At 47.7% G+C, this 70,254-nt stretch overlaps 5 protein-coding genes across 9 annotated transcripts; 3 read left to right on the top strand and 2 right to left on the bottom strand.

Annotated features, from left to right (window-relative positions):
* The first annotated feature begins 6,837 nt into the window (after positions 1-6,837).
* Positions 6,838-11,296, top strand: gpr37l1a (G protein-coupled receptor 37 like 1a). The gene is made up of 2 exons (XM_062484969.1): positions 6,838-7,711; positions 8,824-11,296. The coding sequence occupies exons 1-2, from the start codon at positions 7,010-7,012 to the stop codon at positions 9,904-9,906; spliced, it is 1,785 nt and encodes a 594-aa protein (XP_062340953.1). The 5' UTR covers positions 6,838-7,009; the 3' UTR covers positions 9,907-11,296.
* A 9,972-nt stretch (positions 11,297-21,268) lies between these two features.
* On the bottom strand, positions 21,269-30,537 carry arl8a (ADP-ribosylation factor-like 8A). The gene is made up of 7 exons (XM_062449942.1): positions 30,070-30,537; positions 26,471-26,551; positions 25,918-25,991; positions 25,666-25,759; positions 22,666-22,733; positions 22,199-22,269; positions 21,269-22,061 (listed from the first exon to the last, which is right to left on the bottom strand). The coding sequence occupies exons 1-7, from the start codon at positions 30,190-30,192 to the stop codon at positions 22,012-22,014; spliced, it is 561 nt and encodes a 186-aa protein (XP_062305926.1). The 5' UTR covers positions 30,193-30,537; the 3' UTR covers positions 21,269-22,011.
* A 293-nt stretch (positions 30,538-30,830) lies between these two features.
* Positions 30,831-37,309, top strand: c1h6orf89 (chromosome 1 C6orf89 homolog). 2 transcript variants are annotated; one of them, XM_062447788.1, is made up of 8 exons: positions 30,831-30,960; positions 31,335-31,641; positions 31,798-31,963; positions 32,573-32,721; positions 33,724-33,926; positions 34,039-34,174; positions 34,347-34,470; positions 35,096-37,309. In XM_062447788.1, the coding sequence occupies exons 2-8, from the start codon at positions 31,453-31,455 to the stop codon at positions 35,176-35,178; spliced, it is 1,050 nt and encodes a 349-aa protein (XP_062303772.1). In that variant the 5' UTR covers positions 30,831-30,960; positions 31,335-31,452; the 3' UTR covers positions 35,179-37,309. The 2 variants fall into 2 exon arrangements, with proteins under 2 accessions (XP_062303772.1, XP_062303785.1); XM_062447801.1 differs by having other exon boundaries at positions 33,724-33,872.
* Positions 37,310-37,437: 128 nt separating this feature from the next.
* Positions 37,438-48,873, top strand: znf76 (zinc finger protein 76). 4 transcript variants are annotated; one of them, XM_062486369.1, is made up of 13 exons: positions 37,438-37,556; positions 39,132-39,211; positions 39,328-39,411; positions 39,589-39,666; positions 39,926-40,155; positions 40,305-40,418; positions 43,544-43,745; positions 45,039-45,218; positions 45,360-45,563; positions 47,062-47,150; positions 47,612-47,740; positions 47,827-47,931; positions 48,134-48,873. In XM_062486369.1, the coding sequence occupies exons 1-13, from the start codon at positions 37,540-37,542 to the stop codon at positions 48,221-48,223; spliced, it is 1,602 nt and encodes a 533-aa protein (XP_062342353.1). In that variant the 5' UTR covers positions 37,438-37,539; the 3' UTR covers positions 48,224-48,873. The 4 variants fall into 4 exon arrangements, with proteins under 4 accessions (XP_062342353.1, XP_062342277.1, XP_062342386.1 ...); XM_062486293.1 differs by lacking the exon at positions 37,438-37,556 and adding an exon at positions 37,586-37,897; XM_062486402.1 differs by lacking the exon at positions 37,438-37,556 and adding an exon at positions 37,924-38,832.
* A 15,998-nt stretch (positions 48,874-64,871) lies between these two features.
* On the bottom strand, positions 64,872-67,460 carry btg2 (B-cell translocation gene 2). The gene is made up of 2 exons (XM_062450042.1): positions 67,024-67,460; positions 64,872-66,452 (listed from the first exon to the last, which is right to left on the bottom strand). The coding sequence occupies exons 1-2, from the start codon at positions 67,169-67,171 to the stop codon at positions 66,073-66,075; spliced, it is 528 nt and encodes a 175-aa protein (XP_062306026.1). The 5' UTR covers positions 67,172-67,460; the 3' UTR covers positions 64,872-66,072.
* Positions 67,461-70,254: the final 2,794 nt, after the last annotated feature.

The following is a 70,254-nucleotide window of genomic DNA, read 5'->3' on the forward strand; positions in this document are numbered from 1 at the left end:
AAGGTAACAAAAGTGTGAACAAGGATTGAATTAGATATCCACAACGGTCAACTTCTGATCCTTGATTTTCTGCTGTACTAAATGCACTGTTTGTGTGTTGCTTTGGCTAAAAGCTACTTCAAATGAAAGAGATGTGTGGTTCCTCCGTGCATCAGCTTGATCAGAGCTTCAGATGACAGTCCTGGAGTAGTCTGTGCTCTCCTCTCCTGAACAAGCTATTGCCCTGAAATGTAGCTTCCGAAATCTAAATGCCTGTAATTTAGTAATGGAGATTCAGAAGACAAGATTCAACTCATTTAAATGTAAGGATGCATGTATCTATAAACATCCCTCTCTCACAGACCACTAACCACTAACAGACCAAGCACTCTTCAGTTTCCTCAAAGTTATTGAGGCACATTCACCTGTATTTGTAGGTTAGGCTAGGGGTACTTCCTGTATTTGTATGTTAGGCTAAGGGTACTTCCTGTATTTGTAGGTTAGGCTAGGGGTACTTCCTGTATTTGTAGGTTAGGCTAGGGGTACTTCCTGTATTTGTAGGTTAGGCTAGGGGTACTTCCTGTGGTACATCAGAGTGCCTAGAAAAGGCACTCATGTCACTCATTTCTTCAAAGGTTTTTAACCACCAGAGGAAAAAACAAGCATGCATGATAATAACAATAATGCATTTGTTTAGCAGAGAGTTATTGACCCCCGGTGGGCGGGGCCGCGTGTATGTCCTAAAGACATAAGTTTAGCATTTTTCTCACGTTATTTTTTTACTTTGATAGAAGATCCACGTTATCTGTCTGTCAAAGGACTTTCCAATTAACAAACAAGTTACGAGATTTTCAGCCCCGTGACTCTGTTGAGTGTGAGTTTCATCGCTCTTTCTGGCAAAAAAAACCGAGGTGCAAACATACTGTAGCTGCATGCAGCTCCCTCAGCCAGTCCTCTCTCACACGTGTGTGGGTGGTCATGTGACACCAGCACTTTGTTTTTACTGTGTCTTATCTCCCAGTTATATCTCTTATTAGTAGCACCTGTGATGTGTCTGTGTCTTTCAACAGGCTCTTATTTGCATGCACATTCAAATGTTTTGGTCATTTTCAGTTTGTGTTCCACTTTTTTCTGTCTGAGTCTGAATGCTTTGAAGTTCATGTTGACACTCAGTCTGAAATATGCAAGTAAAAACCCTAACAATGTACATTTAGTCATTTAGCAGACACTCTTATCCAGAGCGACTTAAGGTAAGGACAGGGACATTTCCCCCGAGGCAAGTAGGGTGAAGTGCCTTGCCCAAGGACACAACGTCATTATTGGCACAGACTGATCAACAAAAAAACGTTTAAAAAAAAGTCAAGTACACCATCAGGAGAGAATTTATCAGATATCTGAATGTAGAGCTTGATACGCTTCCCCACAGCTGACCTGGACATGCCTGTGTGTTCCTGTGTGTGCATGTGTGTTCCTGTGTGTGCATGTTAGGGCATGTGTGGGCATGTGTGGGCCTGTGTGGGCGTGTAAGGGCGTGCGGGGTCAGATGGCTGAGCGGATAGGGAATCGGGCTATTAATCAGAAGGTTGCCGGTTCAATTCCCGGCTGTGTCAAATTACATTGTGTCCTTGGGAAAGGCACTTCACCCTACTTGCCTCTGGGAAAATGTCCCTGTACTGTAAGTCGCTCTGGATAAGAGCGTCTGCTAAATGACTAAATGTAAATGTGTGGGCCTGTGTGTGCATGGGCAGTTCAGAAAGTGTTCTTTTGCACATTCTGTTGTGTTGTATATTTTGTTGTGAATGGATACAATTCTGAACCCATTAATCTCCATCAATAATCCATAATGACAGGGAAATCATGGTTTTAGAAAATTCATGAAAAGTTAAAAACTGAAATATATCATTTACATAATTAAGAATATCCTTTGCTGTGGCCCTCCAGATGTTAGGCAAGTCCTGTTTGCTCACAGACCACCCACTCTCCTTGGGATGTGTCTGTTTGCTTTGCTTCTCCTTGAGATGTGTCTACAACTTGATTGGAGTTCACCTGTGGCAAACTGAATTGGTTGGACATAAGGTCCCTCGATTCACGCTGCATGTCAGGCCTGTTTAGGGAGGCCACACCTCTGAGTTAAAGCCATGTAACAGCCTGCTTGGAGTTTACCAAACAGCCTTTAAAGGACTCAGAAAGCATGAAGAAAATATTGGACATAAATGTTACTCTTTGGGCAGAATTCCAAGCGCAATGTCTGGCAAACACCAGGTACTGCTCATCACCTGACTAGCACCATCCCCACAGTGAAGCGTGGCAGTGGCAGAATCTTGCTATTGAGGTATAGCTCAGCTGCAGGGACAGGGAGGCTGGTCACAACTGAGGGAAGGATGAATGCATCCAAACACGGAGAGGTCATGGAAGATGACCTGCTCCAGAAAACACCTCAGACTGGGGCGACAGTTTCCCTTTCAGCACGACAACGACCCGTAGCACACAGCCAAGACAGCCTGGAGTGACTTCAGGACAAGTCTTCCACTCCTGGTTTCTACACACATAAATACCAGGCCCAGTTTCGCTTGCTTCTGCATGCTCCCCAGGTCCAGTAGCCCCTCTGCTCACTGCCACATCTCACCACATCCTTTGATTATCAGTTTCTGGCAGCCAGTTGAGGCATCACAAGACAAAACAATGTGTGGAGAAGCTGCCAAAACGATAGTTTTCAGAGCTGGATTTACCTGTAGTATTACAAGTTCCTCGACTGCATTCCTAAACAAACAAATGCATGCAGGAAAACCAACGCTTGATTCAGGTGTTATCATGGATTACACACAGACGGATGAGCGAGGTAACTCAAGTTCACTATCAAACACAAGGCAGCAGCACAAACCTTAAATCCCAAAACGAAACAACACACTGACAAAAACGATCAACAAACTGGGACCAAGACTGAGAAGAACGACTAAGACAACAAGTAGAAACAGAATACAGAAGCTTTAAAGGCTTGTTAACAAACGCAACGATCAGGCCAGGAAAGATAACCCAAGACATGGCAATGAAGGTGAGGCAGTTTGGCTGAGTGGGAATCTCATCCTCCTGTAAGTCAACAAGGAGAACACAGAGTCTGGGGGACATCTAGTGGAGAAACACAACACCACATCCGTTGTGCTGCCGTTGGGAGTCTGCCACACCACGATGAGACCAGCCATGGCCCAGTCATTGATCACTTTGCCACTTGGTGCGACAAATCTTGGAAGGATGTGATCATAGACTTCAGAACTCATGCTTTGATCTATGATACTACAATCATACGATTTCACATTGATGAAAACCATGACAACTAGGTTTTTTTCTGGCTTTTATAGAATCAATCTTGTCCTTTTCCCTTGGATCATGGTTTGGTACCTGTTTTGTGTGTGTGTAGCACTTTGACATGAACTTCTTGAGAGTTCCTATATTTTAATTAAATGTTTATACTACAATGATACTTGTTTTAAAGTATCTGTTTTGAATATCCGGTACTATCAATAAACATGGTCCAAATGCTTTTCTTTTTTTTTATGGTACTTGTTTATTTAGGGGTAGATCATATATATATCTATCTATCTGTCTATTTATCTGTCTGTCTGTCGCTCTGCCTGCCTGCCTGCCTGTCTGTCTGTCTGTCTGTCTGTCTCATAAACAAGTAAAGTTTAAAGCCCTCATGTAGCCAGTATTGATAAGAAGAGGCAGGTCAAACGTCGTAATCATACCTCTTCACCGTAAGGGGTGTGTCTGTAGAGAGTTTGTGTTTTAAATAGCACTACAGCATTAATTGTCTTGGAAAGGAAAGGAGTGCGAGCGGTGTGCGTGCACTGAGTGTGTCTTCACTGGAGTGTGAGCGGTGTGTGTGCACTGAGTGTGTCTTCACTGGAGAGTGAGCGGTGTGTGTGCACTGAGTGTGTCTTCACTGGAGAGTGAGCGGTGTGTGTGCACTGAGTGTGTCTTCACTGGAGTGTGAGCGGTGTGTGTGCACTGAGTGTGTCTTCACTGGAGAGTGAGCGGTGTGTGTGCACTGAGTGTGTCTTCACTGGAGTGTGAGTGGTGTGTGTGCACTGAGTGTGTCTTCACTGGAGTTTGTGCACCTGTTGTTCCACAAAAGGAAAATTGTGGTGACGAGGGCACTCCCTGTAAAGAAAATAAAACCTTTACCACGACACAGCAGTGGGCTGTGTTGCTTCACTCACATCGCCATGCTCAACTGTTCCTGTCTCCTGTAACAGAAGACCTGCTGTAGAAAGACTCAAGTCGTTCCAGAACAGTAAGAATGGTCCATGTTTAGTAGTACGGGCGTTTGGTGAGACCAGGCCTGACCTAATCTTACAATACCTGTATGAACCCAAATAGCCCCTGAATGCTTGGATCAGGTCTGGATGTGTGTGTGTGTGTGTGTGTGTGTGTGTGTGTGTGTATGTGTGTATGTGTGTGTATGTGTGTGTGTGTGTGTGTGTATGTGTGTGTGTGTGTGTGTGTATGTGTGTGTGTGTGTGTGTGTGTGTATGTGTGTGTATGCGTGTAAGTGATCTCAGAGATGGAAAACACTCCTTTTACTTCCTCCTGGCTTCGCAAATAAGATGAACAACATTCCTTGGCTGTCAGACCAGGATATGGAACATGTGATCCCTCAGTCTCCCCAACCATCTTTATAATCTATCTGTCTTTGTCTCTCTATCTCTCCATCTAGCTATTTCTCCATCTCTCTATCTATAAATATGTGGTGTGACTCCTCAGAGGCAGGGATGTTGTCTGTCTTCGAGCCACACAGTGGCATCTTGGTTAGCCTCAAACATTAACACTGGGCATGAACTCAGCAGGTTATGTAATAGGTTCTGTGTGCCTCAGGGGGACTTGGAAACGAACATTTTCATGTCATGATGTTATAAACATCTGGGTTTCTGGGAAGTACATGGGCAAGAAGGAGAATTCTGATGTTCCATTTGGGATCAGTCAATATCGGTTGTGTTTATTCCCCTGACTGGATGTTTGGTGGTTTATTTTCTTTATCATGAAAACAATGGATGGTTGTTGAAATTGGTCCTTCATGTTTAAGTGTAAATTAATTTACATTTACATTTATTCATTTAGCAGACGCTTTTATCCAAAGCGACTTCCAAGAGAGAGCTTTACAAAGTGCATAGGTCACTGATCATAACAACAAGATAGCCACAAAACATTGCGAGTAGCCAAAACATGAAGCACACATTGTGAACAACCAAAGTAAGTGCCAAAGGGAAGAACCATAAGAGCATGTAGTTAAACAAGTTACAATTAAACAACATGAACTGCTATAAGTGCAAGTGTACCTGTGGAAAAAAAACAAGCAACAATAATAAAAAACAATATATCACAGCGAGTACAAAAAATTTAAATCAGTTACCACTAACCACAAGAGCAACAAGTCTCTGAGCAAGAGTCATTGTGATCCTTAAGGAAACTAACATCGGGTCAAGCGAACCATTCCTATGTACCGTTGTACTCCCGGAACAAGTGCGTCTTGAGCCTTTTCTTGAAGGTGGAGAGACAGTCAGTGTCTCTGATGGAGGTGGGGAGTTGATTCCACCACTGGGGGGCCAGACAGGAGAAGAGCTTGTGTTGGGACCGGGCGGTCTTGAGCGGTGGGACCACCAGGCGGTTGTCTGAAGAAGACCGTAGGTGACGGGTGGGGGTGTAAGGCTGCAGGAGAGACTTGATGTAGACGGGTGCAGTCCCGTTCACTGCTCGGAAGGTCAATACCAGGGTCTTGAATCTGATACGGGCCATGATAGGTAGCCAGTGGAGAGAGATGAGGAGCGGGGTAACATGGGAGCGTCTGGGTAGATTGTAGACCAGGCGGGCCGCAGCGTTCTGAATCCTCTGAAGAGGGCGGGTTGCACATGCTGGGAGACCAGCGAGCAGCGAGTTGCAATAGTCCAACTTGGAGAGGACAAGTGCTTGGACTAGCAGCTGGGTGGAGTGCTCAGACAGGTATCTCCTGATCTTCCGGATGTTGTAGAGGGTGAATCTACACGACCGGGAGACCGCAGCAATGTGGGCCGTGAGGGAGAGCTCGTCGTCCATGGTAACCCCAAGGTTCCTGTCAGAGGATGAAGGGGTCACCGTCGCAGATCCCAGGGTGATTGAGAGATCGTGGGAGATGGAGGGTTTAGCCGGGATGATGAGAAGTTTTGGTGAGGTTCAGCTGGAGGTGGTGCTCGGTCATCCAGGCGGAGATGTCTGTGAGGCAGGCCTCGATCCTAGCTGAGATCCCCGGATCGGTCGGGGGGAACGACAGATACAGCTGCGTGTTGTCAGCGTAGCAGATAGTTAATTAGCATATATGTAGCCTACATTTGCAAACAAGGGGTGTCATTTATTTACATTGTTCTTCATATGAAAATAATGAAGTATTATGTTTTTTGTTTTGTTTTGTTTTTAAGAAAAAAATGTATGATTGTGGATATGTTGACATCAGTTATTACAATTAATATATATACACCACGTCACTAGGAGGCGCTGATAACAACACAATGATGCATGTGCATTAGAGACGTAGGAGAGTCTACGACGGTGGCTCATGTGCACGCTTAAATTCAGTTACTCTTGAGTAAAATAATTTGTTACTAAGTCTTTACGTGTGTACAACCCTGCTTTACATTACAGTCACCCATGTAATTTATGGTCAGGAAATGCCTTACAAAAACGTCTTTAACATTTTGAAATAGTAGCTACTACAAATAGCCTAGTATCTAGACTACCACACTGATGCCATGGGGTGGCGCAAGTGTCCTCTCCACCAGCCCAGCCAGAAGGCAGCAGCAGTAACGGACACACGCTTCAGTCACACCAACTTTCTCATCAGCACCAGTTGTATCGAGTTCTGACCAGCCCGAATAGAAATCGTGTTCCTTGGTAGACGATCGCCGTGCTTGGCATTTGGGAAAGTCTTCTAAACTCGCAGTCTGCGCATTTAAATAAACTTTTGTAGGCTTTCTGCAGGGCAATATTGGAAAGACCTTTGAAAATGACTGCTCTTTTAACGTTGTTGTTGCTGTTTTTGAGGACTTTAGAGTCTCGTCGAATTGGCTCTGGCCACGCAGCGCTGAGTAAGGAGAGGACCGCCCTAGGCACAGAGTTGAACCGGGAGGCAGGTGAATTGACCCAAGAGGATTTTGCCGCATGGGTGAGTCCTCAGCAGGGTGAATCTATCACGATAAAGGAATCCACATCTCAGAATTTCGACATCTACCCCAAAAGAATCCCCCGAGGCGCCAAAGATGGGAGCCCAAAGAAACGGGACCAGAATTCTCCTCATAATTACCGACACCCTAGACCTTATGATCCGGACGGTTACTTTACAACACCTAACAGCGCACATCATTCCGATGGTGCTGTGAACGTAGGGGCCCGGGGAAACTCCTCTAACAAAGGAACTGTGCTCCTTCACAACCCACTCTACCCCGTTACCGAGAGCTCCTACGGGGCTTACACGGTCATGCTACTGGCTCTCATCTTGTTCGCCGTGGGTATAGTGGGAAACCTCGCGCTCATGTGTATAGTGTGGCACAATTACTACCTGAAGAGCGCTTGGAACTGCATCCTGGCCAGCTTGGCTTTCTGGGACTTTCTGGTGCTGTTCTTCTGCTTGCCCGTCGTCATCTTCAACGAACTCACCACGAAAAGGTTGCTAGGTGACCTCTCGTGTCGTCTAGTTCCGTACTTGGAGGTAAGAGAAGTGATCCTTTGTCAGCAAAAATGCAAACGTTAGGCAGAAACCGGACAGGTGCGTCATGTGCAGGTGTTTATAAAAACACCCAGCCCATTAAAAGAATACTACAATATTATTTGGTCAGATCTAGACTTTACAAGTCCGTGTTGGGATACTCTTCAAAACAAAGTTAAAGTTAAAAGTTAAAAGTCTAAGTAAATATTACAATTACTATACTACATATTGTACAATAGCATAATAACTAACGTTCCAGCAATTCTTTGGGCGTATTACCTAATAAGCCAATTTCTACATTCTGGGAAATACTACAGTTACACACTGTTTATCCAGAGTAGGCCTATGCCATACTTCAAGTTTAAACTGTACTTAATGACTGGATGGGTGTGTAAGTAGCTAGTAATTGCAGTATGTGCACCATTGCCTGTGTATATAGTTGTCTGTAGACTGAGTTAGTAGCCTGCCAGCCCCTCACTGTGTCTCGGCAGTTAGCTCATTGTTATGCTAACGAGCGCCTTACTTTAATTGTTGAAGGGGTGTGCTTAACTAATTGATGGCATTAGACTCTTGCTGGAGGAGGGGATTTGGGGCCAGAGTGACCTCGATAATGATAGGCTGTGCTCTCTTTCTACCAAGCCCAAGAATAGCAAAATGTCCATATATTTTACGGCATTCGTTTTTTTTCAACATAACGGCACGGCAAATGATCGAAAAAGTAAACAAAGTTTTGTCAAGTAAAGCGTTTAACTATTGGGCATTGGATAACGATTGCCTACTCGGCCAATTCAGAGTAATACAGTTGGATTTTATGACAGTCTTACATTTCCTTGAGATAGCTGCAGGAGTCATTTGAGGTCAGACAGTTTGTACTGTATGGGCAACTGTACTTCTGCGGGATTTACAGTGTATCAATGTTTCTTTTGGTAGAATAATCTCTGATGATTTATTTCATATGTCCCTTCTCCTCTAACTACTGTCTGGTCTTTTATTAAAATGATTCACCCCTTCTCTCCATTCTCCATCTTCCCTGCACTCTTTTTCCTACCTCTATACCTCCCATAACCTCCCTCCCTCCCTGCTCTCCTTTTGCCCTTCTCCTCCCCCCTGTCAAGGTCACCTCTCTGGGCGTGGCCACCTTCAGCCTGTGCGCCCTGAGCATCGACCGTTTCCATGCCGTCACCGCCGGCCCGCCCCTCCGCGCCGGCCCGCGCGTGGAGCCCTGCCAGTCCATCCTGGCCAAGCTGGCCGTGGTGTGGCTGGGCTCCATGCTGCTGGCCGCGCCCGAGCTCCTGCTCTGGAAGCTCAGCCAGGAGACCCTCAGCACCCTGCCCTCCGCCCGCGACACCACCCCCCGTCTGGGGGCCCTCGCTGGGCTGAGGGCCTCCAGGGACGGAGGTCCTCTTGGGGGCGTGCAGCAGCCCCAGCCGGGGGGCCCCCTGGTGGACATGTGCGTCCGCAGGCCCTCCTTGGACCTGCCGGAGTCGGTGTACTCCCTGGTGCTAACCTACCACGAGGCGCGCATGTGGTGGTACTTTGGTTGCTACTTCTGCTTACCCTTGTTGTTCACGCTGGCTTGCCAGTTGGTGACGAGGCACGTGGCGGCGCAGGAGGCGCTGCGGGGAGGAGCCGGCTCCGGCGGCACAGCCGGCAGTCGCTCCTCCTCTTCCTCCTCGTCCTCCTCGTCTTCGCTGAAGAACAAGCAGCGTGTCCGCTGGGAGCAGCGTTTGAGCTCCACTGTGGTGGCGCTAGCCGCCATCTACGCCGGCTGTAACCTGCCCGAGAACGCCTGCAGCATCGTCCTGGCGTACCTCTCCTCCCCTGTCTCCACGGCCACCGAGGCCCTCCTGGCTCTGATTGGCCAGTTCCTGCTGTTTGTGCGTTGCTCGGCGACGCCGGTGGTTCTGCTGTGTCTGTGCCGCTCGCTCGGCCGGGCCTTCATGGACTGCTGCTGCTGCTGCTGCGACGAGTGTCTCCCAGACGCCTCCTCCTCCACCTCCGCCACGGCCCCCTCCACCTCTGCCTCCGCTCTCTCCTCCCCCTCGTCCCTCTCCCCCCCCTCCCTCTCCCCCCTCTCCCCCTCCACTCCCTCCCCCAAGAAAGACAAGCTGAAGATCGTGTCTGGGACTTCACCAACGATCTACTTTGACAAGGCGAAGGACGCGTCCTCTGTGCTGGCTATCGGTACTCCCTGCTGAGGCCGAAGGCCTCTAGCTCGGCCCCAGCCGAGGGCAGCTCAGCTGGGGACACAGTCAGGAAGCTGCCCTGCTCCTCCATCTTCAGGCCACACTGGATGGACCGGGTCCACATAGAGAGGCAGCCTGCTGGACGTTTTGGGCCCAAGTCTTTTCTAGAGAGACGATGTTCAGTAGTTAGGGTTACAGACTTGCAGTGAATGAACACTCTCTTCTATGACTTTGGTTTGTTCTGTTTGGTTTGGCTTTGAAATGTATGTAGATATGTCAATCAAAACTGTACATTTGTCGCTGAATACGAGGAAAGCTGAGCTCAAAACTTTGATCAACCACTAGTTTTGAAAGGTCACTGACTTTTTTTTATGAGTTTTTATGAAAAAAAGAAAACAATTATGTTGGCAAGCTGTGGGTCATTTAAGCAGAGTTGAAGAAGTCAAAGGGACTGTACTGTGGGCTGACTGTTCTCTTTCCGCATGCCTTCAAGGAATCTTCCAGAACCCAAGGAATGTGAACCAGTGACACACGGCGTCAAAGTTTGTCATAATATTCATCACTGGTGATTCAGTTTACAGTCAATGTTCTGTTGGGGTTTAATCAGTGAACTCAACTCAATCAAAAGACTTTTGCTTAAACAACTCAATTCATGTTGGAGTTAACCCTCATGAATTTATCAGTTTTTAATGGATGTGGGAATAATATTAATTGTCTGGGTGTGGCGTTTCTCAATCTTTTGTCCTTCAAGACCCACAAAACCATTTCAGTCTTGAAACAACATCAGATACGGGACTATGTCAGTCTATTTCTTGTTTTTCAGTTCTAAGCCCTTTCTCAGCTTTCTGTAGCCTAGCAGAGAGGGAGGTCAGACCACTAGAAAACTATGGTAGCTATTTCTCTTGTGTAAGATTTCTAACATCTACTAAACATACTATTTTCACATATCATGTAGCGAGATTACAACCAATGCATTTCGAACCAGTATTCAACAACAAAGTTTATAAACCTTTGAAACTTTGAAACAAATTATGTAAGAAGAATGTTAATATGAACTGGAAAAGCTTGTTACTTTACTTTACACAAGATGTGAGTTTGAAAAACTGTTTACAACTTTGACTCAATCCAATATACATATACGAAGAGATACCCCCTCACCTTCATGTCATAGGAAAATCTAAACTGAAAAACAATTTTCTCACAAACTGTGTAAATGCTAATATTACTCAAATATGATATTACACCTGGCAATGGTAAGTACCCTGGCATTGTGAATATATGTCGCTACCTGTGAATTCAAAATAACATACTGTATTTAGTAGAGATGTAATATTGATAGTATATTTTTGGTAATTTTTGTTACTCAGTTCTCTACCCAATAAACTCTGAGGCTGACTGAGAATGTTGTCATGTTTTCTGGTCGAAGAGATCATCGCTGAGGGAAAACATTCCCTGCATGAGCACTTCAGTATGAGGTTAAACAGGCTACTATGTCTGCACGCACACACACTCCCTCACACATTTACACAGACACACACATTTACACAGACACACACATTTACACAGACACACACACTCACGGACACACAGACGGTTACAAACGACCTCAGTCTCTCCCGCTCACTCGGTCTCTCCCACACACGTACACACTCCCACCATGTGTTCCTCTCTCACACAGAGACAGCGGGGCTTCTTCTCCCAGCTGCATCTGTCCTGTGTGATGCGTCCCAGCTCCCGGAGCTGAAATATTTGTCCTCCCACTTAGTTGTGCCTGGGCCTGGAGAAAGGACTGAGGGGAACAGCTCTCATAAGGCCAGCATTGTCCCTAGCTGCCCTCCCCTTCCCCCACCCCAGCCAAAGCCCCCTTGCCGCATATCAATAGCTGGCCACCAACTCAGTTGCCAAGCTACAGTCACATTTGAGTCCCCCCCTTCCAGAACCCCCCCCCCCCCCCCCCCATTGGTCGGCCAAAAAGAAAGAAGTGAAGTTGGGGTGGAGGAATGGGGGGGTTGGGGGCACAGTGATCAAAACAACCCGGCTGCACTTTCCCAAAACCCCCTCGGTTTCTCTGGTGGTTGCTGTGGCAACATGTGCAGGGGGTGGGGGTGTTGGGTGGGGCTGCGGGGTTCTGTCAGCTGCTCTGTGAAGCCAGACACTCCTCCCCCACCTGTACCACCTCTAACTCTCTTACCCTCCTGTCCATCCCTCTGTCTCACCCCTCCTTCTGTCCAGCCCTCTGTCTCACCCTCCTGTCCAGCCCTCAGTCTCACCCTCCTGTCCAGCCCTCTGTCTCACCCTCCTTCTGTCCAGCCATCTGTCTCACTCTCCTTCTGTCCAGCCCTCTGTCTCACCATCCTGTCCAGCCCTTTGTCTCACCCCTCCTGTCCAGCCCTCTGTCTCACCCTCCTGTCCAGCCCTCTGTCTCACCCTCCTTCTGTCCAGCCCTCTGTCTCACCCTCCTTCTGTCCAGCCGTCTGTCTCACCCTCTTGTCCGGCCCTCTGTCTCACCCTCCTGTCCGGCCGTCTATATCACCCTCCTGTCCGGCCCTCTGTCTCACCCTCCTTATGTCCAGCCCTCTGTCTCACCATCCTTCTGTCCAGCCCTCTGTCTCACCCTCCTTCTGTCCAGCCCTCTGTCTCACCCTCCTTCTGTCCAGCCCTCTGTCTCACCCTCCTGTCCAGCCCTCTGTCTCACCCTCCTTCTGTCCAGCCCTCTGTCTCACCCTCCTGTCCAGCCCTCTGTCTCACCCTCCTGTCCAGCCCACTGTCTCACCCTCCTGTCCCAAAACCCCCTCGGTTTCTCTGGTGGTTGCTGTGGCAACATGTGCAGGGGGTGGGGGTGTTGGGTGGGGCTGCGGGGTTCTGTCAGCTGCTCTGTGAAGCCAGACACTCCTCCCCCACCTGTACCACCTCTAACTCTCTTACCCTCCTGTCCAGCCCTCTGTCTCACCCTCCTGTCCAGCCCTCTGTCTCACCCTCCTGTCCAGCCCTCTGTCTCACCCTCCTGTCAGGCCCTCTGTCTCACCTTCCTTCTGTCCAGCCCTCTGTCTCACCCTCCTGTCCAGCCCTCTGTCTCACCCCTCCTTCTGTCCAGCCCTCTGCCTCACCCTCCTGTCCAGCCCTCTGTCTCACCCTCCTTCCCAGCCCTCTGTCTCACCCTCCTGTCCATCCCTCTGTCTCACCCCTCCTGTCCATCCCTCTGTCTCACCCCTCCTTCTGTCCAGCCCTCTGTCTCACCCCTCCTCCTGTCCAGCCCTCTGTCTCACCCTCCTGTCCAGCCCTCTGTCTCACCCTCCTTCTGTCCAGCCATCTGTCTCACTCTCCTTCTGTCCAGCCCTCTGTCTCACCCTCCTGTCCAGCCCTCTGTCTCACCCTCCTGTCCACCCTCTGTCTCACCCTCCTGTCCAGCCCTCTGTCTCACCCTCCTGTCCAGCCCTCTGTCTCACCCTCCTGTCCAGCCCTCTGTCTCACCCCTCCTCCTGTCCAGCCCTCTGTCTCACCCCTCCTCCTGTCCAGCCCTCTGTCTCACCCTCCTGTCCAGCCCTCTGTCTCACCCGCCTGTTCAGCCCTCTGTCTCACCCCTCCTCCTGTCCAGCCTTCTGTCTCACCCTCCTGTCCAGCCCTCTGTCTCACCCGCCTGTCCAGCCCTCTGTCTCACCCTCCTGTCCAGCCCTCTGTCTCACCCCTCCTCCTGTCCAGCCCTCTGTCTCACCCCTCCTCCTGTCCAGCCCTCTGTCTCACCCTCCTCTCCAGCCCTCTGTCTCACCCTCCTGTCCAGCCCTCTGTCTCACCCTCCTGTCCAGCCCTCCATATGCTTGTTGCACTTGCAGGAGGGGACATCTTTGAAAAAGGTTAATTAAGATGAGAGACTCCATCTCTCTCGTTCTCTTTTTCCTTTCACTAAACTTGTTTGTTCTTGCCAGCCGTTGTACTCCGTTGCTAATGTACTCCTCCCCCACCTGTACCACCTCTAACTCTCTTACCCTCCTGTCCAGCCCTCTGTCTCACCCTCCTGTCCAGCCCTCTGTCTCACCCTCCTGTCCAGCCCTCTGTCTCACCCTCCTGTCAGGCCCTCTGTCTCACCTTCCTTCTGTCCAGCCCTCTGTCTCACCCTCCTGTCCAGCCCTCTGTCTCACCCCTCCTTCTGTCCAGCCCTCTGCCTCACCCTCCTGTCCAGCCCTCTGTCTCACCCTCCTTCCCAGCCCTCTGTCTCACCCTCCTGTCCATCCCTCTGTCTCACCCCTCCTGTCCATCCCTCTGTCTCACCCCTCCTTCTGTCCAGCCCTCTGTCTCACCCGCCTGTTCAGCCCTCTGTCTCACCCCTCCTCCTGTCCAGCCTTCTGTCTCACCCTCCTGTCCAGCCCTCTGTCTCACCCGCCTGTCCAGCCCTCTGTCTCACCCTCCTGTCCAGCCCTCTGTCTCACCCCTCCTCCTGTCCAGCCCTCTGTCTCACCCCTCCTCCTGTCCAGCCCTCTGTCTCACCCTCCTGTCCAGCCCTCTGTCTCACCCTCCTGTCCAGCCCTCTGTCTCACCCTCCTGTCCAGCCCTCCATATGCTTGTTGCACTTGCAGGAGGGGACATCTTTGAAAAAGGTTAATTAAGATGAGAGACTCCATCTCTCTCGTTCTCTTTTTCCTTTCACTAAACTTGTTTGTTCTTGCCAGCCGTTGTACTCCGTTGCTAATGAAGTACTTTTAAAGTTGAAGAGTCTCCTTAAGTAGGTTCATGTGCCAGAACCTAGTCCCTCGATGCAGACTAGGAGGACAGTGGAAACTGTGCATTTGTGAGGTGACCCACATGAAACGTGGGGTTGCTTTCTTGTAAGCTGTTAAGTAAACAGGTTTTTAGCCAGGTCCCAGCCTTTGGAAAACACTTGGATGAACATTCTGGAATGGCCACTTTGAGCTCTTCAACAGGTTGAGTGGAGACACTCTGAAGAAGATTTCAACAATGGCTAATCAGTTTTCAGACCACAGAGCAGCAAGGAAAAGCTGATTTTTAGTCAGGAACACTGTCAGAAAACGCATGGCAGTGATTATTTTTGTATTATTATTTTGAATTAGACTCCAACAGAACCTGGGGCCTGTTCCATAAAGCCCGCTCCAAAAATCTTGGATTAAAGTCTCAAACCTGACTTGAATTATCCTTACAAATCAGTTGGGGCTAAAGAGGTTCCATAAAGGCCAATTATAGTTCACGCAATCTGACTAATTCAAGCCAGATTCAATTGTCAAGATAATTGTGGGTGCACCCTATTCTTAAGCAGCCCAAGAGGTAGAACATGGATCATATGGATCGACCATTGCAGAAAGCAATGTTCAGGTGTCCTCTCCCTGAGAGTACGCTCTCTGTAAGCTGAGTACTGTGACAGCTCCTTCAGGCGTTGGCAACATTAGGGGCTTAGCCTCCTTTTATTACATACAGTGTAGCCCAAAATAGTTTTTTGAGCATTATGTAATATAAACATTACATTGGACTTTTATGTTTGCCGAAAATGACAACCTAAATTTAACATGAAACATTAGGGGCTCAAGCCCCAGAAGCCCCCCCCCCCCCATATGAACCATATGAAGCTTGCGCAAGTTCAGTCAGGCAAGACCGATCCCTGCACTTGGGCTTAATCGTAGCGTACACTACTCATTCCCCCCGCTAAGAACGCCCTACCTTCCCCCGTTCCCTGGTCTGACGGTCACTAGGGTTCAGGTCGATTAGCGCTCTCGCTATCAATTAATGGCGTCACATGATCCGTGCCTTTAAATATGATTCTCTCCCTCTGTAGTTTGTTCATGCTATCAAGTGCGCGACCCTCCACCACCCCGTCGCCACCCGGTTCCTGTCTCAGTCTTCGGCTCGATTGGTCGTCGGCTGCTGCCACCGCCACCAGCGTTGATCTATATAATTCCCCGTGGGGTTCAAGCTCCAAACACCATAGTACATTTATTAGTCTGTAATAAACATCTTTCACTCATCCCAGGTCTCTCCTGATTGAAATGTAGGTTGTCCTTTTTCATAGACCTTTACTCCATTGATTTAAAAAAACATACACCCACTTAACACATCTAAGTTTACTTTGTTGACACTTAACCAATAACTTGGTTAATGTATTGGGAAAATAGAAGATAGAGGCATGGATTTTGGTTTGTTTTCGCAATTGTACTGTTAACTATTTATGTAACTATGATCATTCTATTGGGATAATTTAGGGATGAGACACATTTTATTTAGCAAACTCATAAGTATCACAAACTACCATATAAGTAGAACGTAGGCTATTTAGGTTTGTATCATTCTGAAATCATTGTTCATCATTGTATAATGTATGTATAGTGTAAGTACATGTCTATAAATGTAGGGCTACATTTTTAACTGATAGTGGTTAATAAAGTAAAATATGGCTTCATAGCCACAAGGTCCATGGTAAATCATCTCTTCCTCGTCAGGTCAGTGTTACAGGAACGTCTGTTTAAGCAACAACACAGGCTAAGCCTGACAGTTAGCCTGCCCCGGACCAGGCTAGTTTTGCAGCATAAGTTGCCATAGTAACTGAGCTTGAATTACATTGAACTGGCTTTACGGAACTAAATCAACTGGAAATGACCAGTTTGACCAATGACCAATCAATCTCATTGCTATTCTGTGACAAGTTGTTTTCTGAGGCTGGGTCTTGGTGTTCAGTCAGCCAGACTGATATCCATGATATCCATATCCTGACGGGGAGGCTACAGGTGGTGAGAATCGGTGACCGCACCTCATCCACACTGATCACCAACACAGGCACCCCCCAGGGCTGTGTGCTCAGCCCTCTCCTGGTCTCCTTGTTCTCTCATGACTGTGCGGCAACTCACAGTTCCAACCTCTTTGTTTAGTTTGCTGACGACACAACCATCGTGGGCCTCATCTCTGACAGTGACGATTCAGCCTACAGAGAGGAGGTTGATACCCTGACATCATCGTTTCAGGACAATAACCTCTCTCTCAACGAAAGCAAGACTAAGGAGATGACTGTGGACTATAGGAGGCGGCAGGAGGAGGAGCATGCACCCCTACACATCAACGGATCCGAAGTGGAAAAGGTCAGCTGCTTCAGGTTCCTCGGGGTGAACATCAGCAAGGCCCTACGTAGTGTGGTCCGGTCTGCTGAGTTCATCATCGGCAGGAAGCTCCCAGCCCTACAGGACACCTACCACACACGACTTATAGCGCCGCCTATCGAGCTAAGCCTATGGGCTAAGAACACGGCGATGGGTGATGTGACGCGCGCTGCCTGAGTGCCATGCCTGAACCTGCTTCACTCATTTTAGTATACTGTATTGTTTATTATTTTGTATATTTAGTTTATTATATTATATGTTAGCTTATCATAGATGTAACCTATGTTCTGAGTACTTATATGTCATGTTATGCCAGGTTGCTTTGCGTTGTCTTGTCCTAAGAATTTCACTGCCCAGTCTTACCCTGTGTTGTTCTGTGCATCTGACAATAAAAGACTTGAAAATCTCAGAGCAGTTGGAGACTGATAGTTGAGTTTGAAGGCCCAGGTCTCTCCCTGATCTCCAGGGTCTGGTCTCTCCCTGATCTCTAGGGTCTGGTCTCTCCCTGGTCTCCAGGATCTGGTCTCTCCCTGGTCTCTAGGGTCTGGTCTCTCCCTGGTCTCCAGGGTCTGGTCTATCCCTGGTCTCCAGGATCTGGTCTCTCCCTGGTCTCCAGGATCTGGTCTCTCCCTGGTCTCTCTCTCTGGGTCTCCAGGGTCTGGTCTCTCCCTGGTCTCCAGGGTCTGGTCTCTCCCTGGTCTCCAGGATCTGGTCTCTCCCTGGTCTCCAGGGTCTGGTCTCTCTCCCTGGGTCTCCAGGGTCTGGTCTCTCCCTGGTCTCCAGGATCTGGTCTCTCTCCCTGGGTCTCCAGGATCTGGTCTCTCTCCCTGATCTCCAGGGTCTGGTCTCTCCCTGATCTCCAGGTTCTGGTCTCTCTCCCTGGGTCTCCAGGGTCTGGCCAGCAGGCTGTCTCATGACTGGGGTGCATCCAGGAAATCCACCTCAGGTGAGAGACCTTTGTTTAGGGTCCACATCATATGCTCTTATGATATTAGGGGTTCATTCATACTATAGGCATGTGTGTATGCCTGTATGTGTGTTTGTATTGTGTGTTTTTTTGTGACTGCTTGGCTGTATTTGGGCCTGTGTGTGTGTATTAGCGTTAGGGTTAGTGTGTGTGTGTGCATTCGTGACTGTGTGTGTGTGTGTGTATGTGCTGCACTGTGCCCAGCCTCTCTCTGTTTTGGTAGCTGCTCCATCTTGTTCCCCATCGGCTCCCAGCAGACTCAGGAACCCTCCGCATCACACGTTACCACGCCGACGGCCTCACAGCCAGCGTGGAATGCAAACAGAAGCGGCTCTGAGAGCTCCAGATCTCCAGGGGTCTGGGGCAGGAACGTCAGGGGTCAGCAGGCCAGGAGGGCATCGCCCTCTCAGCCGCCATGCATCCCTCCTGTCAGCAGCACAGAACCAGCCCAGCTGAGTCTGTCACGAGCCTGTCTCCGACTCTGTAGGGGAGGAGCTGGACCGGAGTTAGCCCAGCGGGGGACCGAGCTGGACCGGAGTTAGCCCAGCGGGGGACCGCTTGTGAGAGCGGTTCTTATTGCAGTCATGGTTGGTACCAGCAACGCGCCACAGGGAGGTCTTCCTCTTTGTGAGTTGTTTGGCTTACGGTTTTGTCGACATGGGAAACATCAATAAAGCTTTCACAAGTCAACACGGAGGTCTTTTACTTTCTGTGATTAACAAATACTGCATTCATCGAGTCCCATCACTGATGCAAAGCTTGACTAAGTGAAGCAAAGTCAAGAACCGACATCTGAAGGAGGCCTCGGGGGAAACTCTGGCTAATACGACTTTTAAGATGACAAATTAAATAAACAGTTGGGGACAGACAGGATTCCAACCAGACACTGGTGTTGTGGATGGAACAAAGAACAAGCTCCTGATCTGTTAGAGCTCTTTCTATCCTTGAGGGCTGTGTGTCGCTTCACTGCATGGGCGGGACTACAGCATGTGTGTGTGTGTGTGTGTGTGTGTGTGTGTGGGTGGGTGTGTGTGACAACAAAAGTGTGAGAGCGACAGAAAGAGAGAGGGAGGAACGGAGGCCTGGCGTGGGAGGGGGTTCTCAAGATGAGAGGAACAATTCCCATACTTTTCCCAAGCTCCTCTGCACTTGAAGCGTGAGAGGGAAACCTAAATATATGCTGCCCTCTGGTGGTTACAATTAAGAACTGCAGGGCTATAGGCACTAATCAAATTCCTTGATTAGAGTAAATATTACAACAACAAAAGAACCCTCCCCTGAACACACACAGGTGACTACTGACTGAAGTACCCTCCCCTGAACACACACAGGTGACTACTGACTGAAGTACACTCCCCTGAACACACACAGGTGACTACTGACTGAAGTACACTCCCCGACACACACACAGGTGACTACTGACTGAAGTACACTCCCCGACACACACACAGGTGACCACTGCTTTGGAGCTGGAGTTTAGAAGTGTCAGTTGACAGGTATTTTGGTAGATTTACCAATTAGTGTAAGCCTTTTAACATTTGAATTAGTTGAATGTTAGATGGTAGAAAATTACATTAATTTTGAATTTCATACGTGTGGTTGCAAGTACCAACAGCAATTCTGGACGAGGTTCCTGGTTAATCGTGGAATGGCACAGCAAATGGATGGAAATGGAACTGATTTGGCCACCTAAACGCAGGGCATCTGTGACCCCACATCCTCTCTCAACATTGTCTGACCTTTCAGTTGCAAACCAAACATTTGATTTACAGACTATCGCTCTCCTTTGTTTCAATTGTGAATCAGCTGGCATCATTAACATAACTGGGAGTTCAAAGTGTCACTTTGAGATCATTTCATGTATCCTAGAAATTCTAGGCTAGAATTTAATCTAAAATCCCCCAGCCATAACTTTTCATCACATTGTTAACCATGAAGGGAAAGGCTGAAATAAGGATTAAACTGTTGAGTTTAGCTAGTAATTCTGTTTCAATTCTCATGTGCAATAAGCATATTGAATGCAAAGGTAATTCTAGTTCTAGGTTGTCAAGCGGCCTTAGGCCTACTTATATCAATATCACATGTCATGATGTGTATGCTATCACTAATGAGTGACCATGTTTACTGGATGGGAAAATGGTTTACATTTAGTCATTTAGCAGACGCTCTTATCCAGAGCAGTTTATTTATCATGTTTAAATATTCTTAAAATAACAGCAACATGATTGTCACTGAAGAGGGCCGTGTTAACAGGTGTTCATAGAAAGTAAACCGTGCTTATTGTTCCGACGAAAACGATCTGCATCCGACCCCACGTGGCTGGGAGTGAAAGGGAGGTTCTCCATTGGGCTCTCGTGGCATGTGTGGCAGCCCTTAGCTAGCCGGGCTAGCGGGCCTGCTGTCTTCAGAAAGGGTGTTTGTGCAGTCCACTCGTCTGGCACCAGGAGTCAACTGAATCTCCACATACTGCCCAACGCTCGAAGGAGTCAACTGAATCTCCACATACTGCCCAGCGCTCGAAGGAGTCAACTGAATCTCCACATACTTCCCAGCGCTCGAAGGAGTCAACTGAATCTCCACATACTGCCCAGCGCTCGAAGGAGTCAACTGAATCTCCACATACTGCCCAGCGCTCGAAGGAGTCAACTGAATCTCCACATACTGCCCAGCGCTCGAAGGAGTCAACTGAATCTCCACATACTGCCCGGCGCTCGAAGGAGTCAACTGAATCTCCACATACTGCCCGGCGCTCGAAGCCACTGTTAAATTCCCTCCCTGACTTCATAACGAGGATGACGTAACCGTGACGACAAACACCTGTTTCTGCTGCAAACTGTTTTTCGATGATCCTACCTGTAACCTTTGGTCACTGTGTGTGGGCACGTGGGTAGACATAATGTTATAACGACGTTGGTATGATTCATATTAATTCATATAAAACAAAACAGCTCCCACCTTACAGATACATGAAATTCAAATGCAAAGAAAAGCATACACACAAACAAGACAAAGGTGCATCAAATGGCATAAATTGTGTGCTTTTCATTACATCTGTGCTCTATGTTTTCAATATGATTTTTATATTGCATTGTCTGGTTCAAATACAACAATACAGCATACATTTAGCTTTTTAATAGAACATTAATGGATCCTTAGAAAATCCTTCAGTCTTAATAACTGACTAGATTTGTTGTTTTAAAAAGGAGCTTGTGAGAGGAAACTTTTGCTTTTAATGAATCATGAATCCTGTGTTGGTTGTTTAGTTCCTAATAAACTCGAGAGGAATAGTTATATAATACATGTCTGCCCAGCAAAATCTAGTTTTACAATGTGTCAACTTTTATTACATTGCTCTCATTTAAATAAAGTGACAAATATTGGTGTTCTAAGTCAACACAGCAGTTTGAAAATGTCAGCGTTTGAACACACATTAGGCCCCCACCAGCAGTTAAGCTGATGCTGCTTGTATCAGTACCAGTGCCTGCCGTATTAAAGCAGGACCCAGGAGAATGAAGAGGAGTCTGGATCGCTGTCAGAAGCCAGCTTTATCCAGTCTTTAAGTACATGGCGTAAAAAAAAGCGTAGATATAAAACAAAAACAATTCAAACAGTGCAAATCATAATATCTCACAATCTTTACAAGAATGGAATCCATTGCTTGTGGCGGAGGATAAGAAGGGAGGGGCCTGTCCACTGGCTCCTCCTCATTCTGTTTGAACAGATATGGAAAAACTTCATGGCTGTCAGCAAAACTGTATATGACTTCTTCCACCCATCCAAAACCACGGAGGTAAATACAAACTGGCATAGGAGCTGGGGGACCAGGGAGGAAGTAGAGGAGAGGAGTGTTCAGAGGGAGGAGGAGGAAATGCAGGAAGGAGAGAAAGAGAGGACAGGGAGGGGTCAGAGGAGGTAAAGGATGGGAGGATGTGAGGAGAGGATAGGAGGACACCGTTTGTCTTGGGGTGGTGGCCGTGGGAGGAAGGGAGGGAGAGGAGGAGGAGGGGGAGGAGGAGGAGGAAGGGATAGAGGGAGAGGAGCAGGAGGGGGATTCAGGCCTCATGTCCTCCTGGTTCTAGAATGCTGGATCAGCCACTGTAGTGTGATATCTGGGGACACACACAGAATTATGCTATTTAAATGATACTGTTGTTTGCAAAAATGTAAGTAGCGTTGGTATTTAAGTAGTAGTATGTAAGTATGACAAAGATTTGTAATTCTGTTCTGTGTAGCCAGACATATTTACCAATGTTGTCTTTTTCCTTGCAGGAGATAGAGTAACAGCAGATCTCTCTGTCCTGAATGGCTGACAAATTCCTGTGAGGAGAAACAAGAGGAAGTAGAGAGAGAGAAGGAGAGAGAGAAGGAGAGACAAATGGATGTGGGGGTAGAGATTAATCACAGTAACTTCAGTATAAAGACTATTTAACATACAAGCAGAAACAACTCCTTAACATCAAATACAAAAATTGTATGAGACTTTTTGTTTAGGAAACAAAATAATAATAAAAATGCTAACTGGTGTGGTTTTGGACATCAAAAAAACATCAGCTAGGCCATGGATTGGTTTACATCAAAACTAAGTTAAAGTCAATAAGTAATTCCATGTCATCTCTGCTCAAAATATGCCACCCAAAAACAGGAAGATATGATCTCATATTTGATGTTCCAGACATGCTTTTCATTCTGAAAACCCCAGAAGACTGTGCTTACATCCTCTCGATGAGCTCCTTCTCATCCAAGGCACCTGGAATGTCTCTCTTGTTCCCCAACACCAGCACCTGGGGGACAGAAGCACCGATCAGGAACTGGTCGGTGCTATGAAACCCCTACGTCGCAGCATCGCCCACATACTAAATTTAACATTTAATTCAATGTTATCATATTTTATATGAATTCTGTCATCCTATTTTGTCTGGAATTTAGCTACTTTACCAAATAAGCCTTAATTGTGTAAACTAGTGCACAGTGATGCAGTTGGTGACACAGATTTCTAGAATTATAGATAGATAGTGAAGTGCCTGTGATGCAGCTGGTGATGACGGTTCTTCTCAGTGCTTTGGGTACCTATATTTCTCAGATCAGCTATTCTAGTCACTTATGCACATCATAAAGGCCATTTCTCATTATTTTAAACAAATTGCCAATGCTCTAGTACATTCATGCAAATTATTATGTAGCCTTAATTTGTCTGCTGTTTCCTACGTTATCAATTGCTTATGTTATGTTGATCAAATTGTATTATATTGGTTCTCTGTTAAATTGTCTTACCACCACAAACATCTAGACATTTAGTTCATAACAGAAGTCATTACATGCACAATGGTTGAGCCAGTTGTCATGATTGTAGGTCAAATTCACCATATAGCTCTTGCATGTACAGTTCTGCCTTAGGGCTGTTTGCTATGTTTACATTAACGTTTGTATGTTTTCCCTTGTGCTATGCAATGCTGTAAAATACTCAAAAAAATACGACAAGTGACCAAGGAGACTACATTTGTACAAACATTGTTCCTGTCGTATTCCTGTTTGTGGATCGCTATACCCATGCGTCAAGAATAGTGCCCATGTCCATGATGCAGCTGGTGATTATAATGTCGTAACACATTTGCAATGTGTAGGCAGTTTTGACATCAGTAAACTGATTTAAAAAATGTATGGACAAAATTCACTGATCTGTATTGAAAGTGTATAGTTCATGTCTCATGATTGTTTTCAGCTCGCTATATACTTTCAGCTTGCCAGAGCTAGCTTAATGCAGCTCAGTCAACTCAAGATGGCCAGAGCAAAAGACAGCAAGCCAAACAACTATTTCCCAAAAAATCATTTTTGGGAAATATCGAAATGCTCATCCAAACATCGTAAATTGCGGCACTGCACTCCGTTGGGTTATAAAGAGGACACATGCAAAGTATGAACTTTGCAGAGTGCCCGGTTCTTGAGATGATCGTGGGAAACTAAACCCATTCTAATACATACACAAACAGACACAGAGATTCCTGACATTATTAGAGACACAGGCACTGATACAAAGCTAAATGAGGTTTAATGTTACTAAAGAGAGCTGGAACTGCAGCTCTCTCTGCATGCCTGCGCTAACAGGCTTCTCATCTATTAGAGCTACCAAACCAGGCTAATGAGAGTGGATGAGTGTGGGGGAGTATGGCCGAACCCTGTTTATCCATCTTGGTTTAGTTTCAAAAGGCTCCCAACCTCACTAATCCCAAATCCACCTGTTGTTGCACAGGACAGGGGCGGCTTCTGGGTCTACATGGACTGTTCTCACACAAACACACACACACCTGCCTACTTTTACAGCCTACCCACCATTCAACTCAGCTGTGGTTGTGATAGGTTGACGCTTAGTTCATTCTTAGTCAACTAAGTATTCCACAGGAGTCGATACCTCCCTCCCCCCCTCCCCCCCTCCCTCCCTCCCTCCCTCCCTCTCCCCCTCCCTCCCTCCCCCCCCCCCTCCCTCCCCCCCCCCTCCCTCCCTTCGCTTTAGGCTTGGAGGGGCTTGCACATCTGCAGTCATTTGCAAATAGTCATTCTCCTTCCTCCCCCATTCATTCCTCTCTCCTTCCTCCTATCCCATTCTTTCCGCCCCCTCTCCATCCTCCTCCCCCATTAATTCCTCCCCTGTTCATTCCTTCCCTCTCCTTCCTCCTCCACCATTCATTCCTTTCCCTCAGAGTTTTCCTGCGTTTTTTCCTTTTTTTGTCATCATACCCTACACTCTTTTCCTACCCCCTTACCCCCCCTTTCTTCTTTTCTCTCTCCCCGTCGATAAATCAGAACCCCTCTTCTACGGTCATCACTCAAACACACATTCATTATTCATGTCTGTGCTGAAGAGTCTGTGTGTGTGTAAGGACAAGACAGCTGCCACACCACTGTCACAGCGTGGATCATCTTCATGTTAGAATGAGCCTCCGTGACAGCTAGGAGAGGCGACAACAGCAGACTGTCATTGCTGCTAGCTGGTGTCTTGTATGCTACGTGGCTGCTAGCTGGTGTCTTGTATGCTACACGGGTACTAGCTGGTGTCTTGTATGCTACGTGGCTGCTAGCTGGTGTCTTGTATGCTACACGGGTACTAGCTGGTGTCTTGTATGCTACGTGGCTGCTAGCTGGTGTCTTGTATGCTACACGGGTACTAGCTGGTGTCTTGTATGCTACAGGGCTGCTAGCTGGTGTCTTGTATGCTACACGGGTACTAGCTGGTGTCTTGTATGCTACAGGGCTGCTAGCTGGTGTCTTGTATGCTACACGGGTACTAGCTGGTGTCTTGTATGCTACAGGGCTGCTAGCTGGTGTCTTGTATGCTACAGGGCTGTTAGCTGATGTCTTGGTACGTGACACAAGTGTTGCTACAGGGCTGCTAGCTGATGTCTTGTATGCTACACGGCCTCCTGACCAGCAGCATATAACCACTAAGAGACTGTGAGGGCCACTATTTAACCATACGCACTGTGATATCCATATGTATGTAGGTCTATATCTGGCAACAAGATTAACAGTGTAGAACACTGATAGTCTAAAGTCTAAAACGATTCAACTGACACACCAAAGGGGACTCTATCCACACAGCTACAGCAACTTTGCAAATACTGAAAATACAGTACAATCATTTCATCACAACAGTCAACATGGAGCATATTTGTCTTGTTAGGTCAATATTAGAGCATGATCCAGGGGTTGTCCACTCACGGGGATGCCCTCGAGCTGGGGCTTGTCTAGGAGGTTGTGCAGCTCATTCTTGGAGGCTTCGATCTTCTCCTGATCTGCTGCGTCCACCATGTAGCTGAGCAGGGGAGAGAGAAGAGAGCGAACAGCATCAAAACAGTGAATAAGTGAACAGTGAATAAATAGTACATGGGGTATACATCATTTTGTGGATTAGATGTATGGTTAGTGGTCACAGAGGTGTGTGTGTATGTGTGTATGTGTGTGTGTACTTACACTATTGCACTGACTCCTCGACAGTACCTCTCCCACATGCTACGGAATCGAGGCTGGCCTCCGATATCCCACAGCTGCAGAAATACAAAACACATTTAGCCCACGTACACACCTGTACACACCTGTACACACCTGTACACACCTGTACACACCTGTACACACCACGTACACACCTGTACACACCTGTACACACCTGTACACACCTGTACACACCTGTACACACCTGTACACACACACTCCTGCACAAATGGAAAACACACACATGTGAACCCATGTACACACACTTATAGTCCTGCACAAATGGAAAACACACACACATGTGAACCCATGTACACATACCTCTTGCTTCTTCCACCAATGATTCATTACTCAAATCCCACAGCAGACAGATAAACATTAAAGGCCCTTCAATCAAGGACAGAGACCACAGGTTTGCATCCCCACGGACACCATGAGCAGGGCCAGCCGCCCGTCACAGACGAGGGCCACGGGGCCTTGGATGGAAACCACACCCTCCCCTCATCCCGGCACCAGCACGCCCGGCAGCACTCACCTTAATAGTGACGTTGCCCTTGGTGATCTTCCTCATGTTGAAGCCCACTGTGGGAATCATGTCCTCGCTGAACTGTCCCGACTGGGGGAGGGGGAGAGATGGAGAGAGACAGAGAGGAGAGAGAGGTGAGAGGGGATAGAGAATGAGGGAGAGAGGAAATTACAGTGAGAAGGAAAGAGAAAGTGGGAGAGCAATAAAGATGGGGAGGGAGGGAGAGAAACAGTTAAGGAGAAAGGTGTGGACAAAATATGGAGATGAGGCAAGTGTTAGAGAACGGAGGTGAGGGATAGAAGAAGGGGAGCAGAGAGAGATACAGTGCATCAAAAGGAGGGAGGGATTGGAGAGGTGGAGAAACAGAGAGATTAAAAACAATAATGTTTTTGTCAATAGTGAGACAGTGCTGATGACGAACCGTTGTTGCTTTATCAAGGTGTGAAAATAATAATCCACCCCAACCAAGACGCACGTGATCCAAACATACTTCTTGTTTACAATGACCCGAAAACCAGGTCAAGCGTTTAGAGTTGGTAAGCTCCTGAGCATGAGAAGGCTGAAGGAGATCAAAAAGCAGCATTTCCTGGACAACAACATGCTATTCTCCAGGGGAAACCTGGTCTGACCACGTTCCAGTAAACTGTAGGCCACACACTACACCAAAAAGAGGAAGAGAGACAGTTAATTTTCACTGGGAATAAATTGTGTTGTATACTCGGCGATGTCATTAAATTAAGCTATTTTTCAGCTCTGGAAACACAAAATACCATTAACATCCATCTCCTAGCACCGTTCCTCAAGTCAAGCTATTACTGTCATTAGAAAACAGGTTCCTCCATCAGTCACCTGACGCACTTTCAAGCTTTCTCAATCCAAACCAACCAGGAAGTCAAGTGCAGCAGCAAAAGGCCAGTTTGTGTTATTGACATATTCACACCACTTTGTCACTGCACAGAGGTGGAATAGCTTTCTTCTCCAACTGCAGCCTTACTGCCATTTGAAGAATTGCAGCTTTCGACAAGACAAATGCATTACGTGGGTTTTGCCCGTCCTGTAACAATATTTCATCAGGACTCTGCTAGGCATTTTATTACAGATGAACCTGTGATGCAAAGACTCTCACAGTTCAATACTGAAAGGGAGAGAGATGGCTTGCTTGGGCACCTGAAGAAAGAGATTACAAACAGTCAATAGTGACAGGCACCTTGATGGGAAACCTCTTTGAACCTCGTGGATTGTACAATAGTAAAACTAAGAGCTGGAAAGCTACTGGATGGAAGTGCTTGAGTAGATAGCTATGGCTGTAATCCCCTCTGGACCTGTGAAATGATATGAACTCATAGTGCTAGACTTCCTCCATATGCTCAGGGGGTTCTTTTAAGATAGTTCAGGTTATTTTGATATAGATTAAAAAATAAAAAGACAATGTGCAAGCACACACCACACAATGTGCAAGTCAGCATCACACTGACAAAGACAAACAGACATCTTCAGTAATAATTACACCACTGGAACAGTTTAGACACTCCTCTCCCAAATACACCTCTATTCCCCTTTGCCAAACTGCATTCAAACAAGCCATCTGCCTCCAGGCTCTTAGTCATGAAGCCAGACAGTTTAAGGACACTTTCCTGTAACTCTTTAGGAGCATGATGACAGGAATGAGACACATACAGACCTTCAAAATAAGAGTCCAGATGGGACGATGACACCACAAGGATGACTCACCCACCCCAATGAACCGTCTCCCATCCCGTGGGTGAGGTGGTCCTGAGAAACTGCACACTAATGCTGGGCCCTCGGACATGACATCACAAGTCCAGCCTGGGCTTGGTCAGAGGGAGAGTGGAACTACTATGATCTGTCTGGCTGTGCTGCTGGAGGCCCAGTTGTCTTTCAGACTGCCAGTGGATGCAACATGTGTGACCATGTCTAGATATACAGGAGGGTCCAAAAGTCTGGACCTCTACTCACACTTGGCTCTCTCCGTCTTCAAATCCCCCATTATGTCAAATGTGGTTTCAGACTTTTGGACCTTACTCTGTATATTAATGTAGTTTATAGCTGGGAAGTACAATTTCATTCTATACTATGTGGAGATTAAATGTTGAGATATTAAGGGGCAACTTTGTATTTCGACCTGTCAAAGTGTCTTTGCATTTAAGTTACTTAACCCTCGTGCTGCCTTCGGGTCACATGACCCAAAGGTTCATAACGAACCATCGTTGTGTTTACCCAATTTTACCCAATACAAAAACAAATAATTTTCTTTTAACCATTCCAATGTGGGGGGTCTGAGACAGCCCGACAGTTAAAAGAAAATGCTTCACTTTGTTTTTGTATGAGGTAAATTTGTCGCAATACGACGGTGGGTCACAATGACTGATGGGTCAGAATGACCCGAAGATAACACAAGGGTTAAGAGTTGAGCATGTGCCCCCTTTGCTGTTTTTGGAAGGCTGACTATCCTTTACAGAATGTATACGTTTGAGTTATGTCCATTTTTACTCTCACATTTAGCTCAGTGCTTATAGGAAATCTAATTTGTGAGAATGTTCAGTTAGGATCGTTAGCTTAATTATCAACTGTATTAGAGAGCACGAAACTCAATTAACAAACTTAAGAGTTTTAGATATTTACCAGCATCTATCAAATCTTTTGACTGACTTGCTAACACCATCCACCAGCCGAGTAATATCCTAAGGTGTTCTCTTTGTCCAGGTGTTGTTTGGAGTAGACAGAGACAAGGACCAAGGTAAATTTATGGGTGCTCTAAAACGTGTGACTAGACACAGATGACCTTCTCCTGTTCCGTCCTGGTTTTATGTGTGCTTGCAGTATAGAGTCCCCAGCTATGTGCACATCTGTATCTCTATATATCTATCATTACAGACAAACAGAATACACACTCACAGGCAAACTTGCCGTCTCTGTCCCTCTCTCATGCATATATCAGTGTACAGTACACAATTTTACCCATCCCCACATGTAACCAACTGTAAAAACCGACAAAACGACAAACAATCACTACGTCCTACTATGCCAACCCAAGTGACAGAGAGTATACTGTCTAAAAGGGTAATACTTAATTGCAGTTCAAAAACTGCAACTACGTCGCAAGGGCCGTGAAGAACCGTCATGTAGCCTACTTCTATCCAGCCAGGAGTAAGTCGCGTGGTCTTGCTCCATTTCCATGTCGTTTTTTTGTTTTAGTTTTTTACTAACCCCCAACCACGGTAATGCACATTCCTTGGAGTATTTGAAAAGCGATCTCGGTGTGTGCGGTAGCTTAAATACAGAAAACTGGGCTGTTCAAGGTTGCATGTCTCGTTTCCCGACAGCATCACTGATGTCGTCATCATACGCGCATCATGTGGTGTCTCGGTAGTTAGTACACTACAGGGCCATTTATTCCAAATTACATATAGAAAAATATTTTGGGGTGATAAAATAGTTTCAGCTTTATCGACAGGGAGCTAGTGCTACATACTCGTTTTCATTTAGAAAAATGCTTCCCGTACGATCGGAGCTCAATCACGGGATCGCCACATAGTCCAGTCAGTCATAAATCGATGCACCCATACAATCTAAAACACTGAAATTACCGCTATAACGTTGACGAAGGTGGTCTTCCCCGAATACTGCAAACCGACCAGTGTTAATTCCATCTCCTCCTTCCAAAACAGCGCTTTAAACCAGTCCAAAAGCTTGTTAAACAAGGCAATCATCTTGAGATAGCGCCTAGGTGGACTCGTAGCAAAATATCAGCTGACTCTTCACCGCCTCGCCGAATAGGAGAGAGGAATGTGAAGATGTAGACTTTCCGTTCCAATCTTGCACAATCAAAATCGTGTGAGACTATGTTACGTATGTTGTCGTTAACAAATGCTAAACGCCCCTGGCAATATTTTCTTACTGTCTGTATAAAATTGGCTACGTTTGCCCTTCCTCATTGGGTGGGGTTACGATAGATCCATGCACAGCTGATTCGAAACAATGCGTGGAGAGGGGCGCATTGACGGAGCTACAGCAAGTTGAGGGGTTCATTCGCTGTATGGCGATCCCTGCTGGAAGGTAGACCGTACCGCACTGTGGATTTGCTCCAAAGGGAGCCGCCTGCTGGCAGATAAGCTCTATGGTTACAAAATATTGCATTTTGCTGTTTAACGCTGCAGATTCGTCAAAATATTTTTCTCAACGCCAATAAAAACAAAATTGAAAAGGACCTACAACGTTGCAGAAAAAACGACAGAATAAACATAATACATAATAATAATGCATGAACGTAGCTACACGTTTTGTAACTTTGATATAGGCCTACTGAAAGCGAGGTTTGATGGCCGAGATTGCTATTATCAGTGTCAAACGCGAAACTGACAGATAGGGAAGTGAGTTGACATCGTCATATTTCACAACAGCAAGAAGATGGGAATAGCCAGTTCGGCGCAAGCAAAATGAAAAATACCATGAAAATTAAATGAACACTGCATCGCTAAGTAAGTGCGTGTTTACATTGTTATGTTACTAGTATTTTGCACGTGTTAAAAAAACACGGACCCCAAACTCATTGTCAGCTATTAGGTAGTTAGCGGCCAGCAAAAGCTGCCAGCAAAAGCCAAAAAAGTCTACCAGGCAGGCGACAAACAATGTGATTCGACATCTCAATAATGTAATTATTAATGTCTAGATAAGACTGATTGACCAAATAAAAGGTTTAAAGGTATCTAGCTGCGTTTGTGTGAACATCAAGCTAGCTCGCTATTAGTCTATTCATTGAACTTGAAATACAAGTCAGGCTACTACATTTACTCAATGCTGTGTTTTTGGAATAGCCTCTCATTTTTTGTTTGCGCTCTCCAACTTTCAACAGGGGATGCACAATGTTTTCTCTTGCCGCTTCGTCTTGCTCGACGTCGACCCAAGACCTTTGAAACAACCCAGCGAGTCTTGACTTGCCAGAACGTTTTTGAGAAGTAACACAGCTAGCCATGGGGACCACACTCAGTGAGCCGTGCATTTATGACAAATTGTCAGAAAGTATTGATATCCTGCGCCAGTCCGGTTATCGGTACGGCATGTCGGAGAGTGAGATTGAGAAGTTTATCAAGCAAGTCCTGGAAACGAACGAACCCAGGAGAGACCCACCCCAGTTTCCCATCCTAAGAGCCACTGTTAAGGTAAGACAATGGTACGATTAGTTGCTTAAAATACACATAATTATTCATGTGTTTATACAGTTCCCACGATAAGGCAATTTACCGTATACCAGACATCAAATCTATCATGTTGACCTTTTACAATACATGGAAGACAAACTTGTGGTGTCGTCCTAGTTTGTGGTGGTGGTGGTCCTGGTTGTGGGGGTGGTCCTGGCCTTCTCCTACCCCCAGAGTCCCCCCCAGCTGGGGCTCATCAACATGGGGGGCCACAACTGGTCCTCCCCCCTCAGTCACGTCCGCCTGCTGGCTCTGCCCATCGCCAAGAAGTACAACTTGCAAGGTACTACACACTGGTATACTGGTACTAGACCCAGGCTGATACTAGACCCAGACTGGAGGACAGTAACAGATTGTCACTCTGACACACGCCTAGACTGTAGGTTCAAGGTTCACTGCACATTAACCAAGCTAAAGGAAACATGTACATGTTTTTGAAGCAATGTTAGCCCTGCTGTAAGTTTACATACTCTATGCCAGCTGTATTGTGGCGCAATGTCTTGTTTTCCGGTTTAGTGTCAGAGGACAAATCCTGCATGCATTACTGGTGTTTCCTCTTTCTGCCTGTTTCTGCGTTGAGTTGTGTAACTGAACCATGTCGTCGCCCCCCCCCCCCCCCCCCCCCCCAAATAACTGCTACCAACCAGGACCTTGGACAACCTGGTCTATGACCTAGTGGCATATTGTTACTCATGATGCCGATCGTGTGTGTGTATGTCCATGTGTGTGTGTGTACTTGTATATATGTGTGTGTGTTCCTGTGCGTGTGTGTGTACCTGTTTGTGTGTGTTTGTGTGTATGTGTATACCTGTGTGTGTGTGTGTGTGTTTGTACATGTGCGTACCTGTCTGTGTGTGTGCGTGCCTACCTGTGCGTGTGTCTGTGTCCACAGGGTTCCATGAGTGGTGGAGTGCGGGGGCTGTGAGGCAGGGCCTGGTGAACTGTTCGGGCTGTGCGGAGGTGTCCTCGGTGCTGGAGGTCCCAGACACCCTGAGAGAGTCTGGAGCCCTGCGCCGCGGGCCCCAGCCGGTCCTGCTCAAGGTGACCAACCAACTGTAGAGAAGGCCAAGCTGACGTGGCGCTGTGTTTGAAACGGTTTAGTGTAGACGCCGTGTTATGAGGGTCCAGCTTCTTTTCGGCCAGTGCATTTACTGCTGGGGTTTGATGTTAATTTATATTTTGGAAAATATCACAATGGTAGGTCATTCCTGCTGCATTACACCCTTGTTGTTAATGGTGTTTAATTTATCCAAATATTGTTGCCCTTTGCCTTCAGTTCGTCTCTGTAGGGCCCACTTTCTTTTCTCTTGTATAATTCTGGTATTAACACTAATAGGGTTAGGGTTAGTTGTTAGGGGATTAGCACAAGCCTCACAAGATGGTGGCCGCATGCAACGCGGCGTGACGTAGCTTCGCATGCTCTCTATACCCACAAGTCCCAGCGAGCAGTGGAGGGATAGTTATGATCTACTAATGAGGACAGAACTGTAACAAAGATGTTCATGGGATTAGATGCTAATAGTTTTGTTCTACCTTAAGCAGGTGTTATCAACCATAAGTGCCAATAGTTTAAATGTTCAGTTCTATTTACTTGATTGATCCTGAAGAACATTTTAATAGCAGGCATTTATAACTAAATCTCAACCCCATCCCCCTTTTGGATCAAAGCGTCTGCTACGTGAACACATAAATATATTTGATGAGATGGACTTTTGGTGTAGTAGTAGTAAATCATTTTATTGTAATAACATGTTGAGTTTATTCTTCATTCATCTTTTGTGAAGCAGCTTTTTGATTTGTGCCTTAAGCTTGTGTGTGTAAGATCTGTTAACTTAACAGTGTGTGTATGCGTGTGTCTGTGTACATGTATGTGTGTGTGTACGTGTCTGTATGTATGTATGTATGTATGTGTGTGTGTGTGTGTCTGTGTGTGTCTGTATGTGTGTGCGTGTGTCTGTATGTGTGTGTGTGTCTTTATGTGTGTGTGTGTGTGTGTGTGCGTGTGTGTGCGTGTGTGTGCGCGTGTATGTGTGTGTGTTGCAGGGAGGAGAGACACTGCTGGTGCAGAGGCAGCAGTTGGAGGAGCTGTACTCAGCCCACTCCAGCTCCATGTCCATCCTGCTGGAGGAGGACAGCCTGCTGCCGCAGGACCAAGGCTTCCCCCAGGGCCCGGCCAACTTCACCCTGCTCTGGTACAGCTTAGGGCCCGGCCAGCAGTGTTCAGTAGGGTTCAGCTGTATGAGAAGGTTGTGTTCATGAAAACTGGGGTTTGGTTTGAGCTGGGCTCCTTGTTAAGGCATATTTAGTATCTAGTTTGACGGGAAGTGTCTTGTTCCTTCCTGTCCTTGCCCCTGTCAGGAGGTTTCATTCTGGAGCCAGGGAGAAGGTGTTGAGGTGGCTCTTCCCCAAGGCAGAGCTCTGCCCCCTTCTGGACAGCGCTGGAACTACACTGCAGCGATGCCTGGTCACTCACAGCGCTAATTCTCAGAGCAGGGTGAGTTTGTGTTTGACAGGTGTGTTTGACAGGTGCGTTTGACAGGTGTGTTTGACAGGTGTGTGTGTGTGTATGTGTGACAGTTGTATGTGTGTTTGACAGTGTTGTGTGTGACAGTTGTGTGTGTGTGTGACAGTGGTGTGTGTGACAGTTGTGTGTGTGTGTACTGCAGGGAGTCAGAGTTCTTGGCTGGCTGGTGGTAGGAGAAGGCTTGCCCACTGTCAGAGTGCTCCCCGTGCATCGCTGTCAGAAACACTGCAGCTCCTTCAACCTCTGGCTGGGCCCTGGAGATATGGGTGAGAACACACACACACACACACACTGTGACTAGGGCTTGAACTAGGACACACTCAGGCAGAAATACTTGTACCAAGCCAACACACACACACACACTGAATATCACAATCTCACTGTCTCAAAGATACACGCCCTATTACAAAGACAGTAGCTGTGGATCCGTCAGTAACCATCAGATGTAAGTCTGTGTGATGCTTCCTGCTCAGCGTGACGTGAGCTCATGCCCCCTCTGTGAAGGGGGTACATGTCTGGATTAAGGGTCCTCTACATTCAGATGGGTGTGAGTCAGTCTACTAACGCCAGACAGACCACGGCTTCTTCTTAAAGATCTTGTAATTCAAGCGCATGCAGGCAGCTGCCATTTATGAGCTGATCGGTTTAACAACTGCAAAGGGTGAATAGTTACAGTGAGCACACAAACTCACCCCCCCACCCCTCCCACATATATCAGTTCTCTCTGACCTGCCCCATACTATATGCCTACTGTCTGTTCTCTTCATGGCTGTTAACCTCTGAGGTTTACAGGTACATATATATTTTAGATATGTTTCTGTCAAGTCAACACAGTAAAGCATATTAATGTCCATAATTCTGTTCTTCACTCTTTACCTTGTTCCTCTCCAGTGTATGCCGACCCCCGCTACTGGCAGATGGAGCTGTTCCCCGGGAGAGGCCAGAACATCGTCTGTGACGGCTCTGCCTTCTGAGGGAGGAGGGGACGCCCCTGACAACCACAGAAGAAGAGAGGGAGAAGAGGGAGACAGAACCTGTCCTCAAAATCCCTTCTTTCTTTCCAGAAGCCCACAACTCTCTCAGTGGCATCTGATATGAACGACTTGCTCTGGAGACACAGGCTGATTGGAGCTTTTGCCGATACGTCCAGGGCTCGTCCCGCCCCCCTAGAGGCCTGGATGCAGAACCTGCCCACTCACTCGGAACACGAGCCAGCGCTCACGCTCGCTGGATCAACGTTCTCCTAATAAAGGCTGCTTGCAGAAACGCCATCAACCCCTCTATACCGAGTTAGCCCTAACTAGTTAGTTAAATCCTCCTTTCTACACCAGTGTCTTCTCAAACGTTCTCCCCAGCAACATCCACTACACTCATCACTACTTCCACTCCTATGTCCACTCAAGCCATTCACTAACTGCGTCATCATACCAAACTAAGGCCACAGATCCTGGACGCTGGCTTGTCCTTTGCAGATCCAAAATAACAGGTGTGGTACTTGGAGGCGGTAACCTGGCCAGCCTCATCAGACGAGGGTTCCTAAGAGGAGAGCTGCTGGGAGGGAAATGCTTTCAGACAAATCGTCCTGTCTGTCAGAATGTTAGACCTTTTGTCAGTTAGGGTTTCAAGGTGTCATATCGTACTGGAATCTAATAGAATTACAGGGGACGTTCCAGAATGGAATGTTTGCTTTTGTTCATGTTTTTGTATTTATTTTCCTGAAACGTACATTTTTTAAGTTTTCACAGTGAGGGATGTGTGACAAGCATGATTGTGATCATTCTGGCATTGGCAAATCATTTTTATCATTTGTAAAATGTTCAGTTCAGGTGTAATTACTTACAAGCAGTGTATGTATTTAGCAGAGGTGGCTGCCATCCACATTTTTATTCATTTTTTTATTCAAATACTTTTTTGGGTGATTTTCTGATTCTTGTCCCTTCTACAGTGAAAGCACTTTATCTTGTATTGGTTAACTGATTGATTGCCCTTGTTGAATATGTTGCACGGTATTTCAAGATGTCACACATTGTCAAGTCCTTTGAATGGGTCAGCCATTTTCTTTCTCTTTCACACACCACTTAGGCATTGTTAATGCAGTCTTAACACTTATCTCTTAAGTTACCATGTTACAAATGTTCAGGTTATAACATGAACTACCATACCCTCACCTTTACACAGACATTATCGCATAACTTTTTAGGCAATGTCTCGTTATAATCCAAATATTGACAGTTTAGGCTGGATTTTGACAAGGGCCTTATGTTTTTCAGTACTGCTTTTTATTATCTGTTGTGAGAGTCAAGTGGATGGGAGTGCACCAGGGTGGATGCCAGCGATGCAGAGGAGCCAGGGTGGATGCCAGCGATGCAGAGGAGCCAGGGTGGAGGAGCCCTGGTGGGGATGCATCAACTTTCCACTGGGCTTAAGTGAACCCGGTTCTTCAGTTTGACACTTTCATGGAGGGCGTTCTTGGTGTTGGCTGATGTCAGTGCTGGGATTGGCCCTGTGTTCTCAAAAAGGACTGCCAAAAAAAAGTCCTTTATTACGGTTGGTTCCAGTGTCTTCTGTCTAACCCTGAGGCCTTTTGGAATGTTTTTTTACGTTATTTTTGCTGCTCAGATATTAGTTTGGTTCAAGGCTCCCCTGTATCAGTTGATTACTGAAGGTTTCGACGTTCTGCCTTGAATCCAAACTTGCCTTTTCTTCGTAAGCCTTAATGCGATTACATTGGTTTTTACCTGCTTTCAATCTTTCTTTTTTTAATTCAAACTTGTCGTTTATTTTAGCCTTGAGCATCCTTCAAGTTAAACAAAGAACAGGGACATGCACAGAAAGTTAAACATTTTATCTTTCAAACTAGGATGTCAAATGTTTCAGTCACGAAAAGATACTTAAGATACTATATTTTTTTGTTGATTGGGCCACTTTAGTTTACGAATCCTTTAAAATCTAGATACTTAATGTTACTAATTGTTTTTTGTTCGTTTTTTTTATCCAGTATCAAACGTGCAATGAAGATGTATAAAATGTGATTTTGATGTAACTAGTTTCGTCAGGCGCAGAATGTTTGGATAATGTTTCTAAATAAAACGTTCTACCCCCGTGTTTGGCGTTGCGTATTTTGTAGCTATAATTCATGAGTTTATGGAAGTGATACTTTCAATAATTGTGCCTTTTCTCATTCACTCATTTGAATCAGAAAATTAAATGAAACCAGAGAATGTCTAATAAGGGTTAGGGTTATTGTCTAATAATCCGTAGACGGGCTCTGATGAAACTGATCAAGTGTTCTAAAGTGAATATTCAGGTTCCCGGGCGGGTCTGAACCCTGGTGCATGGCGGTCTGCTGGCGGTGAGTATCCCAGTTTGCGCTGCTGCAACTTCACCAGCCGAGGGAGAGATGGGATAGAAAAATGGGGGATTTGGGCTAGGGAAGCGGGAACGCTCAGGGAGTTGTACTAGTTCTTTAGTTATATAGAGAAATTATTCATTTTCAAGATATGCTTTGATAGGGATTAATTAACGGTCGTTCCGACGGACTAAACTGGTTGTGCTGCCAAATGGCTAAATCGAGCTCAGTCGAGTTTGAAGTGAAGAGGCCTTGTTGTCTTAGTATAGCTAGCTAGTTAGCTAGCCTTCTTCTAATGCACCAAAGGGGCTGCTTCTAATGTCTAACATTAGTAATTTGTGCAGGTAATTTGTTGTATAGTGACTACAAGTCTTAAAGCTGTGATCACAGTTTAAAAATATTGTTTTAGATGTGACAAATAACGCATATTGCATAGATTTAGCAGGCTAAAGTAAAGATAGCCTGTTAGCTACTGTGGCTAGCTACACTCGAAGCTAGCCCAACTTTCATGACAGTTGCTCAGTGGATGCACTCCAGTGTTCGCCATATTGACCCATGATGCACACCCCTATCTTTATGTCCGAAATTCGACACAAATAATTATTAAAGAAGATTCCCCAAACAGCCTCATTATATATTGAAATGTGAATTTAGTGTATTTTGTAGGCTAGCTGTGCCAAAGAGTGAACAACTACTCTTCTCATCAACTCTCTGGCCAGGGAAGAGTTCCCCGACTCTCCTATTCATCCCCATAAGATTATCAGCTCTCCTACACATACGCATTTTGAGGATAAAGAATAAAAAATAGAGATATTTCAAACATAATAAATAATTAGACTAATAAAGTTCGAAGCCAGAATCACTTCATAGCATGATATCCAGTTTTAGTCGTTGTTAGGAGATTGGCCTTTGATGATCACGATACTTTGATGCCTTTACTCCACATGGCTCTATTCTGCTGCCTTTCTTAGGTTCTCGTAGCACCTTTGCTGTATGTTTTATCCACTTTTGTTTGTGGGATGTTTGTCTTTTATGGCTGCAGCATGGGTGAAAGCCCTAGCCAACATTTCAACTTAGTGGCACAACAAAATAGTCTTGAATTGTGAACAGGCTCCCAATGCATAACAGTGATTGTCACAGATTGCTTGTCAGCTGCAGTTCCGACCACCTGACATAAACACGGCTGTAGCTACCACCTGATATAAACACGGCTGTAGGTACGACCACCTGACATAAACACAGCTGTAGGTACGACCACCTGACATAAACACGGCTGTAGGTACGACCACCTGACATAAACACTGCTGTAGCTACAACCACCCGACATAAACACTGCTGTAGCAACGACCACCCGACATAAACACTGCTGTAGCTACGACCACGACATAAACACGGCTGTAGCTATGACCACCTGACATAAACACTGCTGTAGCTATAACCACGTGTCATAAACACTGCTGTAGCTACAACCTTCAAAAAGCTAGTAAAAAAATAAGAATTCTGCTGAGTTATATAGGCACTGTGGAAAGAAATGAATAGAATGGTATCTCGTGTGTGTGTTTGTGTGTGGTGGAGCAGCAGGAAGATGGAGAGTTTGGGAGTGCAGGCGGTGGCGTTAAGTGACGGCTCCACTGCCTACATTGAACAGGCCATCAAAGGTGAGCGGTCTCACACACATACTTAACCCTTGAACAGGCTATGAAAGGTGAGCAGACACCATGCTCTCCTGGCTGACACACACACACCGGTGACCCCTCTGTTTCCCCGTCCCTAGACGGGAACCTGGTGGAAGGAGACGCCGTTCAGCTGGAGGACGGCACCACGGCCTACATCCAGCAGGTCACCGTGCAGCACAAAGGTCAGAGTTCACACCCGTAGAGATCGTCACACACCTTATTTGGACCTACCCCTCAGACTCCCTCAATTACAGTTCATAATTCTTCTGAGGATATTTGGCGCTTGAAGAATGATAGATTTTTTTGTATGCCATGTCTTATGAGTAAAATGTAATGAAAAGATGTGTTTGTGATGACAGAGCCCCTCCCTTTTGAGGATGGCCAGGCGGTGCAGCTGGAGGACGGCACCATGGCATATATCCATCACACACCCAGAGGTAGACCACCTCTTCACCCCAACCTCCATGTTCTTACTGCTGAATCCTGATATGATCATTGGAGTCCCACCATCTTGGAGCAGAATTAACACAGTCATTCGGCTAGTCATGCATTTCCAGCCCATTTTGGAAGATGATGACAGCTAGGTTTTAAGTGGCTGGCCTTTAGAGCAGGATCCTGCACACTTCCTTAGGTACACTGTCCTAGGTCTAGTAACACGTCCCCCTCCTTCAGTTCCTGACCTCTGACCCCGTGCAGATGGGTACGACCCCAGCGGCGTGGAGGCGGTGCAGCTGGAGGACGGCAGCACGGCGTACATCCACCACCCGTCAGCCGCGCTGCCGCCAGGGGGCGCTCTGGAGGAGCTGGCGGGAGACGAAGGCGCCAAGCCAGACACCATCAGCACCCTGGACAGCTATGGGTCTGAGACCGATGTGAGCGAAGCTATGTGTGGCGCTAACAGCCTGCTGGATCATACCACTGTGCAGGTAAGGGAAGGGGCCGAGAACTGGATGAATGACTTTCTGTTTATGTGACGTGTCTTGTGTATCCATAGCAACACCATCAACGCTCGTATCCCCTGTTGTTTGTGTGTTTATTTTCCCTGTGTTTGGCTTGTCCTCTCATCCTTGTAAAGGTGGTGTTTGAAGGGAAGTGGGGGCCGTCTAAAAACCAGCAGGTCGCAGAGAAGAGCTTCCGCTGTGACTACGAAGGCTGTGGACGCCTCTACACCACCGCACACCACCTCAAAGTACACACACACACACACTACACCACCGAACACCACCTCAAAGTACACACACACACTACACCACCGCACACCACCTCAAAGTACACACACACACACACTACACCACCGAACACCACCTCAAAGTACACACACACACTACACCACCGCACACCACCTCAAAGTACACACACACACACACACACTACACCACCGCACACCACCTCAAAGTACACACACACACACACTACACCACCGCACACCACCTCAAAGTACACACACACACTACACCACCGCACACCACCTCAAAGTACACACACACTACACCACCGAACACCACCTCAAAGTACACACACACACTACACCACCGCACACCACCTCAAAGTACACACACACACACTACACCACCGCACACCACCTCAAAGTACACACACACACACACTACATCACCGCACACCACCTCAAAGTACACACACACACACACACACTACACCACCGCACACCACCTCAAAGTACACACACACACACACTACACCACCTCAAAGTACACACACACACACACTACACCACCTCAAAGTACACACACACACACACTACACCACCTCAAAGTACACACACACACACACTACACCACCGAACACCACCTCAAAGTACACACACACACTACACCACCGCACACCACCTCAAAGTACACACATTTACATTTACATTTATTCATTTAGCAGACGCTTTTATCCAAAGCGACTTCCAAGAGAGAGCTTTACAAAGTGCATAGGTCACTGATCATAACAACAAGACCACAAAAACATTGCGAGTAGCCAAAACATGAAGCACACATTATGAACAACCAAAGTAAGTGCCAAAGGGAAGAACCATAAGAGCATGTAGTTAAACAAGTTACAATTAAACAACATGAACCGCTATAAGTGCAAGTGTACCTGTGGAAAAAACAAGCAACAATAATAAAAAAAATATATCACAGCGAGTACAAAAATTTAAATCAGCCACAAGACCACAAGAGCAACAAGTCTCTAAGCAAGAGTCATTGTGATCCTTGAGGAAACTAACATCGGGTCAAGCGAACCATTCCTAAGTACCGTTGTACTCCCGGAACAAGTGCGTCTTGAGCCTTTTCTTGAAGGTGGAGAGACAGTCAGTGTCTCTGATGGAGGTGGGGAGTTGATTCCACCACTGGGGGGCCAGACAGGAGAAGAGCTTGTGTTGGGACCGGGCGCTCTTGAGCGGTGGGACCACCAGGCGGTTGTCTGAAGAAGACCGTAGGTGACGGGTGGGGGTGTAAGGCTGCAGGAGAGACTTGATGTAGACGGGTGCAGTCCCGTTCACTGCTCGGAAGGTCAGTACCAGGGTCTTGAATCTGATACGGGCCATGATAGGTAGCCAGTGGAGAGAGATGAGGAGCGGGGTAACATGGGAGCGTCTGGGTAGATTGTAGACCAGGCGGGCCGCAGCGTTCTGAATCCTCTGAAGAGGGCGGGTTGCACATGCTGGGAGACCAGCGAGCAGCGAGTTGCAATAGTCCAACTTGGAGAGGACAAGTGCTTGGACTAGCAGCTGGGTGGAGTGCTCAGACAGGTATCTCCTGATCTTCCGGATGTTGTAGAGGGTGAATCTACACGACCGGGAGACCGCAGCAATGTGGGCCGTGAGGGAGAGCTTGTCGTCCATGGTAACCCCAAGGTTCCTGGCAGAGGATGAAGGGGTCACCGTCGCAGATCCCAGGGTGATTGAGAGATCGTGGGAGATGGAGGGTTTGGCCGGGATAATGAGAAGTTCTGTTTTGGCGAGGTTCAGCTGGAGGTAGTGCTTGGTCATCCAGGCGGAGATGTCTGTGAGGCAGGCCTCAATCCTAGCTGAGATCCCCGGATTGGTCGGGGGGAACGACAGGTACAGCTGCGTGTCATCAGCGTAGCAGTGGTAGGAGAAGCCATGGGAGGTGATGATTGGTCCAAGTGAGGTGGTGTACAGAGAGAAGAGGAGGGGTCCAAGGACGGAGCCCTGTGGGACACCAGTGGAGAGCTGGCGAGGGCCTGACAGTTTGCCTCCCCAGGAAACCTGGTAGGATCTTCCCGACAGGTAGGATGAGATCCACTGGAGTGCAGTGCCAGTGATGCCCATCTCAGAAAGTCTGGAGAGCAGGATCTGGTGGTTGTGGTGGTGTAGTACACACATACTACATCACCGCACACCACCTCAAAGTACAAACACACATACTACACCACCGCACACCACCTCAAAGTACACACACATACTACACCACCGCACACCACCTCAAAGTACACACACACACACACTACACCACCTCAAAGTACAAACACACATACTACACCACCGCACACCACCTCAAAGTACACACACATACTACACCACCGCACACCACCTCAAAGTACACACACACACTACACCACCACACACCACCTCAAAGTACACACACACACACACATACTACACCACCTCAAAGTACACACACACATACTACACCACCGCACGCCACCTCAAAGTACACACACACACATACTACACCACCTCAAAGTACACACACACACATACTACACCACCGCACGCCACCTCAAAGTACACACACACACTACACCACCGCACACCACCTCAAAGTACACACACACACTACACCACCGCACACCACCTCAAAGTACAAACACACATACTACACCACCGCACACCACCTCAAAGTACACACACACACACACATACTACACCACCTCAAAGTACACACACGCACTACAACACCGCACACCACCTCAAAGTACACACACACACATACTACACCACCGCACACCACCTCAAAGTACACACACACACACTACACCACCGCACACCACCTCAAAGTACACACACAGTACACCACTGCACACCACCTCAAAGTACACACACACACATACTACACTACCGCACACCACCTCAAAGTACACACACACACATAGTACACCACCGCACACCACCTTAAAGTACACACACACACACACTACACCACAACACACCACCTCAAAGTAGTACACATACTACACTAACGCCACCAACCATCCGAATCATAACACAGACCCTGCAATGCTAACACTCCAACTTGACCTCAGTAATGTGTTAGTGAGTGCTGTGCTGTGTGATGTGTCCAGGTGCACGAGCGTGCTCACACGGGCGTGCGCCCGTACAGGTGTGAGCTGGCGTCGTGCGGGAAGGCCTTCGCCACGGGCTACGGCCTCAAGTCCCACCTGCGCACACACACTGGGGAGAAGCCCTACAAGTGCCCTGAGGACATGTGCTACAAGGCCTTCAAGACCTCCGGAGACCTGCAGAAACACGTGCGGACACACACCGGTAGGACACACCAGTAGGACACACACCAGTAACACCAGTAGGACACACACCAGTAACACCAGTAGGACACACACCAGTAGGACACACCAGTAACACCAGTAGGACACACACCAGTAACACCAGTAGGAGACACCAGTAACACCAGTAGGACACACACCAGTAACACCAGTAGGACACACCAGTAACACCGGTAGGACACACCAGTAGGACACACCAGTAGGACACACCAGTAACACCGGTAGGACACACCAGTAACACCAGTAGGAGACACCAGTAACACCAGTAGGACACACCAGTAACACCAGTAGGAGACACCAGTAACACCAGTAGGACACACCAGTAACACCAGTAGGAGACACCAGTAACACCAGTAGGACACACCAGTAACACCAGTAGGAGACACCAGTAACACCAGTAGGACACACCAGTAACACCAGTAGGAGACACCAGTAACACCAGTAGGACACACCTGTAACACCAGTAGGAGACACCAGTAACACCAGTAGGACACACCAGTAACACCAGTAGGAGACACCAGTAACACCAGTAGGACACACCAGTAACACCAGTAGGAGACACCAGTAACACCAGTAGGACACACCAGTAACACCAGTAGGACACACCAGTAACACCAGTAGGACACACCAGTAACACCGGTAGGAGACACCAGTAACACCAGTAGGAGACACCAGTAACACCGGTAGGAGACACCAGTAACACCAGTAGGACACACCAGTAACACCGGTAGGAGACACCAGTAACACCGGTAGGAGACACCAGTAACACCAGTAGGACACACCAGTAACACCAGTAGGACACACCAGTAACACCGGTAGGAGACACCAGTAACACCGGTAGGAGACACCAGTAACACCAGTAGGACACACCAGTAACACCAGTAGGAGACACCAGTAGGACACACCAGTAGGACACACCTGTAACACCAGTAGGAGACACCAGTAGGACACACCAGTAACACCAGTAGGACACACCAGTAACACCGGTAGGAGACACCAGTAACACCGGTAGGACACACCAGTAACACCAGTAGGAGACACCAGTAACACCAGTAGGACACACCAGTAACACCAGTAGGAGACACCAGTAACACCAGTAGGAGACACCAGTAGGACACACCAGTAACACCAGTAGGAGACACCAGTAACACCGGTAGGACACACCAGTAACACCGGTAGGAGACACCAGTAGGACACACCAGTAACACCAGTAGGAGACACCAGTAACACCAGTAGGAGACACCAGTAAGACCCCCTCTCTTTCTGTCTCTGTTAGGTGAGAAGCCATTCCAGTGTCCGTTTGAGGGCTGTGGCCGCTCGTTCACCACCTCCAACATCCGGAAGGTTCACATCAGGACGCACACAGGCGAGCGGCCCTACATGTGCCCCCAGCCGTCCTGCGGGCGCGGCTTCGCCAGCGCCACCAACTACAAGAACCACATGAGGATCCACACAGGTGAGGGGAGGAAACACACACTCACTCATACACACACTCACACAGACACACGCACACACTCCTATCAGCTACACACACATCAACATAACCACACATAAATGACTCACACAAACTCCCGTTCCCCCCCCCCCCCCCCTCCAGGAGAGAAGCCGTACCTGTGCACGGTCCCCAACTGTGGGAAGCGTTTCACGGAGTACTCCAGCCTGTACAAGCACCACGTGGTGCACACACACTGCAAGCCCTACAGCTGCAGCCACTGTGGCAAGACCTACCGGCAGACGTCCACGCTGGCCATGCACAAGCGCACCAGCCACGGAGACTTTGACACGGCCGCGGAGCAGGATGGTAGGCCTGGTGCACACACACACAGAGAAACACACACAGAGAAACACACACACACAGAGAAACACATCAAAGTACAAAGGTTCTTGTAGTTGGTGGCGCTGGCGAAGCCGCGCCCGCAGGACGGCTGGGGGCACATGTAGGGCCGCTCGCCTGTGTGCGTCCTGATGTGAACCTTCCGGATGTTGGAGGTGGTGAACGAGCGGCCACAGCCCTCAAACGGACACTGGAATGGCTTCTCACCTAACACACACACAGGGAGAAACACACACACAGGGAGAAACACTCACTCTCTCACACACTAAATAACATACTCACATGCACACTCACACAAAAACACACGCATAAAAACACACACACAGAAACACACTAAAACAGACACATATACATATCAGGGCTTGAAATTGCAACCATTTTGGTCTCATATGTTTCTGAAATTGTGCTTCTGAAAATATATTTGGGAGCATTTGAGCGAGGGCAAATAATCATTATGGTGCGACTTGTTTTAATTGAATTACACAACGCTCACTAATTAGCCTACTGCACAGTATGTGCATGCTGTGAGCTGATACAGTGACCGGTCTACCGTTCTATCCAATGTTACATAACCAGTTAAACTTAATCTTAAAGTTCTTAATTTTAATTTTGGTTGATATTAGCCGGCAGTCACTCCTTGTCAATGCGCTCTGTTGTCACGTGGGGGAGCTAACTCGCGTCTCAACATTTGAAGACATGAAAAGACAATATGAACATTTTCGGTGGGTACTCCTAACTTTTTAAAGTTGGGAGCACCAGTGCTACCAAGGGAAAAAGTGATTTTCAAGCCCTGCATATGGACACACACAAACACAGAAATACACAAAAACGCACAAGCTGTTTCAGAACTGACTAACATCTTTGAATGTGTGACACACGCACACAACCTGTAAACAGAAACGACTAAAACCTTGCATAAGTATTCAGCCTCTGTGCTGGTGAAGCTCTCAGTTCACACAAGCACCCCACACTTGGCCTCCACTTAAGTCATTTCAGTGACTATTATAGTGGCTTCCCCATTCTCTTCATAAAAGCATCTATGTTAAAACATCCTGAGTCAGACTGAATCTGAAGGCAAATGAAGGCCGCACCTGAAAACTCAAACAAGAAGACGACTTGTGAGAGAAGTAACAGAGAGACCCTCAATCCCCTTCAGATGTGCTGGAGACTTCAGTCCTGGTGCACCGGTCACCATATCAGGAGCTCTGCAGCACTGGCCTGTGTGGGCCGCTCACTAAGTGCCCACGTCTTCTTAGAAACTAGGAACAATATCAAACCTGCCACCTTTCCTCAGTTGATTTTGAGTTTGATAATGTGGTCAAATCAAATGTCAATGAGAACAAAATATCAGTAGAAGAATTGGTCAGGGTTTTGAAGACGCTTTTGCGAGGCCCTGTATATGTATGTACATGTGTCTTTACCTTGCATGTTGACAATGCCACTAAAACGTTCTGTCATTGGACAGACACGGAGGCGATAGACACCGCCCTTGACCAACCACAAGACTCCTACCTGGAGGGGGCGGAGCAGCAGGAGGAAGAGGAGGAGCCTCAGGTCTGATCACATCCTGTTTCCTCCTCTGTGTTTGGGCTGCAGTGGTCTTCTCTCAAGGGGGCATGTCACTAGCAGAGGGTCTTCTCTCTAGGGGGGCGTGTCGCTAGCAGAGGGGTCTTCTCTCTAGGGGGGCGTGTCACTAGCAGAGGGTCTGAGGTGGCTGGCTTGTTTCTCCTGCTGGGCTGACTGTGTCAGGGAGCTGCTCTCTGCTGTTCAGGATCCTTCCAGCAGCTACAGACTCTTCTGGAGATCTGAGGGAAGAGGATAGGAAACGAACATGTTCAGGGACACACACGTGAAAATAAAACCATGTATGTTTGACATATTACATGCAGTTTGTGATGTCACGGGCTCTCTGATTTTCATAACAAGCAAACAAACAGTGTTTAAGGAAGTAGAGAAGGTTACACAAGGAGTAGTGTTGTGGTCGTCTGAGGGGTTCAGCTGTTTGCCATCCACAGGGCCTGTCACCCAACGATCTGCACGCCATCACCATGGTGACCCAGGATGGCACCACCATCGCTGTGCCGGGACGGCAGACGGAGCGACACGTTACCATGGTTACCGGGGAAGGGAACGAGCTGCAGCCAGTATGTGCCACCCCCCCTCCCCCCATTACACACACACACATTACCACAAGAGTACTTTGGATAGTTCTGTTATGTCATCTGTCTAGGTTGCCATAGTGACGTCGGACGGCCTGGTGCGGGGGGGCACGGCGTCTCTGTACCAGCAGGTGGCGCTGCTGGCCACGGCTAACGGCACCCAGATAGCCGTCCAGGTGGGACCGGCCTCTGAGGCCTTATCTTACTCCAAACATCCTAGATAGAAACACCGAGGCAGTTACGTCTGACGTGGTTCAGGAGCCACAACCGTGTGTGAACCAGTCAGTGTGTTCTGGGGGAGTCCGCCAGCGCAGGCTGGTGTAGCGCTAGAGCCCAGGGTGAGCAGGAACGTACCAATAACGCTGTGTGTGTGTGTAGCTGGAGGACCAGCAGACCCTGGAGGAGGCCATCAGCATGGCCACAGCCGCCATCCAGCACGGAGGACTGGTCCCCGAGGGGGACAGCTGACCCCCCTCCTGCACCCCTCTGAGGGGGGCTTGGCACCCGGCTCACTCCCAGACCTCCAGGACCCCCCCTGGAACACTCCTCTTCTGAAGTTGTGGAAGACAACCGTCAACCAATCACACCCTGAGAGGAGGGGCCGTGAGGGCTGGTCATGATGACACCGGGGGTGGGGGGGGAGAGAGAGTTGGGGTCAGTGCTGGGATTTTATTTATTTGGCCTTTTTGACTTTTCTTTTGCCATGGTGTAGTATCCTGGAGATGCAGCTCTGTGTGGCCCGGCTCAGGCTAACAGGGTTCAGCAGGGACTGCTGCAGGGCTTCGGTTTGCTTCTTTAACACTTTAAAACGTTGACTATGAGTTTGGGTTCGAGTTCAGGTGGGACCGACCACAGGCACTTCAAGTTCTACTGGTGCTGAACAGTCGGTGGACATTGTGAGTTGGTCTGAGAAGTACTTGGTACTAGGAAATAACACAAGTCTTCTCTGAAGAAACTGTCAAAGTGTGTTGACGTGAAGAGCTACAGGCTTGTTCGTCTGCATCTGTGATTAGCAGGTGGACAAGCACAGAGGTAGAAACACAAACTTTCTGTGACATATCAAGTTTGGGGTTCATGCATGACTTCACACATGTGTCAATAAACTAGCTTTATCTTTTCTTTCTGTGTGTTTTTTTTGTTGTTGAAAAGTTCTGTGTGTTTTTTTGGGGGGGGAATGTGAGTTTAAACCTTTCCACCAAATTTCTACACTAGATGGCAGTCTACCGCCAAAAAAAGAAAACGTTATTTTTTACAAAATGAAGCCTGTTTTGATCGTCTGCAGTACCTATGCTTCACAACAAGGGGCACATCACACCTACAAAGTTACTTCCCAGTGCTCATGTTTTGAGAAGGCCACAGTTGGTTTAGTGGATGCTCGCTCTAGGACATAGCTGACAGTTGCTGTACTGGAAAGTTCCCAAAGATTATAATTCAGGCATTTAAAGGCAATCGCCGAGAGCTGGCTGCCATGTGTTTGCATTTAACCAAAGGTTAACTCAAATGTCATGACATTCTGGATGGAAAGAAGCATGTCAAGGACCGAAAGACATATAAAGTTGGCAGATAAATGGGTGCACTTAACCACACATTGAAAATACTTTTTGGTCAGGCCAAATCCAACACGTAGAGTAAATTACCCTTAGCAGAAGTGCCTGCGAGTCCATTCATATATGTTTATCATTCCAAAATGATTTTTCATGAAAATTCTCTCATTCATACAACTTAGTAGTTCAACAAAACTGCCAACAAAGAGGTGGGGAAAAAACTAGGATTAAACTCTTGAGAGAGAGAAGACAAAACAGGGAGTGACATGTTGAATGGAGGCCGTCTCCACCTCCAGATCATTTGTTTTGAGTTGCCACTTGTTGTGCCCCTCACCCATCCTCACCCTCCCCACCTCGCACTCACAAAGAAGCAGGGGCAGATGGCAGAGCACAGCCCCTCTCTCCCCCTCTCCCTTCCTCTTCTCCCGGGAACTCCACATTCCAACCCAGCTCAGCCTCGTCCACCAGGGCCTGCATTGTGGACGCTTGTTATTGTGGTGCTTTTACGCTAGCTAGCTGCCTAAACGCACTGCAGCCTAGTCAAGTATGTTCTTTGTCACGTCAAAGGCCTAGTCTTTGATGAGGAAAAGAATCATGTATAAGGAATGAACAATTTGACAGATTGTAAAGGACAGATTTAGTCTCTCTCCAACAGGGATACATAGATGCAGTGATTCCACTGCTTGGGAAGGAAATCTTGCCTTTGCTCTATTTGACGAGAGCTTTTGTTCCAGTAAAGAGCACCATGAACCTAATCAGAAGCTGTGAGTAGTTGGTAAGCAAGGCTCTGGAAGACGTTCCAGGTGGGGGTGAGGGAGGGTGTGGATGCCTGGCGGAGGTACGGTGGTCTGGATGATACCCAGCACCATCGACACAGACGAACACCCCCTGTTCCAGGACCAGCCTCCCCACCCCTGACTCCACCCAGTCAGACACTAAGCTGAGCACAGATCAGAGTTGTGTGTGTGGTGGGGGGAGGGGTACATAAACCTCTGTTTATATCAACCAGTTTCCACCGACGCAGATCACACACCAAAGCCTGAAAGCCCTCCTCTCTCCTCCTCGCCTCTCACAGCCCTCCCCTCTTCACCACTTCCCCTTTGTGGCGTCTGTTCTACCTTGGCAACAGAGCCTGATTGGTTGAGCGGCTGTGACATCATTGCCACTGGGAACCAAACAGCTGCAGTGAGGAGGAGAGAGAATGAAAGAGATGAGGGAGAGGGAGAATGAAAAAGAAGAGGGAGAGAGAGACAAGGGGAGAAGGAGGGAGAGAGAAAGAGGATGGAGAGAGAGAAGGGGAGGAGGGAATGTTCGATAGTGTGTGGTGAAATAATGGAGAAAATCAAAAAAGGAAAGGATATGAGGTGTGACGTTAGTAAGAGACAGAGAAGAAAATGCTCAATAAATGAAAATATATTTTAGGAGAGAAGTCAAGGATGAGGCAAGAGTGAGAAACACAAAAAGAGGAGAGGGAAAGAGCGAGAGAGACGAAACAGTGGCAAGGTTTGGGCCATTGTCACTTCTTGGTTTCCTGTCTTTTCTAAGGACTTCCCAGAAGGTTGCTCTCTCTCCCTTTTATGTTTATCAACACGCGTGTTCTGGATGGACAGGAGTTTCCTGCTTCTGTCTGAGGAGGAGAAATGAACACACATCCAGAGGCAGCCAGCCAAACCTGAGGCCATATGAGCCGTGCCATTGTAGTTTCTTTTTTCAGTTTTTGTTCATATGTTGCTAACCACAGGGGAACAGTATCTTCTACTGTAATAGAACACCCCCCTCCCCCCATTTGATTAATTTCTCAGGGGACTCTGTAGTTTTTAGTTGAAGCGTAACAACACAACCTTCTGATGGTTCGACCAACCACCTCACAACCTCCCTGTGCAGCAATTAGGATACACTCTATTCTACTCTACCGTACCCTACTCTACTGTACTCTACTGTACCCTACTCTAATGTGTACCATTGTACAGTTGTTGTTCTCTCGCGGTAGGTGCAGTATCACACACATGCATATTAAACACATGCAGTTCCATATCAGATCATATTAAACACATGCAGTTCTATATCAGATCATATTAAACACATGCAGTTCCATATCAGATCATATTAAACACATGCAGTTCTAGATCAGATCATATTGAACACATGCAGTTCTATATGAGATCATATTAAACACATGCAGTTCCATATCAGATCATATTAAACACATGCAGTTCTATATCAGATCATATTAAACACATGCAGTTCCATATCAGATCATATTAAACACATGCAGTTCTATATCAGATCATATTATACACATGCAGTTCTAGATCAGATCATATTGAACACATGCAGTTCTATATCAGATAATATTAAACACATGCAGTTTCATATAAAATAATATTGATCCCTGGGTGAAATTGGACTGGTGCACAACACAGGGCAACAGAACAATACCAGACAAATGAGTAAATAAATAAAGTAAAATATAACACAAAAATACATGTTTTATCTGTACACACACACAGCCACTCACACTTACAAACAGTAATGTAGCAGGGCCGAGTATGAACCTGGTTTCTGGCTTGTTTGCTGATGCTAAGCCTTGGCTCTGGTGCTCATGTTGAAACCTGTCTCCCTGATGTCTATCTAGAACATGAAGCCTGTGTTAAAGTACTGACAGAGGTAGACGTGTTTGTGTGTGTGTGTACATATATTTGCATGTGCAGGGTGTGTGTGTGTGTGTGTGTGTGTACATATATTTGCATGTGCAGGGTGTGTGTGTGTGTGTGTGTGTGTGAGTGTGTGTCAGTGTGAATGTGTGTGTGTGTACGGTGTCAGTGTGTGTGTGTGTACGGTGTGTGTGTTTGTCAGTGTGTGTGTGTGAGAGTGTGTGTGTGTTACACCATCCAAAGTTCTTGATCATGTCACTCTGACCTGCTAAGCTGATGAACACACCGGGGTGGCGGGGTGGGGGGGTGGGGATGAGGGTGGGTGGGGCACACACACCCCCCCCCCCCAACACTACCGCTAGTGAGAGTTAACCCCCAACACTACCGCTACTGAGGGTTAGCATGTTGACCAGCAGCCTATCTTCGGTGTGTGGGTTTATTATTGTTTGCCAGAGAGTTAAGCAAGGCCTTCCTGACTTTACGCACGTACCCACCCACATGCACACACAGGCAGACAAGCGAGCACACACAGGCTCTTATCAGCCTTATCAGTGGGCAGCCTGGAACAGCTGGTGAAGTTAACAAAGTTTAGGCCTAGTCCAGTCCAGGGAAAGGGACCAACAAGCGCTCAGGGTTTGTCATTTGTCAGAACATTCAATTTAGTTCCTCCCTTCCTTCCTAGTCCAAAACGCAGAAAGAGCTGAGGAATGTGTGTTAGAATCAGACCAACTTGATCAGTGTCCAGGGAGTTGCAGTGTCCCAGGGCTGCTTGACTGCGGTCAAGGCTGTATTTGAGGACACACAGAGCATGTTCACAAGCTGTAGAACTACTCACAACTAGCTGTTTGTCAACGTTGAACGGGATGTTCTTTAGGTTGACCCAGTAAGTGAATGTAGCAGGGCAAACAACCACTTTATGGAGAGAATGGATGGGGAGATTGAGTGTCTAAGATTCTAATGTTTTTTTTTCTCAGCCTTTGTTTTGTTTTCATCTCAGTCTGGCGGCTGCTTCCTGTTCCTGCTATCAACAGTCGTGCCTTGCCACTTCCTCCCTCCCCCACCCCTCTTCTCTCCTTCCCTCCCCCACCCCTCCTCCCCCACCCCTCCTCCCCCACCCCTCCTCCCCCACCCCTCCTCTCTCCTTCCCCCACCCCTCCTCCCCCACCCCTCCTCCCCCACCCCTCCTCTCTCCTCCCCCACCCCTCCTCCCCCACCCCTCCTCTCTCCTTCCCTCCCCCCTTGTCGATGTGATGGAAAACCCAGACCCACAAGAAAGCAAAACACACACTGTTTTGATGTGTGCCAAACACACACTGTTTTGTACTGTGTCAGTAAAGTGACAGTGTTTCTGCATTTGTGTGTGTGTGATTGCCAGTAGTGTGTGTGTGTGTGTGTGTGTGTGTGTGTGTGTGTGTGTGTGTGCCAGTAAAGGGTTAACCACAGCTGGGGAGTGTTTGGCTGGTGGGGGGTGAGAGCTGCCATGTGGTGGTTGTTTGGGGGTTCAGAGAAGTGGGAGGATCGTTTGGGGGGAGACTGGAGGAGGGAAGGAAGGGGTAGGTGGCGGTGGTGGGGGTAGTGTTGAGGCAGGGTGGGAGCAGAATGGGGTGTGAGAGGGGTGTCTCTTTAATGTCTGACCACATGACTGCCCCCCTCCCAAGACACAAACACTCAGACACACACTCTGTCTGCGCAGCCAGAGACTTTGTGAATGAATGGAAGTGCGGGGGAACTCTTTTTTACATACAAGTGTGTGTGTGTTTGTTCGGACAGCTGCCCCAGGATAGGGTTCACGGCATCCACAGGGAACAATCCAGGCTTTGTGAGGCAAGGGGGGGGGGGGGGGGGGAGGAAACAGGACAGAGAGGAGGTACAGATATTTAGCCAACAGCTGCTAAAAGACTCACATAGACCATAAAATTCACCCCTCCTTCAAAACTGTCACCTTTGCACCTTGACCACGGCCAATTCTGTGGTCATTGGAGTTTATTGTTGTTTGTCCAGTGCCCTAGTTTCAGGAGAGGGCCTGACTTTAAAGCCACAGGTAGTTATTTGGGTGAAAATCTTTGTGACAAGACTTCATTCACCAAGTGACTTTGTAAATCAACTACAAATGCTTTGTAAGGTGTAGCGGTTATTTGATCATAAGGGGACAGTGTGGAGTCAGAAACTACATGTCAACTACATGTTGCATGTCTGTCAGTACATGGAAACAAAAGTTCTCAAAGGATTTGTGAAATATTGGGTTTTAAACATACCAAACATATACAATGGCCAAACAAGCTAACCTCTTTCATTAAAAAGACAAAACACAAAGAATATATCAAAATAATCTTAGAATCTCAACCAGGGGGTTGACTGAATGTTTCTACCCAAAACAATCCTAACATGTGGGTGGTGTTGAGCTCTGGAAATGAGGGGGAATGTCGGAGAAAGCAATGAGAAAGAGAAACAGAGAATTCTCCTGAGCAACGCAGTCAGATGTGTCTGTGTTTGACAGTAAACAGCCCACAACTTCTGCTCTATAGGGGCTCCCCCTGGAAAGATTAGTCTCTTTGTGCTTGACACAACTGTCATTTTCACCAAGAGAAGAGAGCGCTGATGTGGGTGAAGCAAGAGATAAAGAGAACGAGAGAGAGAGATGGAGAGGAGAGAATCTCAGCCACAAACATCCTGCCTCTGTGCCTCTGAAGATGGCTGCTGTGTGATAATGTTGTTGCTCTGAGTCTGATGAAATACAGATCCTTCCTTGACCAACCACTGAAACACTGTTAGAGCTTGTCACCTCTGACCATTGACTATCTCCTGTACTTTATACACATGCAGATTAGCCTATTTCTCTCTGTTGATAAACTGCTGCTCCCAGACTAATGGTTCTTCTGATTAACTAGAATAGGGACTTGAAATACTGTCTTCTCTCCAATACACTGCTCGCAATGAGGCCTTCAGGTGTGTGTGTTTATTACTTTGTTTACCTCACATTGTCCCTTGCTTATAGTCTGTGGCCTGAATCTCTAGGGAGGCACAGTGTGATGTTCATTGTTCTCTTCAAATGCCTCTGAAGAAACCCCCCAAAACTCCAAGGACATGTTGTAACTGGCAGGAGAATCACACATACCTGCAGACAAACAAAGACTCCGATGATTCAAAAGAATCAAAGACTCAAAAGTAATCAAATAATATTTTGGGATATTCAAGTTTTTGCTAAGTTACATTTTGTTATGGTTCTCATTGAGTCTTACTAAGTGTTCTTGAGAACTAGGGGTTCAATCATCTAACAGTAACTGTTGTAACCACAAGTTTCAACAGCCACCACAAATCTAAGGCCACATTTTACCAAAGAACATAAAAGGAAGGTCTGTTGTTGGACAATGTGGCCCTTTTATCACTGTGAGAGATTTAGGGAGATTCAGAGTTCAGAGTAAGGAAGTGAAAGAGCGAGTGTTTTCCCCTCCACCATCTCTCTACCAACTTATTTTTGGTCGATGCAGAAAGTCGTTTCACTCAGAAACAGGAAATGATGTAGAGGGCGTGAGGAGGTTTCAACAAAAAACGCAAGTGGACACACACCTGAAGTGGTCACACCTGTTGAATTGTGTTTTGATTAAACCAGATGTAAACCCAGTGAACAAAACGTGCACAACGTGCCCACTGCTTGACCGTCCTGCAGAGACCTCACCCAGAACCACAACAATAACAGCAGCTCAGATGGTCTTCATCTCCCTTTTTTAGATAATGACGTTGAAATGAAGCCATTGTGGGGCGCCAAACCAATTACACCCCCCCACACACACATACACACAACTCCCTCTGAGGTAATCCTAAATGGCAGGCCCAGAGACGGGGGGGACGGGGGGATTAGCCAAATGGTGGACTCACAGGGGGAAATCTGACCCATCTGTCTGTCTGTCTGGGGGGAAATCTCACCCTGTCTGTCTGTCTGTCTGTCTGTCTGTCTCCCCTGTCTGTCTGTCTCCCCTGTCTGTCTGTCTGTCTCCCCTGTCTGTCTGTCTGTCTGTCTCCCCTGTCTGTTTGTCTCCCCTGTCTGTCTGTCTCCCCTGTCTGTCTCCCCTGTCTCCCCTGTCTGTCTGTCTGTCTGTCTCCCCTGTCTGTCTGTCTGTCTGTCTGTCTGTCTTTCCTGTCTGTCTGTCTGTCTGTTTGTCTCCCCTGTCTCCCTGTCTGTCTGTCTCCCCTGTCTGTCTGTCTGTCTGTCCGGCCCTATCTGGTCCCACAGACCTGACTAACTGCGCTGCCCCCCTCCTCCAATTCTAAACCAGTAAATGTAGCAGGATGGCCAAACAATGCCCAAACCACCCAGAGCTATGGTTGTGTGTGTGTGTGTGCGTGTGCATGTAATCTGAGAGGATTGCGTTTGAGAGAAGCTGGTGTTGTCTGGCTGGAGGATTGGGGAGGTGCAGCCTAAACCCTGAGACAACACTGTGGTCCCCTCAGGGCAGGGAAGGGCAGCACACTACCAGGAATGAGAGACAAGAGAGGGCGAGGACAGGCTGACAGCCAGAGAGAAAAGGAAAAACACCTCCTCCTATCAATTTTGCTTGATCTTGATGACGTAGGTGAAAAAACAAGACCCCCCTTTTCCCCCGGCTAGGGAAGACGAGTGTGTCTAAGAGGCCTGTGTTGCAGTGGCTCATAAGGGTGGGGGGGGTGGGGGGGGGGGTGTTCCTCCGCACCTTAACCACAGGTGGCCAAAACCTGTTGATTTTGAGAGTTTTTTGTTGAGGGAAAGGGACAGTCACCAATTTCACCTGAACTTTTTTAGTCAGAGGTGCTTTTTGTCTCACTCTCTCAGCTCGTAAAAGGGCCCGTCAGAACAGCCAGCCTCCCAAATAACCAGAAATACAAGTTGTTGTAGCAATAAACTTAATGAGTTTCTGAGAAAAGGAGAGGGTGAGAGAAAGAGGGAGAAAGAGGGAGAGGCTGAGAAAGAGAGAGAGAAATAGAGAGATTAAGGACAGCCAGGGGGGAGACCTGCCTGGTTACTGCTGCCCTCCTGTCCTCCAATCAGCAGGCAGACACGTCTCTCACGACTCTGATGCGACCCAGCAGCTGCCTAGAGGTCAGAGGTCACCTACCAAGTTTTCAATGGTCTGTTTCAACATCCCGCCCTGCAGCCTGGCTGGGAATGAGGTGGGGGGAGGTGAGGACAAGGAATATATTAGCATGCTAGAGCTGGGACTAAGGCTGTTCACTGAATGGGCCTAAACATGTACAGGTCATAAGTAATTGTGCACTGACTAACATCACTGAATTCAACTGTAAGTGAGAGACTCTCTGTGGTTTGGTTCAGGGTGACTAGGGTCCAACTGTCTTTCTGTACGAAGGACTGACTTGGAAAAAGACAAAGACCAAAGATTCATTTCTGCTCTCCTACAGTCGCTTCCTCTTCACAGTCGCCCACCAGGAGCTGCTAGTCCTCCCCTCTCTCCTGGCCAGCTAGGATCCTGCAGGAGCTGCTTGTCCTCCCCTCTCTCCTGGCCAGCTAGGATCCTGCAGGAGCTGCTAGTCCTCCCCTCTCTCCTGGCCAGCTAGGATCCTGCAGGAGCTGCTTGTCCTCCCCTCTCTCCTGGCCAGCTAGGATCCTGGGCTGACAGACCCGGTTCTAGCTCACTTTAGTAGGGGGGGCAATGAAACTTTTTTTTTTACATTTTAGCAGTTTAAAGCTTCAAGTTGGTGCAATCTGAGAGAAACTCAGTACAGTCGGTACAATTAAATATATCTTTGTATGGTTAGTCTGCCAGCCCTTTCGTTCTGAGCGGTTTGCGTCATGGTGGTAGCGGAACATGAAGTGTTTGAACTGGGGCGGCATGGTTACGACTCTGGAGCTGTGTCCGAGCTGGCAGCGGCATAGGGGATAACTGGGCTGGGGCACTGGAGCTGTGTCCGAGCTGGCAGCGGCATAGGGGATAACTGGGCTGGGGCACTGGAGCTGTGTCCGAGCTGGCAGCGGCATAGGGGATAACTGGGCTGGGGCACTGGAGCTGTGTCCGAGCTGGCAGCGGCATAGGGGATAACTGGGCTGGGGCACTGAAGCTGTCTCCAAGCTGGCAGCGGCATAGGGGATAACTGGGCTGGGGCACTGGAGCTGTGTCCGAGCTGGCAGCGGCATAGGGGATAACTGGGCTGGGGCACTGGAGCTGTGTCCGAGCTGGCAGCGGCATAGGGGATAACTGGGCTGGGGCACTGGAGCTGTGTCCGAGCTGGCAGCGGCATAGGGGATAACTGGGCTGGGGCACTGGAGCTGTGTCCGAGCTGGCAGCGGCATAGGGGATAACTGGGCTGGGGCACTGAAGCTGTCTCCAAGCTGGCAGCGGCATAGGGGATAACTGGGCTGGGGCACTGAAGCTGTCTCCAAGCTGGCAGCGGCATAGGGGATAACTGGGCTGGGGCACTGGAGCTGTGTCCGAGCTGGCAGCGGCATAGGGGATAACTGGGCTGGGGCACTGGAGCTGTGTCCGAGCTGGCAGCGGCATAGGGGATAACTGGGCTGGGGCACTGGAGCTGTGTCCGAGCTGGCAGCGGCATAGGGGATAACTGGGCTGGGGCACTGGAGCTGTGTCCGAGCTGGCAGCGGCATAGGGGATAACTGGGCTGGGGCACTGAAGCTGTCTCCAAGCTGGCAGCGGCATAGGGGATAACTGGGCTGGGGCACTGGAGCTGTGTCCGAGCTGGCAGCGGCATAGGGGATAACTGGGCTGGGGCACTGGAGCTGTGTCCGAGCTGGCAGCGGCATAGGGGATAACTGGGCTGGGGCACTGGAGCTGTGTCCGAGCTGGCAGCGGCATAGGGGATAACTGGGCTGGGGCACTGGAGCTGTGTCCGAGCTGGCAGCGGCATAGGGGATAACTGGGCTGGGGCACTGGAGCTGTGTCCGAGCTGGCAGCGGCATAGGGGATAACTGGGCTGGGGCACTGGAGCTGTGTCCGAGCTGGCAGCGGCATAGGGGATAACTGGGCTGGGGCACTGGAGCTGTGTCCGAGCTGGCAGCGGCATAGGGGATAACTGGGCTGGGGCACTGAAGCTGTCTCCGAGCTGGCAGCGGCATAGGGGATAACTGGGCTGGGGCACTGGAGCTGTGTCCGAGCTGGCAGCGGCATAGGGGATAACTGGGCTGGGGCACTGGAGCTGTGTCCGAGCTGGCAGCGGCATAGGGGATAACTGGGCTGGGGCACTGGAGCTGTGTCCGAGCTGGCAGCGGCATAGGGGATAACTGGGCTGGGGCACTGGAGCTGTGTCCGAGCTGGCAGCGGCATAGGGGATAACTGGGCTGGGGCACTGGAGCTGTGTCCGAGCTGGCAGCGGCATAGGGGATAACTGGGCTGGGGCACTGGAGCTGTGTCCGAGCTGGCAGCGGCATAGGGGATAACTGGGCTGGGGCACTGGAGCTGTGTCCGAGCTGGCAGCGGCATAGGGGATAACTGGGCTGGGGCACTGGAGCTGTGTCCGAGCTGGCAGCGGCATAGGGGATAACTGGGCTGGGGCACTGGAGCTGTGTCCGAGCTGGCAGCGGCATAGGGGATAACTGGGCTGGGGCACTGGAGCTGTGTCCGAGCTGGCAGCGGCATAGGGGATAACTGGGCTGGGGCACTGGAGCTGTGTCCGAGCTGGCAGCGGCATAGGGGATAACTGGGCTGGGGCACTGGAGCTGTGTCCGAGCTGGCAGCGGCATAGGGGATAACTGGGCTGGGGCACTGGAGCTGTGTCCGAGCTGGCAGCGGCATAGGGGATAACTGGGCTGGGGCACTGGAGCTGTGTCCGAGCTGGCAGCGGCATAGGGGATAACTGGGCTGGGGCACTGGAGCTGTGTCCGAGCTGGCAGCGGCATAGGGGATAACTGGGCTGGGGCACTGGAGCTGTGTCCGAGCTGGCAGCGGCATAGGGGATAACTGGGCTGGGGCACTGGAGCTGTGTCCGAGCTGGCAGCGGCATAGGGGATAACTGGGCTGGGGCACTGGAGCTGTGTCCGAGCTGGCAGCGGCATAGGGGAGAACTGGGCTGGGGCACTGGAGCTGTGTCCGAGCTGGGAGCGGCATAGGGGATAACTGGGCTGGGGCACTGGAGCTGTGTCCGAGCTGGCAGCGGCATAGGGGATAACTGGGCTGGGGCAAGGCGCCTGCTTAGCCGCCTGCGAGTGTGACACCGGTGAGAGTGCCCCCGGACTCGAAATACCACAACCAGTATCATCAGACTCACTGGTGCTACTACTTTTAGGCTTCGGAACACGAATCAACCTGAGTGCTGCTGCGGCTGTGTGCAATAGCCAGATGTGATGTGACCCCTACAATCCAACAACACTAACCGCCTCCTCTCCCCAACAAAATAAACAAAATTAAAAACTAATGTAGGAATGCAAATTCATTTAAAAACAAAAAATGTAAAATGCAATAACTATTTTTTCTTTGTTTCGCTCAAAGACTCAAACTCAGATGGGACAAGAGGCTGTCAACTGTCCAGAAACTTCCCGGCGCACCTCTCTTGCTGCTGTCCTTGACTTGTATACCACCCAACTAACCAATCAGCATTTAGTAAAAAGTACTATTTTTAACAAGACATTTTTTATGATTGGCTGAGCCGAAATAGACATAATGCTGTGGAAAAAAAACTAAACAAAGGAAACAAAATCAGATTTTTTCCCTTCATTTTGGTTGTGCCTACCCTTAGAACCGGCCCGGTATCTGACCAGGTACTGATGAAGAAAGTGTTTTGTCCGTCTCTTCATAAACGGAGTTCAGTTGAGTTCTGGATTTTAATAAGTATTATCAATCTGCAGATTGGGAGAGAAAACCAGACCTCTGACAATAAATGACCACACAACACCAAGCTTAGGTCTCAATCATGTCTCTCTCAGCTCTGAAAGCCGGAGGACCATCTTTTATAGGGCACAGGAATGTAAACATAGATAGTGACAGTCAGGCAGTAATGACGTTACAACAGTCTCAGAGGAAGAGATTCACAGCTCCCAACACATGACCACTCAGACTAGAGAGATCATAGTTGGCGCTCTCCTTGTAGTCATGACCAAGGACGTTTACCCAGTACTTTCTCCTGATCACGAACATCTATTAACCCTGACACATAGACACCATCTACTCTTATTAATAGCAAGCTTACATGAGAACATACTAACTAGTATCCAATGACTAGTTATATTGATTAGTGAATAATGTAAGCACACCGGAAATCGCAATTTCTTCCACAGTACAGATCGCCTGTATACCTTCACCTGAGACTGATGACGAACGCCATTGTTGTATAGCTTCTCCTATCATTGCTGCAGCTTAGAAGATCTGCCTTATCTGTCTGAGCCTGAGGTCTGAGACTGTGCACACACACACACACACACACACACACATACAACACACACACTGACAGACACTCTTCGCCAGACACCTCTTACCGACCACCATGCTAAGTGGATCCTGTATCTATTTAGTCTGGGGAATGTTCGGCCCCACACTCCCTCTGACTTCCACACTAACAACCAGCCTGTGTGTCTCTGTAGCAACCGACGGAGTGAGCAACAGCAGCTATTCAGAAGGAGCCTTGAAGGTTAGGCTGGACTCAACCTAACCGCACACAAACGTCAGCTAGCTCAACCGAAGAAGAAGAAGGAATTTCAAAGCCTTTTTCTTGTCCGATTCACCCGAAACTGTGATAATGACAAGAGCAACCAAATGTTCTCAGTGAAAGGTACTGTCTTGAAAATGGAGGACAGAAGAGATTGAGCAGGCCAAAGAAAGAAAGAGACTGACTTTAGGATTCAGCCAGAAAGTGAAAGATTGAGGAGACATACTGTGGTTGCCTGACTCTTTGAGCACAATGAAAAAAGTGTGTACAATGCTGGTGGCAATATTTCATGACATCCTTTATGTAATGGTAATAAAAAAAGCACTTTGGTACAAACAACACCATATCTCCTCTGCTTGATATGGTTGAGTTGGTCATTGTATTGCATTGTATTCTTATCTTTAGGTTTTGAACATTTGCCTGTGAACTCCTGTGAGGGAGTGGCTGTTTGTGGACTTTGCAAACCATGGTTAGTTGACGCACACACAAGCACACGCTGAAACACACAGAGAGCAAGAATGAGCAACAATAAAAGGCTTATGTGTGCCAGGACATGACCTAAGCCTGCAAAACAATGATCTATGTAGGGTGTGTGCGCTTCTGCATGTGTCTCTGTCTCCTTTCTTGTGGCCTACGTCATGAGCGGTAAGTGTGCTAGAGTGTGTGTGTGTGCGTGTAGTTCTGAACACTTCAAGACCCCCCTCACCGTGTCTTGGACCCCGTCCCCTGCTCTTAAAACAGTCCAAACACCCTGATGTAAGACCCCAAACTCACTTCAGGCACTCGCTTCACACCATCTTCATCTTTTTAGTCTTGCTGTGTTTGACTGTGAGCACACTCAACACACACACGCATACACAACACACACACATACACAACACACACACACACAACACACACGCATACACAACAAACACACACACATTAAACCGCTCTGTTAACACACAGTCCTTGTTTACAGACTTCTCCACTTATATTCCTCTTCACACCACCTTTTTGATTATATGATGGCCACCCCCAAATCCTGTCTGTTCCTCTCCTGCATGTCCTGTCTGCAACAACACACACATACACTGACACACTCAAACATACTCAAAGCCCAAAGAAAACAATTCACGGATACACACAGCCCTTAGAACTTGTATTAAAACTGGTTGTTCAGCTACAAAGGACAGATAAATACACAGAAATGTTTTTCTCTGTTGATACTTAGATCTTATGAGCTTAAGGGCTTTCCAAAGTGTGGTTGGATGTCTTACAGTACATCCACTGCCTGGATAACAAAACACAAGTGGGACCAGCATCACACACACACACACAGGTGGAGGGTTCCACAGTAGCACACACACACCGTGTATCAAGGCCTCATTTGGCAGATTTTAGATATCGCTTCCATTTCCACTGTTGTCTCTATAAAACCCTTCTCTCTCACACATTTAACACACACACACATCACACCAGCGCCAGTTTTCCACTCCAGGCACTTGTTGCTGTAAAAAAGTTAGCCTGTTACTTGTTTCCTCTAAGAAGAGGATGACAGGGGAGGGGGGTCACCAGGCTGAAAGAGGAGCTTCTGCTGCCTGCTTAGTGCCAGAGGGCCGTGGAACGAGGGAGCAGAGACAGATGGTGAGAGAGAGGGGAGACGAGGGAGGAGGGAGGGAGGGAGAGACGGGCCAGCGAGGCATACTTCTGTTTTATTTTTTTTATTATCCCTGCCCCCGTCTCACCCCCCTCCCAGTCTTTTCACAAACACCAGATGCCCCCGGCTCCTGAAAGGACAGAGGGAAGCCGTGCCAATTGTTACTCCGTCGTGTTCGGGCGCCCCTCTCCTCTCTCCTGGGTCAAAACAAGGCTGAAACTGGGGGGGGGGGGGGGGGATCCCAGGGGTAATGGGGTCGGGGTAGAAAAGCACATATTGCCCGCCTTATCTAGCATTTTGGGAGGGCTGTGTTTGATTGTGGCCACTATCTGGGTCTGGATATGAGGGGAGTGTAAGAGATTCGGGGGGGTTGGCCTACTGCTAGCTGTGTTCTTGTGTTTGAGTCGTGTACGTGGGCACGGAAGCACAGTCACACCAACAGGGGAGTATTTGCCATCTGCATGTGTGTACTTGTGTGGTAGTCAAATGCTTTGCATATTTCCTGGTCCTCTCTATAAACTGTATGAGTCACAATGTTATATGAACACAACTCCTGCTGAGCTATCGAGCATTACCAAGCAACAGCGGAACATTTTCATCTCCGTTTGTTGCGTGCTAAACATTTTCTTGAGTTGCATAAGGCCTGTTGTTGATGGATGTTTGGTTTGCTTGATTTGGTTTGACTTTTCAGGTCAGCTCGATTCCTCCTCTGAATGAGTCGGACGACAAATGCAGGGATTAAGTGGATACCGAGAATGGAGGTCAGGTATTGTAGTGTGAGCTGGCCAGAGAATGGATGAGGAAATATAACTCCAAGATACTCGTGGGAGCTCAGGCACACTGTGGACGACCAAACACACATTTACAAAATGGTGGCTCTGCCGGCAGCTGTAATGGCTTACACTGAAGCTTGGCTGTTGACTTCCCACAGCAGACTATTTTGGATGTTTGTCCCTTACAAGTCTGGTTTCCACCTGTCAATCCTCCTGATAGCAGCCACTTGATCAACGCCAAGCCAACACACCCAGCTCTGGAGCTTGACCCTGCGTTCAGTGAGCGATGCCGCTTCAGCTGACTGCTGCAGTTGGATCCCAACAGTGTTAAGTGAATTCTCCGAGGCGAAAACAGAGCCCCACCCTCCACCTGTGAGTGATTTGAGAACATGCCCAGACCTGCCTGTCAGCACTGATAAGCAACGCCAGCGCTGAAGGCCAGACAAGCCCAGTCATGGGCCTGAGCAAAACCATGAAGAGAAAATCAAATTGAATGAGTGAGAAGTAAAAGTGTAATACAAAGAGCTTAGACTTACTGGTGGTTTATGGTTGGGTGCATCTTGATTTTAGTTTACGATACGTTTACTGTCATTGCCGTGGTGACAATTGCCTCCCTCTTCCATTCCGGATACAGTACTGGCGGTTGTATCGGGAGTCAGTTGGCTGAGCGGTGAGGGAATCGGGCTAGTAATCCGAAGGTTGCCAGTTCGATTCCCGGTCATGCCAACTGACGTTGTGTCCTTGGGCAAGGCACTTCACCCTACTTGCCTCGGGGGAATGTCCCTGTACTTACTGTAAGTCGCTCTGGATAAGAGCGTCTGCTAAATGACTAATGTAAAATGTAAGCTTAAGTCATTTCCATGTCTACATCCAAGTACTACAGGAACAGCAGCCACCACATTGAGAAACCGATCAAAAACGCTGTTCTCATTTCATAAAGGTTTATTGTAATAAACTGACAAAAAAACTGTACAAGTATCTATATATGCACAAATCCATTTAAAAAATTTACATTAAATGCATACTGTGCTTGAAATAGCTTACAAACTCTACATGTTTTTGAACACCTGTCTAAAACAGTAAACGATGGGGGGGCTGCTCAACAGCCCAGGGGGGAGAGGGGGTGCTACAACAGGGACAGGGCACCCAACACAACCTGGCAGTGACAGGGGCGCCAACGTAACGCCGACCGACCACCTCACAGCTTCTTCAGAGGCAGGAGACCTGACGGGGGGAGGGGAACACTGGCCAGAGACCCAGCACTAAGCTACCGGTCTCCAATAAACTTTTGCAAGAGGTATAAGCCCCACGTTATGGTGACACGGTAAAGCTATAAAAATACACACCTTTCTATTAGGATCCAAGAGCTTTTTGTTCCACTGGTTGTCGAGAGATTTAGCCAAACTTCAGTTTCTCTGAATACTCTGACTATTGCACAACAGGATCATTAAGACAAGAAAGAGTTTGGCAGGTAGATTCCAACAATAAAAGGGGGTTGGTTACACGTCGTTGTCGCTTTAAGGCAGTACAACATGGGAGGCAGTTTACACTGGTATGGCGGACATTTTGTCATTTGTAGTCTTTGATTTTTGAGTGGTCCCGTTGCAAACCAGCAGTGCAGTAAAATACACAACAGCTTCATTGTCACAGAAAATCACCTTAAAATGTAGGTACCTGAACGAACCACACACCCCACCCACCCCCCCCCCCCCTTTACATTCGTGAGAAGTGATTGAGTGAAATGTCAATACTATTGCACTATAAAACTAAAACTGGATCCCAGAGTTGTTTTTTCTAAACTTAAGTACAGCCCAGGCTTGTGGTTTAGTGTGCAAAGATGGTCACAGGACAGACAAGCATAACAAGAGTCCTAGTGCAAAGCAAACCTGTGGGCTGGTAGTCAACAAATTCATAAAGTCGCTGCTTAACCCAAAGAAACCTGCCTAAAAATTACCCAGTGCTTTTTTTATGAATATTCCAAATCAATTTAAGTAATGGCAGATAATTTAATGTTTTAAAAAAATCGGGGGGAAATGAAAAAAAACTCTGTTGGTGGTCAACGGCCTTCACATGAGCTGGCAGTGCCTGTTGTGGTTGTCCCGTCCCGTTGCTAGCCCGCTCCCCACTAGCTCGACACGGTCATCAGGTAGTTTTTCGGAGGGCTGGTGCGGCCGCCCATCAGGAAGCTTTTCTTGCAGGTCAGCTGGGATTCGTACGGCGAGGCAGTCTTGTTTACGGCGGAGGCTGCGGGGCTGGGGGTAGAGGGGACTTCGGCTTCGTACAGGACACAGGTGGAGCCGTCCTCGCCGATGCGGTAAGACACCTCGTACGGGTCGACCCACATGGTGAGTTCCCGGGGCAAAAGCGAAAACAGCTCGTCGCTCGTTAGTCCGATGCGACCCGCAGCCCGGCCAATGATGGGGTCCATTTCGTGGTTAATTCTGATGCAGCGGTAGCCAGAGCCCTTCTGGGGCTTGTCGGGGAACCAGTGCTGCTGGTAGTGCTCTGGAGAAAAACAAAGGACAGTTTAGAATGAGCTCAAGTAGTTCCGAGCGGCAAGCTGTATTTTCCTTAACTACACATCAGGATCCATACTGAATCAGAGAAGTGATAAAGCTAGGACATACCCCTGCTGCTTAGCAGACTGGAGTAGCGATGTCTAACAGCTGTGTAACCCCCCCTCCCCCCAGCTAAGTGATAATCAGCTCGGTACAGCAATTTAACGAGCGAATCTACTTAAACTGGCAAGCTAACGTTTGCAAAATTATCGATTGGGGAAGGGGGTTCCCTCCAACAATAATGATTATTATTACACGATTCGCGATGAGAGCAACCTAATAACCTAGTCAGCTAACTAGATAGCATTCTGTTTGTCAGGGGCAGTGTTGTCTGTTGATCAGACAAAGCAAAGGCCCGCATCTAGCTAGTCAGAGCTAGCTCCCTGCTAACGTAGGTTAAAACACAATATAACGTTCAAATTTGGGGTAGACTTTTTCAAATTAGTATCGACTATCACTACATGACATACCAATATAATTAAAAACGTCGAGTAAATAGAGAACGAATCGTTTTTTACCTGATAATGACTGCTGCAGACAATCCCTGAAAACCTGTAGCTGGTGTTCGCTAAGGAAGCCTCTTGTTCTCAGCAGCCGGGATACAAAGGTCGCCGCCGCCGTTACTTCTGGGCCCATTTCAAAATTAGTCGGGTATCCTTGGTTCATAAAATGATTCAAGCCGCTCCGGGAGGCAGTTTGATCGACCGCTGAGTGAAACAGGCGAAACCGTGGTTGATTTGGAAGCTAACGGGCCTCGATTGGCACGAGAAAAAAAATTGTTTTCGGATTCGGATGAATTCTCAAAGTCTGTATGTTTGTTTTCTTAACGCAACTAGTTGGCTCCAATCAACGCAACAAAGGGCATTCTTTATCCTAAGTAAGAGCTAGATGAGTCGGAGTAGGAGCGCTGCTGTTTGATCCTTGGTCCCCACACAGTGTTGTGAAAAACAGTTTGTAGCTTTCTTTTATCCAAAGGCTGAAACTGCCTGACGTCACTTCACAGCCTCTTTGATTGACTGGCTCTCTGGACCAATGAAACTCTAAACACACCCCCTTAGTGATACTCTCGAAGTGTGATTGGTTCAGAAAGTGGAAAACATTCCTGTCGCGTAGTGGGGGTTAGATGCAAATAGGGTTCCGTTCTCTACCAAATATAGACATTGACGTCAAACTTGTCGAGGTATTCGTGACGACAGTCTAACAACAATACACATATAGCGCTTTTACCGTAAACTCCAAGCAATTACGCGTAGGTCAGCACACTACCTCAACCTTATGTCCAAGTAAATAGAACAACTTAGATGCCAACACACCAGCAAAGACGACTTCTGAAGTTCTGTTTCATCACATCGAAAAATTCACATCGAAAAATTCATCACTTCGAAAAATTAGTAATGTGCTTCGCTCCCTGCAAGCTCCCTTCCTTTAATTTTCATAGTTGATGATGAGTGTGAAGGGATATTATAAAGGAATGAAAGCAACTCGTGACTCTCAAACAAAGACATTAATACGAAATATGTAGCTAGAAAGGAGACATCGAAACCAGTCAAGACAAAGGAGAGAAGGAAACTTTGCCAGGAACAAAACGTTTTAGTATTCAGCTGTCACTATAGCGACATCTGGCGGGTACAAAAGAAAACGCATGCATTTCTCCAGCGATTACCTCGTTTCGATTCAAATTAGAAACATTTTAATAATACTGCTCTTGTGGGTGGAACATTGTTTCTATAAACTGTAATTTGGAACTTCACATCGTTGTACATTTTCACAGATATAATAATTTGGTGATCCTGACGGGAGCTATTTCAAATCCGTATTTGCTCTTGGGAGAAATCGATGTTGCTTCATATCACAACTGCTTGTTCACATTAATTCCGGAAACAAGAAGTGCATTGTATGTATGTATATATGTATTTATGTATGTTTGTATGTATGTGCGTGTGTGTGTGTGTTTGAGTGACAGAGAGAGTGAGAGCGAGAGAGATGGGATGAGGTGTGTGTGTGCCCATGTGCTGTAGATACATACAACCCCAGTATGTTGGACTTTGCATGCATGTTCATCTGAATGAGCAATACGTTTCTGGGCTAAAGTGTGTTTCAGTGTCCTTAACACCTATGATTGTTGTCTAGACTGACTAAGCATGACCCCTGACATCCACAGACTGGTGTCTAGTGTGATTAAATAGCATTCTATGTCCCATTCGTAGATCAATACTTAACCCTTGTGTTATCTTCGGGTCATTCTGACCCAACAGTCATTGTGACCCACCGTCGTATTGCGACAACTTTACCGCATACAAGAACAAAGTGAAGCATTTTCTTTTAACCGTTGGGCTGTCTCAGACCCCCCACATTGCGAAGGTTAAAAGAAAATTATTTTAATTAGTTTTTGTATTGGGTAAAATTGGGTAAACACAAAGATGGTTCGTTATGAACCTTTGGGTCATGTGACCCGAAGGCAGCACAAGGGTTAAGAAAGTACTGCTACCTCCAATCACATGTCTTGTGCAGAAGCCCATTGACGCGAATCCCACGGATCCTAAATCTTATGCTATATTTGAACGTGATGATGTCACTGTCACAGTAATGGAGGGCTTCAAGACCCTTCACCGTGGCAACCTGAGAGATTCTAAAATAAGGGGTGCATGTTTTGTATGTATTTATTTGTGAGTGATGATCTTTAGTTTTTGCCCTTTCTTAGTCCTCACAGTCTCTGAAGACTCCCCTAGAGTTACAGTGAGTTAACCTCACCCAAACTCGAACCATCTCAGGATGTCATTAGTCTGTGACACTGCTCATGTGTGTGTGTGTGTGTGTGTGTTCACCAGTGTGTGTGGTGGAGCGTGTGATACTGCAGTGGGAGTTCTGTTTGCAGCCGGGCTGAACTGCTACAGGTCAAAGATGACATTAGAACAACCTCCCCTTATGTGCTTAAACATGTCAATATATAACACAACAAGAGCTAACACACAACAAGAGCACGTCACATGAGATACAGTACTGTGGGAGATGCAATCTAGACTCAATCACAAACAAGGCTAAACCACTAAAACCAAGACCTCATTAGTTCTGTGTGTGTACATGGCCAAGTATTGTATGTTCCCCTTTTTTCACTCAGCATGAACGCATCTCAACCACGAATACTATCATGAATATAAATGATTTGTTGTTGTGTAAATGCATGTGTGTGTGTGTGGCCTGTGCTCTGATGTCTGACTGCGGTATAGGGCTACAGTAGTTCAGGGCAGGCCATGGAGGGAAATGTGCCGACCAGCCTACAGACGCTCAACAGTCCCCAGCCACTGTTACCATGGTTCAGCTGAGTAAGGCTCGCCAGAGGACAGATGAGATAGAGAGAGAGACAGAAATAGAGAGAGAGACCTGAGCCTTGTCTCTGTGGACTGCTCGACCATCTGTCACACAGGGCCCGAGCACTCCCCTCACCCCCAGCACCCAAGTCAGGCATGACAAACACCTCCAACCAACAGTAAAGTCAAGGGGATGTGGACACATCAAGCTATATACACACTCATTCTTTCATTGGCCGTCTACTTACAGTGTAACCACCAGCCCTTATCAAATGTGAATCCAATTTCAACAAAACCACCATTAGATTGCATGCTTTGTCAGTCACCTCTACACTGGGGTTTGTACTAGTGACTGCCTGGATGACATTTATGACTTACTTTCTGATCCTAAAGTCAGCACTAAAGTCACACAAAGACAAGGGGGTTTAGTCAGTGACATCA

The sequence above is a fragment of the Osmerus eperlanus genome, chromosome 1, assembly GCF_963692335.1.
Source record: "Osmerus eperlanus chromosome 1, fOsmEpe2.1, whole genome shotgun sequence".
Taxonomy (NCBI): domain Eukaryota; kingdom Metazoa; phylum Chordata; class Actinopteri; order Osmeriformes; family Osmeridae; genus Osmerus; species Osmerus eperlanus.

Excerpts from the sequence above, each read along its gene's own strand:
- gpr37l1a (XM_062484969.1), top strand. The coding sequence starts at position 7,010 with ATGACTGCTCTTTTAACGTTGTTGTTGCTGTTTTTGAGGACTTTAGAG. Across the intron at positions 7,712-8,823 it reads GTCTAGTTCCGTACTTGGAG|GTCACCTCTCTGGGCGTGGC; the intron begins GTAAGAGAAGTG and ends CCCCCTGTCAAG.
- arl8a (XM_062449942.1), bottom strand. The coding sequence starts at position 30,192 with ATGATTGCCTTGTTTAACAAGCTTTTGGACTGGTTTAAAGCGCTGTTT. Across the intron at positions 22,734-25,665 it reads CCCAGCTCGAGGGCATCCCC|GTGCTGGTGTTGGGGAACAA; the intron begins GTGAGTGGACAA and ends TCTGTCCCCCAG. Across the intron at positions 22,270-22,665 it reads AAGGAGCTCATCGAGAGGAT|GAATTTGTCAGCCATTCAGG; the intron begins GTAAGCACAGTC and ends TTCTCCTCACAG.
- c1h6orf89 (XM_062447788.1), top strand. The coding sequence starts at position 31,453 with ATGGGGACCACACTCAGTGAGCCGTGCATTTATGACAAATTGTCAGAA. Across the intron at positions 32,722-33,723 it reads CCCAGCCGGTCCTGCTCAAG|GGAGGAGAGACACTGCTGGT; the intron begins GTGACCAACCAA and ends TGTGTGTTGCAG. Across the intron at positions 34,471-35,095 it reads GCTGGGCCCTGGAGATATGG|TGTATGCCGACCCCCGCTAC; the intron begins GTGAGAACACAC and ends GTTCCTCTCCAG.
- znf76 (XM_062486225.1), top strand. The coding sequence starts at position 39,085 with ATGAATAGAATGGTATCTCGTGTGTGTGTTTGTGTGTGGTGGAGCAGC. Across the intron at positions 39,667-39,925 it reads TATCCATCACACACCCAGAG|ATGGGTACGACCCCAGCGGC; the intron begins GTAGACCACCTC and ends GACCCCGTGCAG. Across the intron at positions 45,564-47,061 it reads CACGGCCGCGGAGCAGGATG|ACACGGAGGCGATAGACACC; the intron begins GTAGGCCTGGTG and ends GTCATTGGACAG.
- btg2 (XM_062450042.1), bottom strand. The coding sequence starts at position 67,171 with ATGAACCAAGGATACCCGACTAATTTTGAAATGGGCCCAGAAGTAACG. Across the intron at positions 66,453-67,023 it reads TCTGCAGCAGTCATTATCAG|AGCACTACCAGCAGCACTGG; the intron begins GTAAAAAACGAT and ends GTTTTTCTCCAG.